We start from the raw sequence: 72,089 nt of genomic DNA on the forward strand, positions 1-72,089 counted from the left end.
AGTTGCACCTTTTGCTAGAACTGCTTCTGGCTGCTTCAACGACGCTGATAATGATGTGTCCGGCTCCTCGTCCTCGATGTCTTCTGTCCACGGTCCACGACGGCTGCTGGGATGGCTTAAACGAACATATTTTGTTTTTCCTTGGAACTATTTTTGGCTGTTTTTGGCCGTGATGACTATTTTATTATGGTTGGGATTTGTAGTTACTTTTTTTCTGATAATACATGGTCATTTTCTTCCTGATCGATCTCACATTGAGCACGTGGAGACTGTGTTAAAACCGCATTTTTCGTCTCATATGGTTCGAAAAGATTTGTCCACTGTTAACATTTCTGCGATACCAGTTCCGGATGGAATTGTGTGGGATAAAGTAATGTTTGATATATATGGTCCCACTGAATTGATTCAAATACCGTATGTCCTCAAATTATCAATGAATGATATTGTTATACCTGGCATTGTTTCTGATGATTGGGATGTGAAGACAGTAGATTCTATGCTAACGGATTTGCAATATTATACTGTCTATGACGATGATGATGCTTACCAGTTTAGAGATAATCATGGTGACATGTTTTGTTACAACTATTATGGACACCACTTTATTCATAAAGCTAGTAGCCCTAAGCCCATGTTTAATTATGTGCAATGGGAACATTGCTCGACTCCTCCACAAGGAAGTTCGAAAACGTATTAAGATAAATTTGTAAAACTGTTGACTTGAAAAGTGTTTGGGGTTCGAAAAATTGGCAGCACTATGTGAATGCTACTTTTAGTGACTTTACACATTGGGTCCAGAATGGTACACTTAACACTTCATCGTTACATCCAGGCGGGTGGTTATTATGGCCTGTAGACACTAATGTGTGTCATCGACGTTTTGTCACCTCTTCGGGGGGGTTCAGGACTAGTAGGGCAGACCCTCGTTACGTATCACCAGAACATGCTGATATTATAACTACATACAGTGTGGGGAAGCTTTGTCAACAATGGTTGAAGTCATCCACGCTGGATGCAGTTAAGTCACATCTCACGTTACTGTCTAATGATACTGATTTACAAGATTTTTTATCGGGTCCCAAAGTACCACGGAAGAAACGGTTCTTATACGAAGTTTATAATGAGATTTGGAAGCTTTCACAACAAGAGGCTGCAGCCCGGTTGAGGCAGATTGATCAGGAAAACCTGATGCAGACTTTGTCTGTTGTTGATAATGGCATGCATACCCTTTCTGACCGTGTTTACACGATTGACAGCATTGTTTCCTCTGCCATTGACATTATTAAATCGGACATGTCTTCTTTATATCATGGGCAGAGTCAGACGCGGTCCATCATGCAGCTGGGTTGGACTCTTCAGACCTTGAAGGCGGGTCGCGTTCCATGGCAGCACGTTCGTGCCAGAGAGATCTTTATCTCTTTTAATTTGACTCGTCAGCAACAACTGATGGCTAAAAAGGAAGCGACATATGTTATGTTGAATATTGAGAAATTAGAGAAACTGCCTTTCACGGTAGCTGAGATTCCGTCAGCTGAGTGGTTGATTCATGGGGTTATTAATTTGCCTATCTCCACTTTGCAATTTACTTCGTGTTTGAAGCACATTCCGGTGGGTAGATATGAACTATTGGGAGACAGTTACATACACGAGGTGTGGGACCTTCCCTTTCAGTACAGATGTGTTAATGGTTTGAAGGAGGTTTTTCTTAGCGGCAGCGAATGCGAAGCTTCTGTCAGCCATTCAATGGTTTGTAAACAGCTGTCCTTGCACGGGGCGTGTAACGCTTCGATTGCTAACTTAGCTTGTTATCTGAAGGGAGTTCCAGTCCCGGTTATTAAAAACACTTTCCAGGTGCTTTCTAACGGCAGTTACATTGTTCTTAACAGCGAACGCTGCTGTGGCATGCGTGCCGGAATAGTTTACATCGTCGTTGTCAACAAGGCTGTTACGTGCTGCGGGGATGTGTTGTTTCCCCCCACTCAATTTAGGGAGGTAGCGGACATCTGGCCTCATATTGCTACTTCCAAGGTTGATTTCGACAAGTTGAGTCGGCTAAAAGCTTTATTGTTTCAAAAACATGTGGCCCTTACATCTGCTAGCGAGACCTACGCACTTCAAGTGGCAAGGTCATCGGCGGAGATACAGTCCCTTTTGAATACTAACTTTCTGAATCACTTCGGTGAACTTGTAGGACGTATATTTAATGCATCCAGCACTGCTGGTATTGCAAATTTTTTCAAAGTCGTTGGTGTTGGTTTTGCTCATACCTTCTCTTCCATATTCGGTTTGATACCTTCGGCTATACATTCTATTTTCGGAAGCATTTTTGGGGGTTTCCCGATTACTTTGGCTTTATTGGCTGGAGTCTTGCTGTTGTTGCTATTTTTTCGCAATGGCTGTCCCGTCACGACGAGATCCTGTATTGCTGCTCCTGTCAGCGCAGCTGTGTCGTGAACGCATGATGCAGCATTTTGGATCGACACTCCTGGGACATTTGGAGTGCGACTGGTCTCTGTCATTCAGACCGGTTTTGGATTGTGTGCAACCCGTGTTTCGATGCCTTTGGTGCTCGTTTGAACATGCACTGGCTCTCTGTCTCTCATTGCAGCGCCCTCCAATGGTCGATACTGATCTGTTGATGTTCCCGATTAGGGCTCATTCCCAGACTTGTGCACTACGGATGCGCTTGCTTCGTGAGGCAGTTTATGAGATTCCCTTCCTGGAGGAAGATGGTATTGTCTCTTTCATAGGCCCTGCACGGGGTGCCGCCCTGGATGGTTTTGGGGCTTTGGATCACACCTGCTCCATGGTACTTTGTGGCGTGGATCTTCCGATATTGACATATATCGAAGTGGAGGAACTCCCGCGTTCTATTGCTTCTATCTGACGATTGGATTTTTTGCGAAATTGACACTATATTGAATTTGGCTTTATGATCACGTTACCTAAATTTATGACTTTGTTGTCTTCTCACCTTGTCGAAATAATTGTTTTAGGTATTGTTTATATTTGGGGCATCCTTTTATATTATTGGAACCACTTGCTACCGACAAGGGGAGGGTGTAGTGTGGTTAGTTTTATGTATTCATTGCGCTTTAGCTTCAGGCTTTAGGCCTTTGTGCACTTTGCCCTGAATATATTTTATTCATTTGCTGACAGCTTCGAGCCTCTGTGCACTTTGCTCTACATGCTTTTTATTAGGATTCGTACTGTTATTTTTCAAATAGCCAGTTCTACAGTGTTGTTTTTTTATTCATATCACACTGTTTTGCCTACTTCAGCACTGGAGTTCTCCACAACATATTTACTCTGTGCTTCAGTCAAGGATACAGTCTGGTACATTGCCGATAGACGTGGTAAGAGTTTAGACTTGGCATTCCTGCGTAGGGACATTTTGTGATCACGATGACATGTTAGTTATAAAATCACTTCCTTGTCCCAATACACGCAAGAGGGAGATTCCGACCAGGGAACCACAACTAGACGCTGACTGCCTCGTTGCAGATGCTGAACCAAGATCACAGGTCTTTGCTCAGGTATGAGGGCTGATGTCTCCACAGTGATTCTAATAGGCAAGCTAGAAGCTTAACATGCTGTGCTCTAAATAGAACAAGCAGAGGGAGAGTAGAAACTGTTAGACAATATGATAGCCTTGTTCTTATGTTTTACTCTCCTGGTGACTATTTCAATCCTACTGTGTTGTATCGTTCTGGTTATTGCGGCTCACGCCTTAATATCTAAAATACAGTCGTTTTATTAAAAACATTATATAAAACTTATACTGTCTTTGTCATTTGTATATGAGATCATATTGGAAATAAGAGAGTTGGTTTGGATCTGAGTAACCACGACTTCCCTGAGAAGTTCCAAAGATGTCATGCGCTCAGCTGCCAAATCATTTCTTCCACATGGGAGAAATGAAGCACTGCTAGTTAGCCGGAGCAAAAACCGGATTTAGGGTGACAGAGTTCTTTACACGTGGGTCAGACTCAGTCCCCCACATCGTTATAGATCCTGCTACCTAGAAATCCAGTAGTCTCATTTAGAATAATGAGAGGCCACGCGACAGATTACTGCAGAGGAAGACCTGAAAAAGAAGGGGACAAAGTCCAGAAGTCGCAGGAATGTCCGGTGGTGGCAGAAATCTCTACCCATCCGTCTGAGGCTACAGGAGTTGGTCGACGGTATAACAAAGACGGTCAGCAATGCAGTCCTGGAGCCGGAGAATAATTCCTGGAGGATTCAGTCGACATCCCGGATGGAAAATTTCAGTCTGTCTGTGGTGTGGAAAAGCCACCAACAAGCATTGGCACAGGCAAGAGTCAAGGTACAAGAAAAGTGGAGCTGCCAGGGACAAGCCAAGTCCAGGAGGACTCAACCCATTGGGGGGGAGGACGAGACGGAGTCTCGGGGGACCATCAGTGATGCAGAGAGTCCACAGAACAAAAGGCAGCCCCCACAGGAGACCCACTGGACGAGGACCCAGGAGTCGCAGAGGAGCCCAAGTAGCACAACTGCAGAAGGGTCCCACGCCACAGGAGAATCATGCAGGTCTGTGTGTTTCAGGGAAGAGTGCTGGGGGCTAGGGCTGTAGAGAGCCTGAAGATCCTTTGGAGGAGATGCTAACAAGCCTTGGTAGCTGCAAGAGACGCAGTGCATGGGAGTACTGTCCTGCATGGGAAGGCAAGGGATTACCTCCCCCAAAGGGGACAGTTGGTAGAGAGGACCAAGGGGACCACTCCAGACCCCCACCCATGATGTAGGATCCTTGCAGCTCAGGATGAGAGGAGATCGACGCAGTCGGTCGTCGTTGCTTTTGGTGCCTGTGGATGCAGGGGATTGACTCCTTCACTCTAAGGGAGATTACTTCTTCCTTCTCGTGCAGACTGAAGACTTGCCACCCTCAAAGGATGCACAGCCGGGGAAATGTTGCAGAAGCTGGAAGGAGCCGTGGAAATAATGTTGCAAGCAGAATCTTCGTTGTGGATGCAGATTGTCAGTTCCTGGGGGGTCCAGTCGCAGCTCCAGTGGTCAGACCTCAAAGTTGAGGTTGCCAAGGAGTCCTGCTGGAATCTTGCAAGCCAAATCTGAGGACCCACCCAAGAGAGAGACCTTAAATAGACCTGGAAGGGGGATTGGTCACCTAGCCAGGTGACCACTTATCAGGAGGGGGCTCTGACGTCACCGGCCTGACATCGCCACTCAGATGCTACCAGAGGCCTATGCCCACCTTGGATTCAAGATGGCAGGGTCAATGGACCCTCTGGAGGAGCTCTGGGCACCACCCTTGGGGTGGTGATGGACAGGGGAGTGGCCACGCCCCTTTCCATTGTCCAGTTTTGTGCCAGAGCAGTGACTGGAGGTCCCTGGGTTGGTGCAGACTGGTTTATGCAAGGAGGGCACCAAATGTGCCCTTCAAAGCATACAAGTGGCTTGGGGAGGCTACCCCTCCCAAGCCATGTAACACCTATTTCCAAAGGGAGAGGGTGTTAACCCCCTCTCCCAAAGGAAATCCTTTATTCTGCCATCCTGGGCTTGAGCCGTTCAAGCAGCAGGAGGACAAAAACCTGCCTGAGGGGTGGCTGCAGCTTGGGCTGCCCTAGAAAACCCCAGAAAGCTGGTAGGAGCAATGCTGGGGGTCCTCTAAGGAGACCCCAGAGTGTATGGAGTCTTACATCCAATACTGGGAACAGTATTGGGGTATGATTCCGACACGTTTGATACCAAACATGCCTAGTTTCGTAGTTACCATTATGTAGCTGCACCTAGGTAGTGACTTATGTCCAGTACACGCATAAAATGGCGTCCCCGCAATCGTGAAGTTCAGGAAAAGGAAGCTTGAGTTTTTGGGGGCACCTCTGCTCATGCAGGGGTACCCTCACACACAGGTACCTGCATCCTGCCCTCTGAGCTAGGAGGGACTACCATAGGGGTGACTTACAGTGACCTGGTGCAGTGACTTATGTGAAAGGGTGCATGCACCTTTTCACGCAGGCTGCAATGTCAGGTCTGCAGATACACTTCGCAGGGGCTCCCCAGGGGTGGCATAATACATGCTGCAGCCCATGGAGGATCCCTGGTACCCCAATGCCCTGGGTATCTGGGTTCCATATACTAGGGACTTATATGGGGGGCACTAGTATGCCAAATGTGGGGTGTGTGTGTGGTCCAAGCAACCAAGTGTAAAAGGAGGGAGCATAGCCACTGTGGTCCTGGTTAGCAGGATCCCATTGAACACAGCCAAAACATACTGACAACAGGCAAAAAGTGGGGGGTATCCATGCCAGAAAGAGGGTACTTTCCTACAGTCAGTTTTCAGGTTATTTAGAAATCTCCCGAGTCAGTGTGCCTCAACTATTGATTCAGAAGTACTGTTGCCATCCAGCAGTGGCAGTCACCTTGAGTAGTTTCTGTGATAGTTACACCTCATACTATTCGATTTTAGCTGTTGACTTCGAAGTTCATAGACTGGCAGCCCCACTTCCTGACTATTAAATAAGGCTCATTACTCATACATTTGGAAGTGGCTCAGCAAATGCTTACTCGTTAGTGCTAACTATGACTTGCCTGTCCATACCCATCTTTACTTGTTAAAAAAAAAAGTCTTTGCTAGAGGTACCTATGACATTCCACACAATAAACACATTTAAATGTTGAGAAGATAGTCATGGAGAGCTCCTGCTAATGTAGGGGGAAGACGTGGCCTAGTGGCTACAGCTGCCTACTGAATGAGGGAACACAGGTTAGAATCCCGGAGTGAGCACTTGACCCAACATCATGTGATTCTGGGCAAATCACTTAATCTCACTGTGCATAAAAAATATGGACTGTAATGTAAGTGAAATGTATTTCTGTAATTCCCACTTGATGCACACCTTCTTAACAATTGTTTCTCAATCCTCCACCCATTAAAGTGCCCATTGTGATGTATTGAGAAATTGGTGTTGTGGACCTGAGCCAGAAGATTGCAGGGTCAAAACTAAAGATTTCTCTACAAAGTGTTTGTGGTACAGCGGAATGTGCTCGGTAATGTACTTGGCGCGCCATTATGAAACTCAGAGATTCTCTAGTATCCTAACACAGAGATAACAGCGGCACCCATCCTGCGGGCTCTGAAATGGCTCACACTTTTTCACGAATTATGCAGATAGTCTCTTCTTGACCAGTGTTGTTGTGCTTAGTGTTGCTTCCTCTAGGATTTTGATTTGTCACCTCTGAGGCGAGATCAGTCAGTATAGGGATGTTCCATGCAGGACCTTCTAGCAGATGGGCACTGCAGCTGTTCAGCAGGCATGCATGTCTGTCTTCTTTCTCAGTTCTAGGAAAGCACTCAACACATGCTTTCCGGTCTTAAACCTAGACTGGAGGGGAGTAACAACAAAGGTGATACTCCCACTCCAGGATATTTAGATCCTTCTTACCTACCACACTGGAGTGCAGTGTGTCATCACCTTTCAAAGTTGAAACACTGAACACAGTGCTGACTAAAGAAGCCAGTACTTTTGACGAAGAGGCTGCAGCGCAGAAGGTCCAGAGAAGAGTAGCAGTACTCCCCACAGTCTAACAGGCTTTCCTAGGTTCAGGAAGGCTGGAATTGAAGTTGCCTACACTCTGATGTCTCCAGCAGGACAATATCAGCCTGCCAAATAGCTATTCACACATTGGGTCCAAAGGACTCCCGCATCCTCCAGCCTGTCCTCTTGGAGTTAAATGGACATGCATTCTTGACACACCACTCTGAGGACTTAAATACATGTCTTAGACATTATGAATGATTGGGGTACAAATTAAGCTTGACAGAAAAGGCTATCCAGGGGAAATGGTAAGAAATCTCCCTGTATAAATGCTGGAAAAAAACTCAACCCTTGACTATAGCTTATGCACAAGTAGCCAGGGTAGAGGGTCAAGAGCCGACCTTATACAGTGGACACACACTCATCATTTGCTCCACACTTCGTGGAGCAAATGATGACATAATCAGTTTAAAAGGAGATTCGTCTGATCCGTCTGTGGTGTACATAATTTTTGAGGTCACATTTCAAGAAACTTTGGGTTTCACCAACGTAAGATGCTGATATAATAAGTGAAATAACTTTAAATCTTCTTTTTAAAAAGGCCACATGAATAAAGCACTGGGACCTTCCACACTATCATAAGAAGGGTCTCAACGAAATCTCACAAGGGTAGAATCCCCGAGGGGAATTTTTCTACCTCATCACCTTTGGCTGATATCAATCAAAGCACAGTGGCTAGTGTCTCCCTAGCACCTCAGCCTTCTTCCAACTGACACTTTAATTCAAAAGCTTCACACTCTCAACATTCCCAAAGACTGTGACCAGCAATCCAATCAGCCAGCATGCAGGTGTTGAAAGTATTGGAGCAGCAGCTAGGAATGTGTGAAATTTTATTTTACATAACATGCATAATTTCCCTTGAAATTACGAGTGTATCGCAAAATACCATTCACTGGTATGTGGCTCGAAAATTGCATACGAGGCAAAAGCTCACGTCCGAATTTCCCATCGGATACTAGCAGGCAATTGCCCCAAGAAGAAAGTGTCTGGTTCAATGTGAAAATATTTATCAGCAAGACATTTTTCACTCAAACTAGTCTCTGGTGTGCAGAAATCACTTCACACTGCACATAGTCGCAAAAATAATAAATTACACAAGGTTTCACCAGTGTAACAAACGTTTCAAACATACCTATCAGAAGAACACCCAACATACATCCAGCTTACATAAATTCTCAAATATTCACTCTCAAACTGACAAAATCATCAAACTATGTCAGGTTAAGAGGATAGGGATTGGACACAGAAAAATCTGCTGATCTTTAAGGTGTCCCCTTCGGTTGTTCCTCTGTCTTACCTCAGATTAATGTATGAAAATGCGCAGCTGCACTTTGAAGATGGAAGTTTACTTTTTTTACAGAACCAAAACAAGCCTTGTGTCAAGAGCAGTGGTCCTATCTATATGGTTATTGAAATAGGCTTCATGTAGGACATTCTAAACCCAAGCTAAGCTGTCTTCAGCGACTTCAGCAGCAAGGTGAGCGACCAAGCATTGATCATCATGAGCATATCATACTGGTGCTGCACCATCAGTGGTGACTGCACGTGAGTGAATGAAGTGTTAGGCCCTGTGTCCTGTGAATCAGTGGATGAAGTATAAGTCCCTGTGTAGCGTGCACAATGTGAATTAACAGGGATCAATAAATAACAAAACATCTTGCCCTCCTTAAATCTCTTCTCAGCAAACATACTTATTTTTTGTTTGTCCATTCTGTAAAGTCCATCCCTCCCTTCTCATTCTTTTCCCCTTCATGTCTGTCTTCTTACTTTCATGAAGTGCAAAAGACAAAAGCTTTTGTACTAGGTGTTCCATGGTCTCTGTTGCCATTAGTGCTAATAAGCCTTCAGGTATTGCCTGCTTAAAACATTAAATAAATAAATATGAGTCACTAGACTACCAGACTTCAGGGGTAGAACTAGCATAAGCAGTCAGCTTTATCTGCTGATGGACAGCTGCAGGTGAGACCTAGCAGTTCCTACGAGTTCCCTGAGCCTGGGTCCTTTCCTAGTGGTGTAGTTTGTGTTCAGTGGCCAGGTGCACAAAGATCGCATTCACAAAAATGGGTTGAAAAATGCACACTGACTTTTTGTGAACGCAGCATGATTTTGCGAACCAACCTATGTACTAATAGGTTGGTTCACCAAATATTAAGTAGCAGGCAGTTGCAGAACAACCTGCCTAGTTAATATTCATTAGGCAGGTCACAGTTTGTGACCGCGTGTGAATGGCTTCTGGGATGGTGGTCTGCAAAAAGGGCAGCATTCATGTGACTGCTTTCCAAAGCAAAAACAAAAACTTATTTTTAAAGCAGCACTAGGAAGTCTGGCGAAAATAGAGTTAAAAAGTTGCCTACCCACCCCTGAAGTTGTAACCATGGTTCCTTCCCATATGGGGAGGGCAAAACATTGTCTTCTTCCCATTTGCGTTTCAGTTAACTCTCCAAATGAGCCAGTAACTTGTCTTGATTTGCAACAAGAATTACAATTGCAAACCATTGATACATCTGAGTCCAAATTGCTGTTTGGGAGGAATGCCCAAGACACACACACTCTAAATAGCCATTCAGAAACCATTTTGAATCCCATCAATTCAGAAAAGTATTCTGAATTACTAAATAGGTTCTGTACATTAGAAAAAAAAAAACATTTTATTGGTTGCAAACCCTCTGCTTTTGAGAATTGGAGCGTTTGCAACTGGTAAAAAAAACTTTGTACATCAGGCCCTGATCTTTGTGGACTGGGAGAGTGCTACTGGAGCAGATGGATCCTTCTCCAATACATAGGTAGGCTCCTCGTCTACTCTCAACATGCTTGGCTGGGTAAAAAGAATTCAAAGTCGATTGTGCGCATAGCCCCAAAACTGCTGCCCTGCCCCAACACAGAGTTATGATGACTATCCAGTTCTTGGGAAGAGATACAGCCCATAGACATCTGAGGTGTTTTATTGAGGGCCCACCTTTACACCAAACCAGTGCCAGAATATGCATTATGCAAATGCAAAATAAGGTAACATGAAAAAATCTAACATAACAAAACGAGAGAAAAATATCAGTCAATAGAGAGAAAAATAATAAAACAATAAATATTTGTTGAAAAGGAGTGCAGATTAAAAACTGGTGAAAAAAGTAATGTGAGGAAAAAGACATAATGCAAAAGACAGGCTTCGAGAAAAATAGAGGAGACATTCCTCCCTTGTAGGAGACACTGCATACATCAAAGGCACCATTTAGACCCCAGAGGTTCCTACCCTTTTGTGAACAGCCACATAGGGGGTCATTTCGACCCTGAGCACCGCCAACAGGCTGGTGGTGCATCCAGGCCAATTCTGACCGCGGCGGTAAAGCCGCGGTCAGAAAAGGGAAACTGGCGGTTTCCCGCCGGTTTTCCCCTGGCCTGAGGAATCCTCCATGGCGGCGCTGCAGGCAGCGCCGCCATGGGGATTCAGACCCCCTTCCCGCCAGCCTGGTTCTGGCGGTTTTGACCGCCAGAACCTTGCTGGCGGGAACGGGTGTCGTGGGGCCCCTGGGGACCCCTGCAGTGCCCATGCCAATGGCATGGGCACTGCAGGGGCCCCCTAACAAGGCCCCACAAAGATTTTCAGTGTCTGCATAGCAGACACTGAAAATCACGACGGGTGCAACTGCACCCGTCGCACCCTTTCCACTCCCGCCGGCTCCATTCGGAGCCGGCATCCTCGTGGAAGGGGGTTTCCCGCTGGACGGGTGGGCGGCCTTCTGGCGGTCGCCTGCTGGCCCAGCGGGAAACTCAGAATTACCACGGCGGTCTTTTGACCGCGCTGCGGTATTCTGTCGGGGGAACTTTGGCAGGCAGCCTCCGCCGCCCGCCGAAGTCAGAATGACCCCCATAATCACTACTGGAAGCCAGTGGCACCCCTCCCCCAAGCAATTTCTATGATTTGAACCTTAACACTATACACAAAAATGCAAAAACAAGTGTCATCAAGCAGATATGCAAGTTACGGCATATTTTATTAAATTCACAAAAAAAACACATACAAAAATCGAAATCTTAATATCGAAAGGTTAGAGACTTTCAAATGTTCGTTTTATTTGAAAACATAAAGCAGTATGCTGGATGCTGACATATCATTTGTCTTTTGTGCTCCAGATGCATGCCCTCTTTTTCTCTTTTTTGTTGGCCTATACCACTGCTTTAGTTGAGGCCACCAATCATCCGTACTAGATTATTTTTGCTGTGCTTGCACTGCTTCTACAAATCAAAACAAGGATACCAACTTAGTTTTTAGTTTCCATTTCCAGATTCCTTCACATTTACAGAACATTTTCAATTTTGCTTGTTTTTTACATATACTTTATTAATCTTCTAATGCTATTTATAAATCGGCACAGATCTCCCAATAATGGGTCTCAGATTCCCGCTGGTCTGCAAAATGGAGGTTAAGAATCATTGCTGTAGAAGATTACCCTGCTGTGCTTTTCACCTAGATTAGTCTGTTCAGTGCTGGCTTATCCGCTCATTTTATGCTATTTCCACCAGATTGAATGAAGTGTGATGGGACTGATATGTTAAAGGTTTTTGTGTTCGTAAAGCACATGATTTATCAAATTGCCAAAAATCTGACTTTCAAAGTACTAAAAGTACATAACGAGCCTTAAATGTCTATACATTTCACAATGTTCACAATGAGACTGTCCTTGAATTGATAGAAAAAGAGGACCTGAAATGGATGTTGACATTGGTTAGTGAATTGCAGTGAGAGGTATCAATGGTTTGTGACTGTAATCATGGTCGTAAACCGTGAACTGGATGCCGACAGCTGAAAATGGTGGTTTCCGTTTTCAGAGTGGAAGATGTCCAGGAGGGGCTGATTCGGCTTTGTGAATGTGGGTTGTAGATTAGAAGGGGAAGGACACTGTGGTCCACGGACCAGTGCATGCTCCCACTGTCCCACCATGCCCTTTACATTATCCCACTTTTTTATTTGCTGCCACGCTGGGATGACAGTGTTGGCACTTTGCAAATGCCAATGCAGAAACGATGCTCCGTTGCTCCTCTCAGGCCTCCATCTTTTCATTTGCAGCCATTCGGTAGGATTCGGAAAGTTAATCCTGATTCATGAAAACGTGTGAGGTAGGATTTGGAGGAACCCTACCAAATGTCAACTTTTGCACCTTGATGCTTTAGTACATGTATAGCAGGCAAAAAAATCGTGGCTTGCAAACCTGTAACCTTTGCAAAAACAGCAACTGAGTTGCAACGCGAGAATATCTGGCTCGAACCTCTAGGGAAAACTACGCTTTGGTACAATAAACTCAACCCTCACTCTGAATAATATTGTGTTTTAGCACAAACGGTACCTGCATTTTCATTTTTAACAATAAAGCACAATGTACTTCTCTCACTTCAAACGTGGAGCTTGTTTTTCAAAGTACCGGCGTGCAGTACACTTTAAATGAGACTTTAGACGTTTCCTGAATATGGCATGCGTGCTTCCACAAATCAGACCCCTCTGCGTGAAGGCATCCGTGCCAAGAACACTGTCGGTTGCTTCCCTGGCTGCTGTCTACGGGCACGCACTACCTGCTGGAAACCTCTCGTAAATGAAGAGTTATAGCCGGCAGAGCAGCAGTCTAACATGATCAAGAGGCACCGAAATAAAATTAGCATAGGCATTTGCCTGGTATGGATGGCCTTGTCTGTGCTAGATGGGCCTGCCTAACTCTGATCTTCTCCGGCATAGAAAAAAGCCATGATCTTCTCTTCTTCAACCCATATGCACCAACTTTCAGTCTGCTGTTGTGATAAATCAGAAAATCACTTGCAAGGACCAATGACTGCCATTAATACGGAGGCCCTGATTACAAGTTACATTTTAGCTTCTTTAAATTTGTTGAAACTTACTGAGGAATTGAGTCCATTAAATATGAAGACATGCAGAATTTTGTGAGGAAAGCTCAAAATTCAGCATGCAATTCATCAGGAAAACTCAGAACCGCATGTGTTTTCTGCACCCTACAAAACCCACGGCCAGTGATATTGGGTATGTGGAGGTGAGGACACCATATGGACTTCCACCCGAGCCATTCACCAAAGTCCTAATCCCAGTTTCACACATATTCTCCGTAAAATCAGTTTCTTCCGTGTGGGAAGAGATTTGGTGGCATTAGGAGTATCCACTTTTCGTTGATTATTTTATTGGTTTGGTTTCATTAAGGTTTGGCCCAGAATGATAACGAGGAGGTAATGAAGTATACTTTTGTTGGTATTTCATTCTGAACTCTCAAGCTGATACGTAGAAATGCTCAAATAAGTATATAATGTAGAGACAATGCAAAAGATTTATTTGGAAGCTGGAATCAAGGCGGTTTCAATTAATAGGCTGGATAGAGTGTTACCTTGGGTCTGTATGTCAAAATATCGAAATTTAAACATGGTGCTTCCGGAATACCTCAGCATAAATATTAACGACCAAAATGTTGCCAAAAGGATTATTTCTAAGATGCAGAAGTACCATGAGAATCCCATATTTCTGGCTTTTCCTCATTACCAGGAACAGGTTATAACAGTAGAATATTTCCATTCTCTCATTCTTGTGAAAAGTAGGGATCTGTGTTTGATCTCCATGGTCAAAAGATGCAATCTGGCATGCACACCCAGTCGTCAGTTCTTCCAAGGTCTATAAAATGAATATCCCTGAGTTGGGTTACAATAAACATCTCTTGTAGAGCTCGAAGAACTCTCTTGGGGAATGTGTCCTTCTCATAGCCACGTTATGTTTTCCCTGTTATCTTGTGTTATAGTAGGAGAAGCCTCCCAATGCATCTTTTACTGAACACTGTCACAAAGAAAGTCATGTACTACTACCATATCAGTAATACGGATCTTTAAGCAAATGTGATTACAGGCGGATATTGAGTTGAGAAAAGGGGCACACGGAAATCAACATACAACATAGCACACCTGGCACCCATGAACAGTTTTGGGGAACACAAAAAGCAATGCTAAATGCTTGCACACGTTCACGTGGGTGGGTAGAGGTGGCACCGGGGCACAATGGTATTAGGGGCCCTCTTTACCCACACTGTCTCTGCCTTTTACTACGCAAGTGAACAGATGGCCCAAGTGGCTTGCTTGCTCTAGCACCCATGGCTGCTGTGCATGTGTGCATACACACATTGAAAGGTGCAAACTAGAAGGCAGAGTTATAAACGCACTTATGAGTACTGAAAGTAGTAGTGGAAAGAGGGCACTGCTCTTTCTGTTTGTACTCCTTGTACAACATGAAGATGTCGTACATTTTCCCATTTTATTCTAATTTTAGATGTTTTGGGACCAATTTACAAAGACGTGTAAGAGTACATAAAAGCAGTACAGGAGAACTAGTTTACGCATGCCAAAATGCCTTTGGGAATCGGCCACATGTTCTCACTAAATCACTGCTATAGTTATTTGTATTTCACATAAAGGGTGCGCGACATTGGGCCTTCGAGGACGAGGGGAATGGGAAAGGAGAACTTGTCACATCAGAGCATAAACAGAAAAACTGAAAAAGTTTAGCTTAATAGCTGAACCAAACCAAAGTGTGTACCTGTGCACCTCCAGCGTTTTAGTTTATGTGGAAAAATACCTTTGTATTTAAAAAGTTATAAATGCATCTCTTACAACTCTACAAATCTGTTTCCTACTTTTTGTGGTAAAAACCAACATTTATGTGCTGTCACTTTTAAGTACACTATAAAACACCCATTTGAAATATTCAGAGAATGCGAGTACATACGGTTATCATGGACAGAATCCACAAAAATCATATTTCCCGAAAAAGTGTAATTGGCAGCATTCTTTTTAAGTGGATGAAAACAGACATAATTGGTATCACTCACATTTCTCATCGCTCTGCAACATAATCAAAAACTGTACATGTGACACGACAAAAGCACACCTCTGTCCTTTATGCATAAGACCACAACACCTTCCTATATAGGCCACAACCATTGCCTTCAGTAATGACTCAGTGGAGGGGTCCCTGGACTCCAATAATAATTCAGTGGGGGTCCCCAGGTTCCAGTAATGATAAAGTGGGGGTCCACAGATGTCAAAAGGTTAAGAACCACTGGCCTACAGGATAGGGAGCTGTCCATGCAGGGGATGGATCGTTATCCGAAAGTGACTGGAATAGTGCTGTCGGAAGCAATATTTTAATAGGACAGTTTGATTTTGGAATATGTCACTCCAGTATGTCCACAGGACATTGATCGGAATATTGGGAGTGATAGAGGCAATCATGTCCCTTCAAATGCAGCCAATAACTGTTATTGGAATTCTCTAGAATCTCTCTGAGTACAGTTCTTTCCAAGCTCTAGGGATGAAAACAGTGTAACTGCTTGAGTGCAAGAAGAGTATAAAGGGGAATAGACTGATTTTTTGTAGTGCTACCTAAGGCACGTACTCACAGCAAGCCTGACCTTGGAGGCAGTAAATAACTCAAGTTATTGTCCCTTCCCTTTTTTTTTTTATAGATCATTACTCGTTACTCTGATCATTATACTGACTTACATCAAAACCAATTATGGTACATTGTTCAAAACCCAGAGAGGGCTTTACATTGGGAATTATGTTTTAAAATGTAAAGAATGTGGTCCTGCTTTGGGTTGAATAATGATGAGTTCAAAGGGACGTTAGCATAATTCAGAGTTAAACCTTCTGCATCATGTCTAGTACTTGAGTCACATTAGGCCTGACCAAATCCATAAAACCAGCTCAAGCCTTCAGGGACCACAGAATGAGAGTGTGCACATGACTTAAAGCAGAGCACAGCTGATTCATCTGGCAGCTGAGACTAAGTCGACCAACTTGTGTGGAAAGATAAATATTGTGTGCTGTTAACCTATGACATGGGTACTCACAAACATTTTCCCAGGGGCCACACTGTTTGGTCTGTGATGTGACAGAGGGCTGCATTGATACCAGCAGGGCAGCAGTTGGAGGGTTGGGGGTGGGGAGTGGTAGTGGTTGTAGGGGAAGTGAAGAGTATACATCTAGTGTCTGAACAGCACAATGTGAAACCAGAAACCTAATTTTAAATCCTGGCTTCTCCACTTAACCGAATTGTGTGATCCTAGGCCAATGTTCTATTGCACTTTATCTTTTTTTTCCTTTTTCTTCATCACATATAAGGACCTTGAAATACATTTTCAGGATGTATGCTATATAAAACTTATGTGTCTGATTTAATAAACTATAATGTTGTTCATGTATCATAGAAACTGAGGCCTCCCAAAGAGTTCACATAACAACTGACTTGCCTCTTAGTTCACAATTCACATTGTTATCAGGGTGTAGGGGGAGCGGGGAGGATGAAAGTTTCTAAAATCAAGTTTGAAAACTATCACTTTACAAAAATACTTCTCAATGCAGTGATATAATCTTGTGTACTAAAGTGAAACGGTTCTGCATGTTAATGAAATGTGCTTTTTGAATTTCAAACAGATGATAGTTTTGCTGCAAAATGTCTTTAATAATGAAGGTGTTTCTAAAGTTAAGAAGTCCAGGACATCCTAGTTACTCCCCTTCTTTACCATCAATTAGCCTCCAAATAAATACTTGCCCAATTATTTAACATTTTTAGCGCTACTGCTGAGTCGAATAAACAGCAGCAGAGTGCTGCTGTAGACCTGGGGGCCGAATGTAAATGTCAGGAGGGCCGCAAGCGACCCCGGGCCGTACTTTGAGTATCACTGACTGATAGAATGCAAATCAAATTTGTGTTTTGTCTAGGTTTGAAAAGCACAACCAGTCAAACAATCCATCTTGGACATTAATAGTGCACTTTCCCAGGAATCTGCTAGTTCTAGGGTATGATTTGTTGCTTTAACCCACTTTATGTTTTTAATTTGCTGGAGGGGTCATTCTCGCTGGTAAATTCCTCCTTTACCTCACAGCCCCTAATAAATGCCCCCATCTCAAGTGCACATGGGGCTAGAATGTGTCATGTCCCGCGAGGCCCCCTGTGATGTATTGCAAGTCTTCAGAGTCCCCAGCATTTGTAACCCTATCATACAGTAAGAAGATTGCACAGAGTGGGTTGTAAAATGCTCTGTTTGAGAGGTGTTGGGATGTCGGAGTTAAAGTACCTATGGAAGGAAGTGGGGGGCCAATGAAATTGCTGTGGTAGATTCAAGACTAACATTGAAATACATTTTACCAGTAAGGGTGGTCACTGTTTAAAGCAACTTATCAGTGGTGGTGATAGGTGGGGGAAGCATATATAAATTTGAGTTGGTCTAGGTCAGGTCTTCACAACAAACCAGAAGCAATATTCACTTATATTCAAATTCAATTCACTTAGATCCACCGTCAAGCTGCTTTATATCACACACAAAGTAATGCATGGCAATGGAGCACTCCTCAGGAAGAAAAACAACCAAGAAACCTATTTTTAAGAATGACTCCCTGCCTCAAAATTCATACATGCAAGAAAAAAACATGGGTGGAGCATCTTTCTCTGTTCAGGCCAAAATATGGAATTCACTACCCACATACAAGATCTGCAGGCAACCATCTATCCTTCAAAAGGTTAGTCAAAAGCGCTCTTACCCACATGATGACGATACTCGCAACACAACTGTGTAACACAACAGTATACCAAGACATGACAAACTATACTTCTCACAGTGTACAGCTGAAGTTGTTGTTATACTTGTGTCATTGTACATTGAACTATGCTTCCTGTTATAAGCAGATACATTTACATTAAGAAATATGTATATTACACATGCGATACATGGCTATAGCACCACACATCACAATTACTGTTTCTTTATACATAAAGATGCATATAAAGAGTGATTATACCTGCCACTATTACTTTAAGAAATGTCATGAAACATTGTGAAAATTTCACCACAAGATAAATGTGCACATCAGACAATGGATATAGTGCTGCTTTTATGCACATATGGCTATTTATATAGAGGGGTCTTCTCTAGCCAATACAACTTTACCAAGTGTCATGTGCATATATTTATGTATAACTTAATTGAATTTTGTTATAAAGAAAAAAGTTCTCCTTTCAACACTTTTCCCATCTCTCCTTTCTCCTACCATCCCAAACCTTTCTGACTACTGCAAACTCCCAAACATTCTTCTTAAACTGCCCCACTCCTTTGTTACGATGTCACCTCATCTAACAGACACAAATGACCACTACTTACAAGAAACAAAGTTCTAGTTTCTCTTTCAGATCAATTCCCTTCATTCTATCCCTGTTTGGCACAATAAACGAAGACCACAAATCTAACAAACCTAATGTTGAAACAATTATTTCTAATCTACTAAATATTAACCTTGGGTTCCGGAGTAGCGTGCTACTTGCTGCACAGCACTTCAACCCCTCGTCAGGAATAGTAAGCACTATGTAAATACAATTTACAGTTACAATTTCGAGCCATACATTCAAACAAATAGGACTAGAAATGTGTACGCTAGATGTACCAAGGCCATCAATGTGCATCAGTTCCTACTTTCTGATGGATTACCGCACTTCCTCAATAGTACTTTCTTGGAAACATGCAGTAGTTATGTGGAACCTCTCACAAGCATGGTTTGCTTCTAGACAGTCTCCTGCAAGTGTGGAATGCAGTGTTTTGGTGATATATGAGGATGCAAAAAAGATGGGATAGTTAGCTGAGCAATGTGGTTGACAAAATTGTCTTTTGATGGATGAAGTGGCTGAGTGAAGGATGCTGTGGTTGTGTGATGGGTGGAGTGGTTGGGTGAGGGCTATGGTTGTTAATTAAGCAGTGAGCGAAAGTGTGGAATAGGTTGGTTGAGGTAAGGATGGGGTAGTTTGCTGAAGTAGGCAGTGACTGAGTGAGCGATGGAATTGTTTAGTGAGGTACCTGGTGGTTGATCAGGGGATGTTGTGGTTGGGTTTGGGAGAGGGCGACTGTACAAGCGACAGGAAGATTGAGTGGGGACCTGTCATGCCTCTCAAAGCAGAGCCATGACCCAGTATACCTTCAGTCCGGTTGCAAGTAACATTGAGGCCCCTTCCAAAATGAATGCGTAGCGCACACATATACAGGACCCTGGCGATGCAGGGGAAAATACAAAAGCTTCCGCACTGGGGAACCGAAGTCCCGCTTAGACTTGCAAGATAATAGCCATCTTGATTGTGGGGGCTATTTAGCCATGTCGAAGACCGGAAACAATGCTTGTTGTTTCAGCCTTCCTATAGAACCCAGCCTTTCTGAATTGGCTTACCTGTTTTATTGTGCTCCGAGGCGTTCTTGGTTGTGGTTTCTCCTGGGGGAATCAAGAGACAACAAAATTAAAATGTTTAAGGCGGTAACAGCGCTCTCGAGCATGCAAATTACTTAACTGGACTGGGCATAATGTTTCCTGTTTCTGATGCTCTGACAAGCTCTTAAGTTCTATACAGAAGCAGGCCGATTGATACTCGTGTCCCACACGAAAAGGGTCACATTGAAATTTAGGCAACAGACTTGTGACCAAAAAGATATTCTGACATTGTATACGTATAAAGACTATGACATGCATAAACTCAAATATATATCTGGCGTAATAGGTTACTGCCATGTATATCATTATTTATATAAATAAATGTGGATGATGTGGCAAACTGTGTGACTGGTGAGTGGCGTTAACTTGCCAAGTTACCTGTCACCTTGTTCTAAGAAGGTTGAGGGAATTAGTATGCATGTACGTATGAAGCATGATTTTTTAAAATATATATTTCACAATCAGTGCTCTTCACAATGAAGAAGAATCTGGAACGCATTCTCAGTGGTGATATTGACAGCATCAGCTCAGCGGAGTGGCCGCGCACCACTGCAATTTGGAGTGAAAGGCACCAAAATGCTGCATGGGCTACAAAATATATATATATTTATATATATATATATATATATATATAGACATGTATTTTTTTGTGACCTACCCTTATTTTCTACAAGACATTGGTTTTAGGTGCTTCCGGTATACCTTGTGGTATGTATACAGTTCTATAACTACTTAACGAACGTATGTTGCATTTATCCAATAAACTGAGTAACAACTCTGCAATTTTGCATGTGCATACACAGTGACCATCTTCAGAGATTCCTGTCCTTTCCACTCCTTCCCATAAAATCCTATAGAAGACAACACGTGTAGGCGGGGAAAGGGGATGAAGCAGGTATAACGGTTTAACAAAGTGTGAGATAGGAAGTAAGTACATTTTCTCATCTTACAGGGAGTGACGCCCAAGTGCATCTCCAGGAAGCAATCTTCCAAGGAGGAGTCCAAGGATCCAGAGCCATGTCTTTTCTTCCACTCCCCTTTCCCCCACTGGGTTTGAGTTACCCTGTTACTCATAACTTGAACAGGTGGCTGTATGGGAGACTGGTAGTTTATTTAGGCCAGGGTCATGGAGTTGAAAGGTGGCGTTTTGCATTGTGGGTTAAAGTTAAGTGATGGACAGGTTGGTTGACTGAGAGGTATTGGGACTAAGTGATGGAATTGTGTTTTGAGTGTGCAATGCAGGTTGATCAAAGGATGGAATGCTTGAGTGATGGAGTGACTAACTTTTCCTCTGAGTGAAAGAGTATCTTGATAGTCAGCTGGAGTGCTCTCTCCACATATGGAGACATTTTTATACTCTGTTTGCGCCAAATGTGCATCTAAAATTTGGACGCACATTCAGCGCAAACTGTGCACCATATTTAAACTTTGACGACCGAACCAGCGGACATCAAAATTCCTCAGTGTGCTTCATTTTTTGGATGCAGGAAACTGCCTTGCGTTAATGACATGCAAGGTAGGCATTCCCGCCCAAAAAATGACTTTAAGGGGCCTGTGCGCCTTATTTATACTTGTGCGTTTTTTTGATGCACAGGAGGGGGCGGGCCTTAAAAAACGTCACACAGCCTGATGTGTTCCGTTTTTTAACGCCTGGGTGAGGGCAGGCGTTAATGGACCTGTGGGCTCACTTCCATGGTCTCTGACCATGGAAGGAGTCCAGAGGTGCCCTTCCCTGCCCCCAGGGACACCCCCTGCCACCCTCGCCCACCCATGGATGGGGGGACCCATCACAGGTAAGTTGAGGTAAGTATATATATATATTTTTTAAAGTGGCATGGGGGGCCTAACTTGCCCCCCCCCCCCACATGCCACTGTGCCCAATGGCCATGCCCAGGGGACAGAAGTCCCCTGGACATGGCCATTGGGTAAGGGGGCATGACTCCTGTCTTTGCTAAGACAGGAGTCATTTCAATGGGGGTTGTGCATCAAGAAATGGCGCAAGTCCGGTTTGAGGCATGATTTTTGCCTCAAACCTGACTTGCACCATTTTTGGATGCACAACTCCCATTTTCCCCTATGCCGGCGCTGCCTGGTTTGAGTCATTTTTTTTTACTCTGACCAGTCCGCAGCGCCGGCTAACGTCATTCCTTAAATAAGGCGCCCGCATGGCGCGTAGGAATGGCGTTAGCCGGCGGTAAAATCTTTGACGCAAACCATCGCTGGTTTGCGTCAAAAAGTATCAATATGGGCCATGATACCTCCACTTTGACAACAGGATGTATTTAAAGGGGCCATCTACTGTATAAAAAAAATAAAACCCAGTCCTCCATTGCTACAAATCACCAACAACAGGCATTCAGAACGCTTCTTTGTTTGATGTTGTGACCTGGAGTTTTGAGACCTATTATTCAATGGATGGGCCCTGGCAGATCTATATTGCCCTTTTCCCCGTTTACTTTAGGTACATCTTGAAAACCCCACTGGCAAACAGTTCATGAATTCTTCAAGCCTTTTTTCATCCTGCGATACTCTGGGGGCCACACTGCAAGGCCGGAGGGAACCCCCCCACAGCCCTGAAAAGAAACAGTCGCTATTTTGAGTTCCATCTGAACTCATTATTTTCTATTGCGGACGGACTTGTGTGGCTGGAGCGGCAAAGCACTAGAAAGGCTGGCTCCAGGGGGTTCCTATTACAGGTGTTTAAGTTTTATTCCCGCCACCTGCTTTCACCGACACCCAGAGCCCACCTCTCGCATCTGTGCGCCAAGCTGAGACATCATTCATTTTCCTCCTACCTCGGTGGAAGCTTCCCTTTAGGTGCCAGAATGCTTATCGCCTACCGTTCCACAGCTTTCCTCTGTCATTTCCCCCGTTTTCCTTTATTTATTTTTAATTGCTTTATCAGGGTCGACTGAGATGCGTTGTCACATCTTGAAAGGAGTAAACAAAAATCATCCGAGACTTTTATCGGCCAGTTTGATCTTTATAGAAATAGGTCTTCGAAAATTATATGATAATGGGTTTGGCGGAACAAGAGAAACATATGCTGGGTAGAAGGGAGATATATGCTGCTTCTGATGGCGGCAGAGTTTTGTTTGATTGGGTTTTAAAAGCCTTCTTGGAGGGAGTTTGGAGGGAGCACCTTGTAAAATATGTGATTGTCATCGCAGCCCGTAAACCTCTTGGTTCTGTTAAATATTACACACTGTCAGTGCCATAAAACACACTTTCATTGGTCACTTTAATTCTGGGTTCTGAGGCCATACCTCTTTCCCTAATGTCTTGTCACATAAAGGTTCACCCTAATTTATCAGTGTTCCTCTGCAATAAACAATGATCTTTATGCTGCCTGCCTGGCCTCTGAAGCTGCTCGGCCTTCAATAACGAGGGTTCTAGGATGATTCTGTGGCGTGAGATAGCACCTCCGCTACACAAGCCACATTCTCTGCACCTCATGAAGTGCAACCAAGCTGCACTGACTGAGGAGCCCAAATCAGGGCAAAAATCAATCAATCAATTTGTAAAGCGCGCTACATACCCATGAGGGTTTCAAGGCGCTGGTTGCTTTTGTTCTGGTGTTCCCATGAGGAACAGGGTCAAGACTGATTTGCATATGGCTGGGTCCAAACTGAGATGGCACAATGTGAGAAAAACGATTCCACCCTAGCGATTGCCAGTCGCTGAGATTAATTCACACGTTTCATCCATCACCAGTCACAGTACAACCTGCCCCTGTTGCTTTTGCCAATGCTGAGGAAAAAACGAAGCACAAAAGGATTGAATTTTTGATAGAATGCATAAATAGGATCTAAAGAATGTGATAATCAACAAATTATTGAGTATACCTTCAGGTAAAGCCAGAGCAAAAAAGCATTGGCAAAGCCAATAGGTCTTGCCTACACAAGCGCTATAGGCTTTTGCAATGTGTTTTGCCATGTTGTACACCAGTGTGGCTACTGAGCAGGGCTAAAAGTTAGAAGCATGGAGTGTCACAGTGGAGTGGGGGAGTAAAGTCTTGTAAAGTGGATTTGTTGGAATGTTGTAGAGAGAAGTAGAATGTCATAGAGTTGAGTAGAGCGGAGTACAGTGTAGTGATTCAGTGGCAGATAATGTCGTGGGGTGGGGTGGAATAGGGTGGAGTGGGTTGAAGTGGATTGAAGTAGTGGTGTGGATTGAGGTGGATTGGACTGGGGTAGAGTAGGGTGGATTAAAATGGGGTGAGGTGGATTAGATTGGTTGGGTAATTTGGATTGGAGTGATAGGACTGGGGTGGGGTGGATTAGATTGGGGTGGGGTGCATTGAATTGGAGTAGAGTCAGGTGGATTAAATTGAACTGGAGTGGGGTAGATTGGTTTGGGATGGGGTGGATTGGGGTGGCTTGGACTGGGGTGGGGTGGATTGGACTGGCGTAGGGTTAATATGAATAGAGTGGGGTGGATTGGATTGTGGGGTTGGGTGGATTGGCATGTGATGGGCTAGATGGGTTGGACTGTGGTGGGCTGGATGGACTCAATTGGTTGGATTGATGTTGGGGTGAACCGGAGTGTGTATGGGAGTGGGGTGAATTGCACTGAGGTATGTGGATTGGGATGGTATGGGTGGATGGATTGAAGTGGGATGAACTGAGCTGGGATTGGTGGAGTGGGGTGGATTAGAGTGGAGTGGGGTAGGCTGGATGGAATGGATTGGAGTGAGGTGGACTGCGGTTGGGTGGACTGGATTGGGGTAGAGTGGGGTGGATTGGAGTGGGGTGGATTGGGTGGGTTTGGGTGTGGTGGACTGGAGGGGTGGATTGGAGTGAGGTGTGATGGATTTGATTGGGGTGGATTGGAGTGGGATGAGGTGGATTGGACTAGGGTTGGTTAGTATTGAGGTGAGGTGAACTGGATTGACACGGGGTGGATTGGAGGGGGATGAAATGGAGTGGGGTGGATCAGACTGGGGTGGAGTGAGGTGGATTCTATTGAGTGAGGTGGATTAGGGTGAGGTATATTATAGTGGGATGGATCGGTTTGAGTGTTGTGGATTGGATTGAGAGTGGACTGGATAGGGTTGGAATGGATTGTAGTGGGGCAGATTGCACTGGAGTGTGGTGGATTGGACTGGAGTGTGGCGGATGTGATTGGTGTGGATGAATTGAGTGGAGAGGAGTGGACTGTAGTGAAGTGAGGTAGATTAAATTGCTTTGGAGTGGGGTTGATTGGATTGGAGTAGGGTAGATTAGTGTGGACTGGATTGGATTAAAGTTGACTGCATTGGAGTGGGATGAATTGAGATGGTATGGGTGGATTGGAGTGAAATGGATTGAGTAGCAGTGGACTTGATTTTAGTTGGGTTAGTTGGATTGGAGTGGGGTGTTTTGGACTGGAGTGGGGTATATTGGACTAGGCTGGGTTGGGGTGGAATGGGTTGATGTGGGTTGAACTAGATTGTAGTGGGATGAACTGTGGTGGACTGAGTTGGTGGATTGGGGTGAGGTGGAGTGGAATGGGGCAGATTATTTTGGATTGGAGTGGGTGTTTGGGATTGGAGTGGGGCAGGGTGGAGCAGGTTATTGTGGATTAAGGAGGGACAGATTTGGTTAGGGCAGACTGAAATGGATTGGAGTTGGGCAGGTTATTTTGGATTGGAGGGGGGCAGATTGGAGGGGGGCAGACTGGAGTGGGATATATTGTTTTGGATTAGAGTGGGGCAGATTTTTGGGGATTGAGTGGGGTAGACTGGAGTGGGGTGGATTGGGTTGGTGTGGGGTGGATTTGATGGGAGTGGGGTGGATTTGATGGGAGTGGGGTAGATTGGGTGGTAGTGGGGTGTATTGGATGGGAGTGGGGTGTATTGGGATGGTGTGGGGTGTATTGGATTGGGGTGAAGTGGATTGGATTGGAGTGGGGCGTATGGTTTTGAATTGAAGTGGGGCAGATTGGAGTGGAGCAGATTGGTTTTGATTGGAGTGGGATAATTGGAGTGAGGCAGATTGTTTTGGATTGGAGTGGGGCACATGGGAGTGAGGCAGACTGGAGTGGGGCAGATTACTTTGGATTAAAGGGGGGCGGGCTGGAGAGGGGCAGATTGCTTTGGATTAAAGTGGGACGACTGGAGAGGGGCAGATTGTTTTGGACTACAGTGGGGAGATTAGAGTGGGGCAGATTGTTTTTAATTGGTGAGCGGCAGATTGCAGTGAGGCATATTGTTTTGAATTGTAGTGGGGCATATTGCTTTGAATTGTAGTAGGGCATATTGTTTTAGATTGGAATGGGGAATATTGTTTTGGAATAGAGTGAGGCAGATTGTTTTGGAGTGGTGCAGATTGTTTTAGATTAGAGTGGGGCAGATTAGATTGGGATGGGGTGGGTTGGGAGGTTCGGGATGGGTTGGAGTGGATTAGAGTGGGGTGAATGGTTTGGATTGGAGTGGGGTGGAATGTAGGGGGTGGATTGGAGTGGAGTGGATTGGGGTATGCTTCACGATTAGGAGTTTAAGCATAATTTCAGAAATAACACATAATAAAGAAACAATAATGCTCTGCAATATTTCAAACAAGATAATCATAATCTTTTGAGAAGAACGCCCACGAGCAAAAACAAAAGAAAACATGAGTGGAAAGTGAGAAAAGAAGATTTGGCAAAATTAAAGAAAGTTAGCTATAAAAAATTAAACTTTGCAATTTTGTTTGTCCTGCTGGGCATGTTTTTTGCCAGTCACAAGCCTTCTGTTTGCAGGGCACTAGAAATTAAAAAAAGAACAAAATAGTACCTCAATCAAGTCGGACGCAGCAGACAGGCACTGATTACGCTGAATCAATCAGTGCTTAGTCCCTACTCCACACAGAACAATGGAAATGATGCTCGCCCTGCAGTGACAAATGACGAGGTTGTAAGGAAGAGTGCCATGCAAGCCAACAAATGGTAAGTGACAGGCAAACATCCAAGCCCTTTCTGGTACAGAACAGAGTCTTGCAAGCGAGAAGCATGCACTAATGCATGCACTCACATGCTTGACCTTAAAACTGCAGAGCCCGAAGTCAAAGAACTGGTGATCACCCAGTCCGATGTGGTTGAACAACAGATTGAAGGAGACAGCCACTATCATATTGAAGAGTTTTTTTGTTTTTTATTAGGATTACATTTTTTTCTTTTGGACATTCATTTATAGTGATATAGTTTCCTCCTCTTCTTTTATGTTGGTTTATAAACATGAAATTGTCTTGCAAGAAATGCCTGATTGAAACAAATGCCCATAAATCAAACTACTTCTTCCAAGTGTGGCTTGGGTGTGAAAGCCCAGTACCTAGCCATTGTATAAGCTGTTCTGTGTTATGCCCTGTAATCAGGTAAATACTTAACACTAACTGAAAAAGGAGCAGCTGATCTGCACAGTGCTTCCCACAGTTCCACCCACTGCCCTGGTAACATATCAAAACAGTGACCATCTATGAAAAGTATATTCTGTACTGCCTAAGAAATAATTTCACCAACTTCTGAGAAAAGGGGAATAACTTACTGCTAGTATCTGGCACCTTCATAGCACACACAGTGCTACGGCTCAAAAGAGGACCTGTGGGATAATTAAACTTGCAAAATTAACTTGAACTAAATAAAAAGAGATGAAGGGCTCCAGCCTTTCAACCCCTTTTCCACTCTGTGATCATCATGTGAAAAAGCATCATGTTTAACAAAAACAAATCAGACGTCTAAACAGAACTCCTGTTTACTATGTTTCCCTAGAGGCTGTGACTGCAATTCATATTCAAGTGAAAATTCATTGGTTTGGTTAGGTGCCCACTGGACTCTCCATGTCTACCATCAGGTGCCACTGAAACTTCGTGGTTGTTGTTTTCTTGGTAATAACTGGGCCTCACCTCATGCATGCACATCTCTGTATTTGAATCCCCCAGACTCCTGTCCGCCAGCCGCACTGTGCACATTTAATGGGAGCCTATACGACCCTCCTGTTCCCAGTGTTATCTGTTTGCTGTGTGACAAGCCCTACTGCAACACAATCATGCTGTCCCTAGAGCATGGCTGCATCCCTGCTCTAGGCTTGGCTTCCAAGAATGTCCAATATATCAGGTTTCTAAGACTAGATGTTTTGCACATTCACTTAGCAATATAAATCTACAGCGCCAACTATGAATTTTGTGAGATCTCTAAAGCTTTGCGTCTCTGGTAGTGTGCAAGTGCGAACTTGCTTCTTTTCCAAAGGACAGTTCAAGTATATGTGAAGCTCTTGAAGAAGTCTGTTCAGTGGCTGGGTCAAGTGCTGAAAGCATTTGTTTCAGCCACTCGATGAGACTTGGAAAAATCACACGTATGAAGTTGGAATCAAGTGACACATGTGGATTTTTGGGCAGTTGTTGAGAATATTGTTATTCGTGTATTGCTCAGTGACTGACAGTGAGGACATTGAATGGCTCAGAAATGTAGCTGTATTAGGAAAGGCTAACACAGTCTCTTCTTTTGGCTTTGTCGGGGCTTTGGTTACATGACTTACAAATGTTGAATTTAAGCGATCAAAGGTCCAGTTTTGATTTGGCAACTAAAAGGTGAATTACAGAATCAATAGGTTACTATCTATCTGTGCTTTAGAAGTATGAAAATTAATAAAATACCTAACAAAAACTATAGTAGTGGAACATTATTTATGATAATAAGGGTTCTTTACTTGCAGTAATGCAGAGGTTGCTATGAGTACAGTAGTTAAGGTATTAGTTTGAATCAGTAGGCTTCTGACGCTGAGCTGCAGGCAGAGTGCATTTAGGATACATTGCCAACCTGATCACAACCTTCCTTTGTCACTGGTGTGTTCCAGTATAGAATTCAAAGAAGGACCAACCCTACATGCAGAGCACACCGATGGGATTTTCATTTGTGATGCTGCTAGGCTTGGCTATCTGATCCAAGCTTTATGATTGACTAATATAATTTTACCTAAACCTCTGTAGTAAATACAGCGCATATTCAATACAGTTAAACAAAAGTCAACCACGTTATCAATAAATACCTCAAGAAAAGTGTTTTACTCATTTTCAGGAATACATAACCACCAGGATTATGAAAAGTAAATTCTTCCTAAATATTCAAGGGTAGGTATCTTATAATTTCTAACTCCTGATTTAGAATATTAGAGGATATAACAGAACTATGTGTTCTTAATTATTTCAGAACTGATAGTATATTCTTTACTAAGCTTCTAGAGGATTTTGGTTCTAGGCAGACACTTGAAGTCGTCCCTTGCTATTCAAGGGCAGATCTTTTACTATTAATATATATTTTCTAGAATATTGAGGGAGATAGGAGTGTAGGTGTCCTAGAATATTTCAGGACAGCACTTATATAATTTCTAATATGATTCCCTGAATCCTTTCTTAGAATATTGGAAACGTTGAAGGAGGTAGATCTCTCAAAATACTGAAATAACGTTAATAATTTACCATTCCTAGTGCTGTGCTAAAATAATGGAAATTGAGGCAGTTTTACTGCCATATATGCCCGCGGTTTGCTCCATGTGTAATGAAACCACTTTAAGGCTTCAACCAGGTGTGGCTCGCGGGAAGGAAAAGGGGCGGTACATGGCAGGGAGGGTGGGGGGGACCCAACAAAAAAAAATTAATAAAACTTACCTTTTTCTGCGCCGCTCCACGCGCTCTGCTCTGCTCTTGCAGGCACAGGCTCCCAACCTGCTCTGTGGCCAATCCTGACACTGCTCAAAGCAGAGTGGGAGTCTCTGCTTGCTCTCTCCAACCTGGCAATGCAGTACCGGGTTGGAGAGACCCTACTGCGCATGTATGTTTGGCCAGCCTGAGACGGCCGGCCAAACATACATGCGCACTGAGTGGGAGTGCTGTGCACTCACGCCTCTGGCCCCGCCCACTTTTATAGTAAAAACATTATAAACCAAGTTTATTATTTTTTACTATAAAAGTTTTGCATCTCCTGCTGCTGGCGGGTGGGGCGGGTCGACGCTCCTCTGCCCGCGCGGAGGAGCCACCCCTGGTTTCAACAACTATTCTTGCACTCCTACTCTCATGAGAAACCTGTTTTCTGCAAAAATATTTCACTACACAAAATCAAAAACAATTTGTTTTGACAGACGTATTCCTGTACACACATGCTGTGGAAAGAAGGGCACACACAGAAATGCACAGAAACATGCACAAATATACTGCCCCTTCAGAGGAGTGACATGGCACCATTGAAGACAGTAAAGTGGCTCAGGACTAAACATCGTCAGATTAAGCCTTTTACTTCAACTTTCCAATGTTTGTGTTTTTCCCTTTTTAATTTAGAACATTCTACCCTCAGTGGGTGGAATGTTTAGGCTCTTGTGCCTCAGGCTATACCGGTTGTTAAAGGCCCTCTCCTTGGTTAGAGGCCCGAGCCATATGCAGGGCCTTTAACAACCACAGTAACATTGGGCTATAATGTTATTTTATTTACCCACTTGAGTTCGTGCAGTTTCAGAACTTGAAGGTCCGGCACACGTTATTCCCTATGCTTCTCTCTCTCTCTTGTATTTTTTAACAGAGAGCAGGAGTGCGAGCTACATTTTGAGCACGGGGAGTAGCAACAGTGTAACATTGCTTGACCGTGAGTATCTTCAAGTTCTGGAAGTGGGGAAATAACAATGTAACGATGGGGTGGATGGAATGTGTGTGCCTGCTCGTGTTTCCGTGTATCTCTGCATGTGCCTTTCTTTCCACAGGCACAGGCCATATGTGTAAACTAAGGTGGATAGTCTACTCGGGCATTGTGAAAACAGCAAATTGGGAAGTGTGTGCACTATTGGTATGCTGTTGAAAATAGACAAATAAGTGATGTACTACATTATTATGGGCGCTGGACAACCATGCGCCTTACTGGGATTATGAGGATTGAGTGGTTACCCATTGATCTCGGGATCTTAGTCACTGGAGAATGAGTATACGTTATGTTCTTATGGCTGCTGGGCCACCATCCTGTGAACTGCCACCACTGGGTAAGCTACATGCTGACGTCAGGATCTAGTACACTGTGTTGATGACATCACAGGGCAATTGTATCTAGTTGTGTTGGTTACTTAATTTACTTCGGTAGGGCTTTACTGTGTACTAAGAAGAGAGTTAACATGTGGCCACAAAGTACAAACTTGTGGAAATTACGTGCTCATGCCGGACACTGGGCATTAATGACGGATATTGCCTCAGATTTTAACGGACATTGAAGGTGTTGCACTGATTGGTTAGTGTGTGTCTTTACACAAGTTACCAGGGTTGATTGTAGAGTTCAAACGGGGTTATGGCCTTGATATGTACAAACTAAAAACATTATTTCCCTTTCATTATCCGTTTTTAAGAATGAAATAAATCAGCATCTTGGGAAATATTTTTTTCCACACAAGAGTCCATTACACGTGGGTTTCGCTTCCTGAATGCCTAGGTGTGCACATGCACCACCGAAATGTAGTGCTTTAAAGCACCTTGCTGGGCGAGAAAGAAGATTCCTCTCCCCTAACAAAAGGAGTCAAAAATGGATGTGCAAAAAGTCCGAGGTTTTCTCTAACACATTAAGGCTGCACGGTACAGGTTTGCTTGGCCAATCGAAGTAGGACTAGAAATGGTACATAAGTGCAAGCTTCCTTTACTCACAGAACTGGCAACAGGAATGGTTGCAGCCTTAGTACTTCTTTAGTGGGGATGTATCTTGCAACAGAAAACAGGGCTGAGTCCACCAATTAATCTACCTGGGCCACCCAACAGCCACCAACTGGCCAAGATGGATTATTCCCAGGTCTGTGTCTGATTGTTGTTCAGGCTTTGTGGAAAAACACACAATTGCGAATTCATGACATTTTACCTGCCTTCTCAAAGGGTTAATGTTCCTTACTCGCTGCCATTCGGGGCCTCTTAAAAAATAAGTGGCAGCAGGTAATCTAGCACTGTTCCATACCTAGGCATTTAGTATTGTGCACCTCTCGAAGTCCACCCCTTGGGGAGGCACTTCCCCAGTAGGAAAAATACCAGTGCGTGGCTGTCGAACAACCCTGGATGGCAGCAGCAACTTTTGCACTGGCACACATGGCCTATTTTTTTTTTTCTACCCAACATTCCCTTTTAGGTCTTGCCTAGATAAAATTCAGGCTATTGCACTAGCTACAATTTGCAAAAAAAACATAAATACAAATATAATCGTATGTGCAGGGTCAGATTGGGACAAAAATTAGGACTGGGCAGCACATACACAGCGTGCCAGGTAGCTAAATATGGTGGCCCATAATTGCACAGCTGGCCAGTTTTGAACTTGTAAAGACATGCTGTATGAGTATTTGCACAAAGTGTGTGCGATAGCATTCATTTTTCTTTGCTGCAGGAAATATTTTTGGTAATATCAAGAAAATCAACAGTAAAAACTGGCCTGCCTGGCTATAAAACAGGTCCTCAAACTGCTAAAAAAAATAAACAGCCCACACCCTGATCTGTGAGTCCAGCCCCTAGAGCATGGCCTGATTGCCTTATAGGCCAGTCCGACCCTGCATATATGTACAGAGACAGTGGGTTGTCGGTCAGTCCTCTTCATTTGTAAGTCTTTTCAAATCCTGTGCCCGTTTTGCCTCCTCCTACCACGACAGCAGTTGTCTATCTTCACTATGATATTTTGCTTTTGCTCATCTACTTACAAAGTAGGCTATTTCAGTGCCAGGGCGGTGAGAAAATGTCTACTTTAATTTCATGTATATTTTCTTTTTTTGCTTCGATATATATATTTTTTTTTTACTTTTTTCCAAGCAAGTGCATGGCCCTTCTAGGTACTAGCATTGAACTTGTTAAATACTTTTGAACTTTAAAGCCTATTTGCAAGAAAAAAAATCATTGTAGTTAGGCTTGCCAAGGCCAGACTTTTTGGCTTTGCCAAAGATTGTTTACCTTTGCCATCTTTGTACTTTAGGAAGCTGGCAGATTTTTTAAGAAAATTATGGGAATTAGTGAGACATTTGTTTTTTGCACCTGATCACCCCTAGTTGTTTGATGATCTGACTTCCTTGTGCACTGTAATGGAGCACTAGATGCAAGCTAGGCATCTGCGACCCCTGCAATGCAGGCATACTGTACCTGTGAGTGCCCCTCCAAGAGGTTGAAGTCCTCTTGAACCCTTGAGCACTAAATGAACTGAAATGTCATGTATATTCTGCCTACCACACACACCCTGCCCTTATGCACCAAGAATTAAAGACAAATCATTAACCTTTGACTTAGAGCAGGAGAGAGGAAGAATGACCCATCTATTTGCTGAACTGCATTTTGTGAAACCAGAAAATGTAGGGCCAATGCTAGCTTTCCCACTTGACCAAATTGTGTGATCCTAGGCCAATAGTACTCTTGTATGTGATGATACAGACTGTAGTATTGCTGGATTTATAATAAAAATCCAGGACACATTTGGAGGGCGTATGACAATTGATTTACCTCTTGGATGACGAATGGCATCGTCAGGGAGGCGTGTGAACGCTGGTACATTTATAATAAATATATTCAAATGCAGTTATATAATCTGATGTACTATGGTACAACGCTCTGCATATTAAAGACAACCTTCGGCACTGTTGACACAGCCTGGGAGGAGGACGGGCCTGCGGCGGGAAGTGTCAGGCAGTGATACTGTGGAAAGCGTCTCCGGCGCGCTAACTGCCCGAGATGGGGCCGCAGCTGTGGAAGGGGATTTGGGTCCGGCGATGAAGGGATGAGCGGAGAGTCTGATATTTACATTAGGATTACCGTATTTTCCTTCGCTGAGCCGGCGAGAGTGGCAGCCGGGCCAGGTGAGGCAGGCCCCAAGAACGGCCCGGCTCCTCTCTCCAGAAAGAAGTATTTAAAGCACGTAGCCTTCTTATGAGAGAGCGCCTTGGAGGGATAAAGCGCGCGCGCTGTTGCTGCTGCTCAGGAGCTGTGCCAGGCTGCCAGAGCTATACGTTAGAAGAATGCACAGATTTATAGAAGAGCGGCGGCACCAAAGAATGCCTCCCCCCCACATCCATCAATGAGACCCTTCTTCCTTAGATTACACTTTATTGGCGTTAATACTTTTTTTTAAACACATAATTGTATTGTAGCCAGTACTTCCCCTACTGCTTACTTGTCGTGGTAAATGTGAAATCGCTGTTTACCGCCGCATTGTCTACCTGACTGTATTAACTGTTTTATTCTACAAGTATACCTGTTTGGACGTACCTGGCTAGCCCGATGTAGAGAATGAGAGTGTTTTGTCGTGTGATATACTGCATGCTACATAGTGGGGTATACCTAGGGCCACTGGAATTATGCAATTCTGCGACAGCTGTGTTTTCCGCATAATTCTGGGTTTTCCACACCTGCTACATAATACATCGTTTTCTGCATAGTTTGCAGTTTTTTTTTTTTTGTTTTAAAACGCTTTCTGTTTCTACGACAAATGAATCAAAAGTTACTAAGAATACCGCCACACGTGTTGCCGCAGTGGCAGGCCCTTTGCTGCACAGTAGCAGGTCACCTTTCAGTTGCAGGTTACTGTATTTAAATGTTAAACTAATAGGGTAAAACCTTTCCACAGACCGTGTTAAAATGTGTAAAAATAACAAAATAGGGATGGAATGTTACCTCAAAATGTGCCATATTACACCCCATGTTTTTCTTCCATAATTTAGTTAACCCTACCCCATAATTGTATTCTCTCTGCTACATAATTCCAATGGCCCTGGATATATCCAGTGTTGTACTGGCCTTTCAGGTAGTCTGGCAGTGCCACATGGGACAGCTTGAAAGGCCCACACACTGGCCCTTCTGGCAGAGCAGCCACACCAACACTGGCTATACCCCTAACTCTGGCCACATGTTTATGCCCCTATGACTACCCACAGTGGCGCTCAATAAGATGTTGCCATTTTATAAACCGGCGAAGCAGTGCCTCTTGGGAACTTTAGTGACGCTGGAATAATTGTTGATTTCCTATGCAGAGCTTGATATACTACTTTCATTTATAAACACAAACATTATCAACCAATTTATGGTCCTCAAGTTTAAGACCTGGGATAGATGGAAAGCTGCGTCTGCCTTGCCAGAACTCAAACATCTGATCTCTGGATTCTGCATTTATCAGCTGCAAACATTCGTCTCATCAAGTCACCCTGCCAGCATAGACCAAAGTAAGCTGCCGCCTGCATGTTCGTTATGGGTGTTAACTTTGATCTAGGCAGATTCGTGAAAGTTAGGCAGCTTTCTGGTTTTGTGCTGCTCTAACTGCTATATATGTAATATTGTTAATGCTATTTATTGTTTACATAATAAAGCTACATAGATATTGGTTATATTGTCATCCTCTTCTATGCAAATCTGTATGAAACGAGAGAGGCAAACACAATCTGAGGTGGCAAAGTATAAAGTTGTTGGTGAGTGGGCTGTAGAGGTTACCAAAGACTTTTGCTGGCATTTTTGCCATCAAATAATCTTAAAAGGCCTGAATTAAGTGAAAACATGATAGTATCAATATCACAGTGTATTGTTTTGCATACATGCAGCATACTTGTACTATTTTTGTTGATTCCATAGTGCTTTAGGAATCTGAGGATCCTTTATAGTGCTGAGGTTTGTTTGATGTGAGTCGGGGTTGGCTTTTATCATTGTGTTTAGTTAGGGAAGATCGTCTTTCATGTATGTTTTGCGAATGATGTGTACTTCAGTAATGGAGAGGGCTGGGTAGAGCATTAGGTGCACGTGTATGGTGCTGAGCACTGTGGACAAGGAGCTGCCATTGCAATCTGAGAGAAAGTGAAGTCGATGTGTGTGTTTCATACTGTATCAGAGTCAGACTGGCCTATAAGGCATTAGTTCTTTACCTGTGGTCCGCAACACCTACTCAGGGGGTCCTGACTGTGAAGAAAATTAAATACATATTATTAGTAGATTATTACATTGTGCATAAAGAAATAAACTGTAAAAAAAAAAAAAATCGAAAATGTTAAAATGCTCTGTAAATGTGAAGGTTTTGAAACTGGAGGGAAAAAATTACGGGCCGATTCACAAAGGGCTTCCACACTTGTGGCAGAGGTCCTGCAGTTGCAGCAGGGGTCCGCACTCATAGAGGGACCACTGCAGTGCGGAGGTCCCCACAAGTGCGGGCTCCTGCCAAGAATGAGGAGGCTCTTTGTGAATCAAGCCCATAATTACTATCCTAGCTTTTATTCATTAGAGCAGCACAAGTACAGCAGACACAATTTAGCATGGTCAATGGGTGGTCTCAACTGAAGTGCTGACAAAAAGAGAGCATGCATTAGGAGCAAAAAGACAAAGTGATGTGCTAGAGTTTAGCATGCTGTGACTTTCAAATTAAAAACAGGAATTAAAAGAGCTCCATCCTGCCCCTTAAAATTAACATTTATATTTGTCTATATTTCTGTGTGAATTACATAACCAATTTCATCTTTGTGTATTTATTTGATGTATAATTGTTTCTATATGTGTGTGGATATTTTTCAAGTGGAAATGTTAGAAACTGCATAGGGAGGTCCCCAGCTTCCAGTAATGACTCAGTGTGGGTCCTCATATTCCACTAAAGATTAAAGGAGTCCACAGAAGTCAAAAGGTAAAGTACCACTGATATAGAGCAATTAGGCAGTGCCAGTAGGGGTTCTGACAGGTCAATGTGTGGTTGTTTTTTGTCTGTTTGTGGGCCTGTTGTGTGGTCCATTGGGCTCTTTTTTAACCGTTGATTTCTCAGATATTACCATAAACATGTCTGCACCAAGCTCAATCACATGCAGTGTTCCATACTTTGCAAACCACAAATAGTGTCTTCACAAGCTGAAAACTGTCCTGATCTGCAAATGTGAGACACATTTTTAGCTATCGAAACTTTTATTTTGATGCCCGAGCCTATTTTATGACCCTGTACTGTTTCCTGTCCATCGGAAGAGTGAAATTCCTTTGACTCTTCAGCACAAGATTCCATTTTGTGGAATACCCGTTTTTTGTATTTTGTAAAACCACCTGAACCTGCATTTTTCGGAAAAGGGGTTATTTTTCAGCAGTCCTGCATTGACTTACATTGTAAAGAAAATGTTCACTCTTGGTGTATCTTGGCTCTGATTAACAGATGTTTAGGTTTAGCCAAATCAAAGAAGGTGTTCCTTTAATGAACCTCAAAAGGATGAAACAATGAGTGGGACTCCCGCGATTTAAACTTGTAACCATGAGAACCATGAGGTCAGACCCGTAATTTAGAGTAGATGCATTGGTCCACTGAGCCATGAGCCCTAGAAGTCTGACGACTCATTCAGTGTTTTTCAGAAAAGAGAAAAATGGTCCTATCCCTTCATCAGAATCTGGGGGGATATTGAGCGCAAACTTTGTTGAGCCAAAACGTCACTACTGCAGGATAATACTTTTTCCTTGGGCGTCTTTAATTTTAATTATGATCATGTTGGGAAAAGTGGGAAAAGAGAAGAATACGCAGAATCAGCATGGACGTCAATTACTGGTCGCCAAGGTTTGCAGCTGCCCTTTGCTACCGCTAGCGCTGCCTTTGCAACCACTGGCCTGAAAGGTGGCAAATGCAGAGCCAGGAACACAGGAGCAGCTGGGGCTCCACTCTCTTTTTTTTCTGTCTTTTTTATTACACTAATAGTGAATAATAGTATATTATTCACTATGGGCCAGATGTACCAAAGTGTTTTTCCCATTCTGTGTCAATGGGAAAATGTGTTCGTACATATGACCCTATTAGTGTAATAAACATAAAAGTAGTACAGTTAGCTGGAATATACCTGTACATGGCAGCTGAAGTAAGTAAAAAATGTTTTTATATGTATGTTGTGTATGTGCTTGCGGGTGAGAGAATGTATATGTGTGAATTTGTGTGTATGCATAAGTGTGTGTGAGTGAAAGTGGAGGTCAAAGGGTGTGTGAAGTCACTTCCGCTACCCCTGGCCTTTTGGTGAATTGAAGCCCATGATAATCGGCCTTATCCGCTTGTATTGCTTCTCAGTATGTCTCTTTGCGCCTCCTTTTTGCAGTGCAAATTCCTCCAGAGTATCAGAATGAGTATGCAGAAGAAAAAAATCCAGAGTAGAAGTGCAGTCAGTCCACTATTCTGCACTAGAAATCAGATGAAAACCCAATCCGCACACAATTTCAGATTTTCCACAGCACCCAGAAAAAGGCTGTAAAGCTAGTTTATAACTAGGCATAAATTGTATTTGTGCCTATTTTAACATGAATGCTACTTTATTGATGAACACAGAAAGCGTTCATCACTCACTATTTGTGATTTCACCCCGTTTTCAACAAGTGTTTTCATCAGATGGTTACAGCGAATGTAAAACATAAAAACTTTGACAACACAAGAAATGAACAGGCACTAAAACAGTTTTCTCATTGTGCTGTAGGTTGACTTAGTTAACCCTTATCATGGTACCCATATGCAGTAATACTTTCCCACCCGATAGGATTTAGCATCCAGGGACAATGAATGAGGAATAACATGGTGCAGGGTTTACTGAGGGCTTAGTAGTAGTCACATTTTTCATTGACTTGCTAACCACTGTTTTTTCCTCTAGGTAACCAGTCATGATAGTTCTATGATATCGTATGAAAGGAATGCATCTCTAAAACAGGCACGGATATAGCCAATAAGCACCCTTACCATAAACCTCTGCCATTTTAAAGCCCTGTAAATCAATAAGTGGTGGATGCACTACCTATTATATTTTGTTTTCCTGATAATCTTCACTTCCAAGTAGTCAAGATTTAAAATATGCGATTGTTCAAGCATCCATGAAGGCAAGCCTGCATTACACTGCCTTTCATGGGCAATAGCAACACGAGAAACAGTGTTTTAGATGACATTGAAAATGCAACCTAGAAAATGTTTGCATCTGTCAGGTTTATTAATGCCTCTCGTGTACTGCAGCCTCCAATGGCTAATTATGCAAAACAGTGAGCGCTGCTGAACCATAGGAGTTTTTAACCAGATATTTTAAGCTGACAGGTATGACCTTAGAATGGGACATTGTTTTGTCCAGCTCTTTCCCTCCTGCCCCAAAGAACTCTGTCATCAGCTCTGAGATGGAGTAGATAATGGGCAGGTCTTTGAATGTTTTTGGGGGTTACTGTGGTAGAATAGGAGAACCCCAAAATAAACACAAGACCACCCAGATATAATGTTATCATTACCGCCCTATCAGTCCAAGATTGCACTAGAATGATCATACATTCACCCCAATTTTAACTCAAGAAGATGTTGGTTATCTCAGGAAGGAAGAAAAATAGGATTACCCTGCCATGTATTTATGATCACATCACCATTAGATCAACATTTCTGAAAATGAGAGGGATTTACCAACCATAAAATAGATAACACCAGTGTAACTTCAGCATGAATTTGCGATTACTGTGGAAGTGGATTATGCTCCGTGTTGTATCTACTCAGCATTAGACTTCTATGAGATTAGAAGTACCCTAACATCATTTCAGAAATACTCTGGAAGACCATTATGATTATCAAAATCCCAGTATTTGCTCAAGGCCTTCAAAGTATGAATTCAAGATTACCCAGTGTCCATTCAAGTGTACCTCAGTATCCTCACGAGACTACAACATCATCAGTCTAAGACAGCCCCAGTATCAGTTCAAGATGAGCAGGGAATCCACTTGAGTACCCCAGTGGCAATACTGGATTATCCCAGTTTCCATGCAAGAGTACTCTGATAAATGTTCAAGATTATTTCATTATCACTTGAAGATCGTGCCAGTTACACCATTTCAGGTCCAGAATACTGAAGTATGAGAACAAAGTAATCATAACCATAAGCAAGTGCCTGTTTCTGCCACTGGAGCCCGTTGGCCCAGGAACCATACATTTTAAAGACATCAGCACAGATTATGGCACCATCCAGGTGTGTGCAAACATTATGAGCCCACAACTTTGTGGGAGTCTCAGTTCTTGCATTTTTTCATTTCTTTTTTTCATTCTGCGTTAAGGGCCACAATGGCCAAGGAATGTATCTGGCCGGGACAGGCCAGATATATTCCTTGGTCTTTGTGGCCCTTAATTCCTACTTTTATGGCTGGCATGTCCCGATTTTCGTTTCTCATAATCTGGTCACCCCCAAATTACTTTCGAGTGAAAGCAATTCCTTACCACCTGGGACCTGCCAAGTTTCGTGGCTCAATAGAAGAAAAACACTTTGTATTTGAAAAGCAAACAGAGCGCCAACGTTCCCATTTACTCGCACCATCAGCGGGGCTTCTGAAAAATAACTGTTGGGTGCACGTCTGCTTCAAACAATCCTGCCAAGAAACAAAGAACAAAAGTTCAAGAAAAACAACAAATGAAGCAAGAAAAAAATGCAGGTGACTGACTACATGCCAACTAAAATACACACTTTTTTTATAACCAGACTTCATTGTTTTGAAATGACGAATATACAAACAGTCATACCCCTTCCCAATTCCCTTACAATATCTCCAATTTAAATGACTAAATACAAGGAAAATGCAATGTTTAAAGCAGCCACGTAACTAGCAGTTACTTTTAAGGAGGCCTGCTGGTGGGGCGTCTCGACTCAAACATTGGCCCGGAATTTGTTTTCTTTTTTTAGACATTTAGTGACACATCTAATGAGAAAATGTCATGGTATTGTTTCGTTCAGTAGTTGGTGTTTCAGACGCCGAGGCTATGTGGTTTCTCTCTCTGTTCTTCCCCAGGCATTTAGGGGCATATTTATACTCCGTTTGCGCCGAATTTGCATCGTTTTTTTCGACGCAAATTCGACGCAAAACTAACTCCATATTTATACTTTGGCGTTAGACGCGTCTAGCGCCAAAGTTCATGGAGTTAGCGTCATTTTTTTGCGTGAACACCTTCCTTGCGTTAATGATATGCAAGGTAGGCGTTCCCGTCTTTAAAAATGACTCCGATGCATATGCGTCGTATTTATACTCCCGGGCAAAAATGACACCCGGGAGTGGGCGGGTCTAAAAAACCTGCATTAGCGCCGGATTTTAACGCCTGGGTCAGGGCAGGCGTTAAGGGACCTGTGGGCTCAGAATGAGCCCAGAGGTGCCCTCCCCTGCCCCCAGGGACACCCCCTGCCACCCTTGCCCACCCCAGGAGGACACCCAAGGATGGAGGGACCCACCCCAGGGACATTAAGGTAAGTTCAGGTAAGTATTTTTTTTAATTTTTTTTTGTGGCATAGGGGGGCCTGATTTGTGCCCCCCTACATGCCACTATGCCCTATGACCATGCCCAGGGGACAGAAGTCCCCTGGGCATGGCCATTGGGCAAGGGGGCATGACTCCTGTCTTTGCTAAGACAGGAGTCATTTCAATGGGGGTTGGGCGTCGTAAAAAAATGGTGCAAATCGGGTTGAGGCGATTTTTTTGCCTCAGCCTGACTTGCACCATTTGTGGACGCCCATACTCCATTTTCCCCCTACGCCGGCGCTGCCTGGTGTACGTCGTTTATTTTAACGCACACCAGACAGCGCCGGCGGCTAACGCCGGCTAACGTCATTGAATAAATACGGCGCCCGCATGGTGCTTCAGAATGGCGTTAGCCGGCGCTAATTTTTTTGGCGCAAAACTGCATTAGCGCAGTTTTGCGTCAAAAAGTATAAATATGGCCCTAAACCTTAAAGCTGCATAGAAAGGCCCAGAGTACGACCAAGTTGTTACCCTAGATTTGTAGGTAAATATCGGCGGCACACACCTTTGAGCTCCCACAAAAGTGGATTGTAAACAACATTTTTATTGGAAATAATTGGGAGATGAGTCGTAAGGGCCAGAGCTGCCTACTTTTGAACTCGGGAATTAGGTTCGGCTCCCAGTGTCACCTTAACATCCTCTGATTCTGGGCATATCACTTCATATTGCCGTGCCTACAAAATGTTTGACTGTGTAATGCAAACTGGTGCTCATGTAACACTCTTGCCTTTCAACCAAGTCCGCACTAAATTAAACTGCAGAAACAAAATATGGGGACAGGCGATCTTGAAACACTCTTAATTTGTAAGTGTGGTTTGCAAGGGTTTTACCGCAATTCAAGATCATGTGAACCAGCCAAGTTTATAACATTATAGGTGGGGTTGGGATCAGATGATCCAATTTATAATACGAATGTGAAAGAACAGCTAGTGAGATGCAGTGTGGTGGGTATATCTACTTGTGCAATGGATCAACTTTGATTGATTTCAAGATTGGCTCATTTGCTTACACGCTGCCACATCTGCCCCCTGCAACTTCCCCTCTCGCATGGCCGCCTTGGCTCATAAGCTTCCCACCGCTTATGCTAACGCACTACCACTTTTGTCCCACCTTATCCCCTATACTCCCACAGCCCTTCTGCCCGCACACATCCCACCTTTGTTCACACATTCCTTTGCTGCTCTCTGCCCTCTCTACTCACGCTGCCCTCTTTGCAATACCCCCTCCCTTTGCAGTCTGTCCCTGGTGCTCACGCTCTGGCCTCTGCTACCTGTCCTTTCTGTTCACACACAGTCTTTCTGCTTCCTGGCCGTTATGCGTAGACATAGCCCCCTTTGCTCATCCTCTGTCCTTCTGCTTACAAATTATATTGGTACTCTGCGACCTGCCCCTACTCACACATTCTCCATCCAGAGCTGCCAACTAGAACAAAAAAGTCTCTGTTTGAGGAGGAGGTAGGGCCTTGTGCCTAAAAGTACCCAAGGGCACTTTTGCAGCTGCCTCGCCCCTACCCCCAAAAATGTGTTTTTTAAAAAGCTGCTGAGGCTGGTACAGATGTTCTGTGATATTTTCGCATCTTCTAGTGGACGTCCGGCCCTTGTTTCAGGCAGTGTACAAAAGGCATGCCTATTGTTTCTGCTCCTTTCCTATCCCCTCTGGTCTCATTTTCTAGTCACTGTGAATTTCTACAGACTCTGTACTCTTTATTTTCTACCCCGGCCGGCCCACCTTTTCCGGTTTATGCACTATAACCGGGGTCACTGGAATTATGTGGTAGGGTGTACTTAATTATGCGGTCAGAAAATGCAAAATATGTACCATAATGCAGCACATTTGGTGATAGAATCAATTCAATATTTTCTCGTTTTTACACGTTAACACTGTCTGAACAAAGGTTTCTCCTTATTGGTACTAGTTGAACACCTGAATACAACAATTTGCAAATAAAAGGTAAAAAAATCAACCTTCGCGAAGTGCCTTCCGTTGCTCAACAACATGTGGTGTGGCATTTTTAGTAGCTTTTGATCCATTTGAGATAGAAACAAAATTTTATAATTGAAATCTGCAAACTATGTCCCAGATGATAAGCGATGCGGCAAATCCATAATTATGCGATGAACTCCACAGAATCGCAGAAATGACATCATGCAAACGTTGACCCTCATGACCAGTGTTTTTACCCCTTGTTCCACTCTTACCCTGTCCTTTTGGAGGGCTAGACATAGGGCATCAAACGGAAAATACACTAATTAAAGAATGGCCGCCACAGCCGTTTCTTTTCTGTTTCTGTTCTATTTGTGTCACTCTTGCAACTGGGGCAGGCAGTGCCTGGGTTACCAAAAAGCAAACTAAGTGTGGCAGCTGACACTGTTACAACCCCTAATTGACCTCCCCAATGACAATTATTCTGCAAAATAACTGGTAACAATAGGGGGATCCTTCTCTAATACAAGTCTGTTATTTGTTACAACGATGTCTCTCGCATCACCTTTTGTTAAGTATGGTCAGCCCTGTGTGATCAAATCCTCTTTGCCGGCCACCTACCTCGGTACTTTTCAACGCATTTGCACGGCCCGTTCTCGGGCTCGGTGCGCGTTATATATTTAAAAAAAAAGAAGTAAAGAAATAGCAGCGGGATGGACTCTTGCTGAGGTCCGGAGTTTACTGTGGTGTTCTGGCCTCGCGCTCGTCCCCCGCGCAGCGGAGAATGCGGGCGCGTGACCCACTTCTTGCACGGGCACCGCGCCGACAGCGGCACGCGACATCGCGCACGTGAAGCAGGAGCTCGCTTGACCTACATACCTGTCGGCGTGTTCCGCCATTAAGCAGCGCTTTGCGCCCTTCGGAAAAAAGCCAACTTCAGGGAACAGAAAATCACCTGCAGCGGAGCAGGTCAGGTTAGAAAATTGTGTGTCGGCCCCGCCAGCAGCGTGCAAGTGCTTCAAGCACAAACAGGCAGCAGGAGGAGCTAACTGCGTGCGCGGCCTTCTAGTGCCTAGTGAAACCAGACTCCGACAGAAAACCCTGCGCACAAGCAGCAGGGACGGGGCTGGTGTCTAAGATGCGGGATTCTGACTAGGAAAGTCGGCGCAAGGCCGTGGCCGTGATTTCTCTGCTTCTGACGTGCGTTCTCTCGGCTGGCCAGGGGGTGGCGCTGTGCAGCAGTGGAAGTGTATGAGGGCCGCGCACACACTGACGGCCCCACACACTGCTTTGTTTTTCGTGTTCGACCCCTTGCTTGCATGGAACGGGGGCACGCTGCAGGCCGAGCAGCCGTGCTTGGAGTGCGCGTTCAACACGCCCTGGTGCGAGATAGAGCTGTGCAACTGAACGTGTTTGTGTTCAGTCTGCTAGCTCAACGGGTTGTCCTCTCGTGCAACATTTACCAGCACCGTTAAAGTCACAGGATTGCATGTCCATAGAGTCGTGCCAGTACTGAAAACATTGAAGTATAGTAGCCTTGTTGATAATTAACCAGTACGGTTCCATTGAATGATTTGTTGTTCTGCGAAGATATCCCCATGCTTCTGTTGTGAACGTGTTGCACTCTTGTACAACATTTACTGTCACTGTTAAAGGCACGGGATTGCATGTCGATGTAGTTGTGCCAGTACTGAAAACATTATAAAATATTGTAGACTTGTCCAGGAGTAACCAGTACTGTTACATTTAAGGTGCTGCAGTACTGTAATACACGCCGGTACGGCCCTTCTAAAAGCCCTGCAGTCCTTTATTTATTGATTTGTTTATTTTCAGAAGATACAGTACACAGTTACATTGAATATATCGCTGTTGTGTGAGGAGCATCAGCAGTATTCTCGTGAATGCATCGTGCATAGATGCAGCGGGCCTGCTGTGATCGAGCTCTGTTTAGGAACCAGTTCTGTTACATTAACAGTACTGCAGTTCCGTATTAAAAAAGAAAACAGCTGTGTCCGTCTCAAAATAGGGTTGCTCGGCAAGAGAGACCTTGCGCGGTTACACTGAATTTGCTGCAGTTCTGAACAGAAGTGCCAGTATTGAAGTTTAAGCACTTGTGTCGTAGCCCAGTGCCATTGAAAGTATCCCAGTAGTACTGACAAACGCCAGACGTTTCATCTTTAATGTAGGCTCGTTAAAGTGTGACACACACACATACAATGAATAGGATAGAAATGAATAGCTGTACTATTTGGCTTTGAGCATGTGTTGATGACCCAATTTGTACAGCGGCACCGCTGCTGTGCAGCATGATTGAAAGTAATGTTATGGAACGGTCAATACTGGCTGTGTCATTGCACTTTTTTCTGTTTTCAGCTGTGCTCCTGTACAACATGGCTAAAAAAAAATACATTGACAATGCCACTAGATCTTGCAAGGACGAGACCTACTGACTTTTCCAGTATTTTTTTTTCCAGGCAGGAGGGAATGAAGCAAACAACAAACCAAAGGGGGCAAGACAAGCAAGAACGTGGTAGGGTGGGCAAGCAAGATCCCAGTGGGGGGTAGTGCATGCATTGGCGGCATTACGGTGCAAGCAGCAATTCAGGCGATGAGACAGAGCTAATAATGAAAGGGCAACCAACAACAATGCAATGACAATGTGGCAAGAAACAAGAGGCCAAACACAAATAACCAAGCAACAACAGCAAAGAGCAAGTGGAAGGGAGGGAGATTGCCCACAAATGCATGCACTGTTGTGGGGTGCTACAAATAACAAAACAAAAAAACGCATGAGCATTGGAAGGGCACTGAGCACGGAAAGAAAGCAGTACTTAGGGAATTGTGGAAGGGAAGGACAAACATGAAGTGGAAGTTAAGCCAGCGCATACTGACCAAAGAGAAGCAAGGAAATGAGAGTGATGATGAAGAAACTATGTTAAGCAACGGTCGGACTCAAAGTCCCTCCGTCATCTAACAATATGTCCTGCAAGCAACAGTGCACTTGCTGTCTCAGGCGAGGTCTAAAAAGGTGGTTTCTGGTGCTGAGCCAGAGGATTCTGGCAGAGCTGCTATTTAAACACCACACCACGAGGTTTGAGGAAATTCAGAGTCCAGCAGGGAATGCCACAGGGCCAAAGAATCTTCTCAACGCACAAGAAGTCTATGAGAATGACGAAGATGAGGATCATCAGGTTAGCTTTAGTCTTCTCCATGCCTGTATCGGATAGAAAGTCTGCCAACTTGTACATCGAAGGGCCTCCAATGTATGAGAAACAAAACCAATTTTGTAAAAGCTTCTATTTCTGAAAATACTTTAACCGGCCACTGATGTTTTCTCATAAGACAATTCAGAATCTGTGGAAATTGACTGCTGAATTTTACAGAAAAGTTTCTGGTTGTATTCCTGCATAACAATAGATGTTGAACAAGACATCACAGTACAAAACATGTGGATTCATCAAAATGCATGGAGCTGCAGAAGTGGCATCACAAACACTTTGACCATCTATGACAAGAAAGAGTTGTCCCTTATTCCACCCTAAGCCCCCTTCAAGCCCCTAATTACTGTTGAGGAGGTAAAGGAAGAGCAAGGACTGGAAACTACACAAATATATATGGCTCTTATAGCTGCAGCTGCCTTCATGTTCCTGGACACTAGGTGTACGAAAGATCAAGTCAAGGGTATCAGGTGCGCAGCTTATTGACAGGCATGCATTAAACTTCATGCTGAATAAAGTTAACCTGAAAGTCGGAGACATTAAAAAAATGGGGGCTAAAAGCCACCCTACGGCGCTTATTGCAATCCATACTGGTTATATTTTCAGGTGTAGTGAAGAAGAATCAATTTTGCAAATCCATTTGGCTTTCTACATGGGGGGTTTGTATCCGATCCTCGTCGCCATTAATGAAGTGGACAGAAACATTGAGTCACGTAGATTAAGGTTCGATTTATTGAGAGACACAGGTCACAACTCAACAAGAAGGGGCACGTCCAGCAACTGTCTACTACAGAACGTTGACTGCCACCATTCCATTTAGACTGTTTTTCTCAAAAATTTAAGAATACCCCCAACACTGTGTGTGTGCGGCCAACGGATGTGATAACTAATCTTCAAATTTTACCTGTACTTTGTATGTCTGTGGCTCTTATCAATTTGTTTATATACTTGCTACATCCTCAATCAACATTTTTGGCCTTTCCCAAAAGTATGAAATGACAGTACGATGGTGAAATCAGTTTGTTTATATGTAGAGACAGAGCTTCTCCTCCAACACAGTGACCAGCTGCGCACTCTCAACTCACTCCCCAATCCAACACCCATTTGGAAAAAACTCCCATATTTCAGGTGACAACTAAGGATAATAAACGCAATACACATTCAGCACAACCAATTACAGCATCCTCTGCTACAAAAACCCAGCATGTAAAATGCTGATGTGATACAATACGCGTTCAAAATAAAAGGCAAGTCTTGACATCTGTGCTTGTCAAATAACACATGAATGTGGTAAATAGCAAATTTTGCTAGAGGTTTCCTTGTCTTCTGGGATCTGACCTCCTACACCTTAAAAGATGGATCATACTCGAACGTTCTAACTTTTGTATCCACCACCATAGGATGCTATTAAATATAGTAAATTCAGGAGTTGTAACTCTGTAATTGCCTGACTGCGGCTATGTTGTGTTTCATTTGAGACACGCTCCATATCTCTTTGTAATCCTATAACTCATAGGAAACCAACATCCTCAAGAAATTTCAAATTCTGCATCATTTTATTTCATAGACCTGCACTACAAATGAACCACCCCCAGCTTCAAAACAAACCAGTCAACCTCGCTCTACAGTACTTGGCTTCCATTCAAAGATGATACTTGTTGACATCCAGGTGTCTTCAGTCAGTGCTTGAAATTGAAAAAATAAAGTGCAGGTACTCTGTGCCAGAGTATCTGCACGTTTCTGAGAAGTGCTGGTACTCTCCAATTAAAAGTATTACGGTTTTCTTGAGATGTGCCGGTACTCTCCCTCTCAAAAAAAAAAAAGTGACGGTACTCAGTATCGGCCCATTTAAAGCACTATCTTCAGTTCGTTCCTGCAATTCAGCATTTCAGCCAAGTCAACTCTACTACATAGAGTATAGCAGCCATCAACCAAATGTGAACCACCGCTTGAACAATGAGACATCGTCTGTTTGGTCGTTCTACAGGTTTCTGGAACTACAAGTAACCTGCAAAAGGTTGGTCTCCATTCCCATCTTCACAAGGGCTCCCGACAGCTTCATTTTGAAGCTGACTGGGACCCTATGCTAAAAAAAGTACAAACCTATCCATCCTTGAGCCCCCCTTACAATGGTTGGCAAGTGCTCCTAAATTTCTTGTGGTATGCCCTTTACGCATGCTCTGCCAATAATGTGCATTCACATGGATGACAGGTTAGAGGCTCACTGTGGGAAACTCCAGTCAGTGCCTCGGTCCATCCTTGTGAACACGCTGGAGCTGAAAGCAATCTTCTTATATCTGAAAAGCCTGCTACAAATCTTGAGATAATTAGAGTAGATTAGTCACATGACCAATACCACCTCCCTCCTCTAGAACATTAAAAGATAGTATAATGTAACATGCCTTTTGAAAAATGTACATTCATCCTGAGAAATTTCTTAGCACAATGTAATGTCTAGCCCTGAGTGCTCAACATTACTGAGGTCTGGACACCTAATGCTGATTTTTTTGTTACAGAAAAACACAAATTGTGAGTGTGAACCATGACATAGGCCTGTCTCATGGATTCTGGTCTTGATGGTCCGGGTTACGGCACCCAAAACACTACCCTCATAGTGGTGAAAGGCTACTGCCTTCACCAAGAATTGAGCAGCTCTAGCACTGTGGTGTGAGCATGCCGTGTAGTGATCAGTAGGAGTGAATAGGTCCTTTTTCAACCTGTGTCACTGGAGTGAGGCCTACAGGCTCACTCATCATAAAGATCTGCGGTTGTGTTCTTCACTCACCCTAGGCCTTCATCGATTTCTTTTTTGTGAAGTGCTGCGCAGCGCAGGAGTGGTGTATCTGCGCTGAGTGTATTTGTGCCTGGGAAGAGTATAATGAATGGATAATGCAGTACTGAACAGTGCGTGCATGGTAAGTGCATGTGCTGGATGTAACTTGTGCCCATGAGTGGTACCATACATGGAGGGTGTAGTGCTGTGTGTGCATGGTAAATGCATGTGCTGGATGTACATGTGCCTATGAGTGGTACAGTACACGAAGGATGCAGTGCGGTGCTGTGCATGCATGTTAAATGTATGTGCTAGATGTATGTGTGCCTATGATTAGTACAAAATGTAAACGATGCAGTGGTGTACACATGCACTGGGTGTATGTGTGCCTGTGGATGGTACAGTACAGGGAGAGCTCTGGGTTCCATTTTGGGGGACCCAGGCATGCACTGAGAAACATGGAGAGGAGGTAGATAAGTCCCCTAAAAATATTTATGTATTGCTGTGTTCTGTAATCTGGGAGGGGCACACACTGAAGAGCCAGACTTCCCCTTTACTCTTCTATTCAGTTAGAGGTCACAAGGAAGGGGCCTGCTCAAAAAGGAGATGGTGCTGATAAGAGCCCCATAAAGAGTAAGGCTGCAGCCCTGAGTTAATCTTTTGAAGCACACATCAATGTGGCTGACACCCAGGTGTGAACTCTAGTCACTCCTATGGCCCGTGTTGTGGGGCTATGAGCTTTGGAGTTTTCCTGTTGTGACAGTCTGTGTTTCAGGAGAAGAGAGAACAGAGGAGTAGACAGTTTAAAATAGACAGACCCCCAAAATAAAACTTCAAAGATTCACACCCTAATTCATGTTGGATGTCTGGAAATGGACTATAAGAAGGGGGAGTTTGAGACCAACAATTTTCATCTGCCAAGCATCCAGATGCGCTGTGTGAGGAGAGGAAGTTCGGCAAGACTTCTGCCTGCGACTAGGGCTGGTGGCCAAGGCTTCCTAGTCTCCCTGCTAGGCGAGGGGACATCATCCAGGGAATCTAAGATAACCTAGCCTGGAGCACCAGCTTGCCAAGAACAGTGTGCCCTGCGAAGAAAAGTAGAGCTTTCGAGGGAGCGAAGTCCAGAGGGGAGCCCTTTTGAGTGAACTCCGTTTATGAGGTGTGCGTGATGACTGCTGCATCGATCGGTTTGTTGCCCATGTGCAGGACAATGTCGGCAACCCCCACGTGCCAGAGGGCAGTCATGAATTGAGACATCTATTATGCTGCATTAATCAGGCTGGAGCCTGTGCATAGTGAGAGTCTGTGACCCCGCATGTCATGAGAGGCCACTGTGAAAAGACTGGCATGCAGTAATGGTCATAGCCTTTTGCGGTAGCAGACTATGACCTCGTATTTCAGGAGGGGCCATCATCAAGGACTTCGCTGTGCCGATCGGGTGGGAGCCCATGTATTGTAAAGATACAGTGACCCCGTATGCCAGAGGGGATCTCTGTGAGCATCAAGAACTGCAACCTGATCTGCAACCCCCAATGAAGAAGTGAAGAGGCTATAAGAGCACCTGCACACCATCACCCAGGCAGTGGACCAACGTCAGTATCACCCCAACAACCTCTACTGTGAGATGGGTCAGATACCCTTGCAGGAGGAGCTTTGGGAGAGCTACCTGTGTTTGAGAAACTCTGCAACTGCTGAATGTAGCCCGCAGGTGCCATGCGAGGTGAACTTGCCTGAATTTAGCTGCTGTCACTCCAAGCGCCCACATCCGGAGCATGCTCAGGAACTCCAGACGCTTCATGCCTGCCGGTGTGGATAAGCTCTATTTCGGGCCTGTCGCCCCTGGATAAACTTGCTAATTAGCTCTCTGGTACTAGAACACTGTTGGCTTTAAATTAGAGTCAAAGTGGACTCTTGAGACTTGGACTATTAGTGGGTCATACCCTGGATGTTACCAATAGCAAATGGGAAATAACCACTATCGCTAGAGTGAGGAGAGGGTCGGACAAGGAAATGCCAAGGAAACGCTAGAGCCGGACCTCAAGGGTGACTTTGTGATTGTGTCATCGTTTTATTTCGTGTTGGTTCGCAGTAGAAATAAAATACTTCTCCTTTTTCATAAAAGTAAGTATTTCGGTGGACAATGATTTATTGGTGCTGCTGCATGCATTTTGAATTGTGAGCCTGTATTCACTATCCTGTATCCACCTCCTTCCCGATGGAGCCTTGAACTGCTCCTCCATGTTATTACTGCGAGTCAAGTGCAAAAATAGGTACTTGGAGCAGTTGCCCAGGATCCATTGTAGGTCGGTTCCCAGGTCATCAGGAGTAAACGCCTCAACCCCACATTTTGGTCCAGCATGCCCTTTTGCCCTCTGAAAGGGGTTCTGACATAATGTTTATTTTTACTTAACTCACTAGTATTTCTGTTACAAAGCTTGGAAAAACAGGATCAAACTACAATCCCAGAAGTGGATGCTTCTGACCCTCCTACTTTAGAAAATGGGGGGTGCTTTCTCGTCTAGCTGTAAAACTGTTGGAATGGGACATCAAACATGGGGCCCATATTTATACTTTTTTTAGCGCTGCATTAGTCGTTTTTTGACGCAAAATCGGTGCAAACTTACAAAATACTATTGTATTTTGTAAGTTTGCGCCGATTTTGCATAAAAAAATTACGCAAATGCAGCGCTAAAAAAGTATACATATGGGCCTTGGTGTCTGCTGGTTTCACGCATTGCAGGAGGTAATAACATTGTGTAGTCTGAGGAGGCAATTCCATTCTCCACAAATCAGAAATCCACAAGGAAGTCCTTGACTCCTTCAACTGTAAAAGAGACAAACACAGACCCCTTTTCCCCAAACTATGGGGAAATATCATGTATATTTAAGAACACTGGTTCCTATAAATTAAATGACAACCACTTTAATTAGGTAAGGGCTAACCATGCCCAATAGAGTATGATTACTCCAAAAGAAAAAGTGAATGACAATATCACACTAATGGTTTAGCACGTTAGATATTTAAGAACAACATCGAGGGTCTCTTTGTAGTCCAAATTCATCTGATGATCCTGGGCCAGTGCAGAAAGATCAATATATCAACCCCGCTGAACTTTCTTTGGATAATCAAATGGACTTGCATCGATGTGCTGTAAAAGTAAATCGAGATATCTTTGAAGCTGACAAAGCATTTTCCCAAACCAGTTTGTTCCTACTGTGATTACCAAAAGAAGGGCTATGTATTGTTTCTGTAGAATTAAAGAATGCACAGAGACCGGCAGCTTTGAAGGGTGTATGTCTCTAGTTCCAGAAAAAAACTCGTGTCTCTAAGCAACGGGTAGTGAGGTAGATGAAGCTCGTATCAAGCTCAGCTGATCATTTTTATGTCCTGTTGGTCAACTATCAAGAGGACCACTGCTTCTCACTTGGGCATCTTTCTCAACTTTCTAAAGCTGCTACCTGGAGGTGAATTTGTTTTTTGTAATGCTCCTTGCTTCATTGATTTATAGCATAATCAGCCAGATGAATAAGCCCTAAAATTGCCCTTCGCAGGGGGGCCTTTCCCTCCAAACAACAGATGTTTGCTGTTTAAAATTGCATTAAATCAGGAATGTGAATATGAAAGATTTCACACTGGAGTCCTGTTGTTGTTACAAGCCAGAAAGGACTTGCCTTCACATGTCTTTGAAGGTTTCCAGGTTCCTTAATCACTTTCAGAGTCCCGTAAAAGTATTCCATATTTCTATTAATGCTGTTTGCATGCTTATTACATTTTCCTGTTTGTGATTCGATGTTCTTTAGAGACAATGAAGCCAGTTGTGACTGCAGCTGTAAAAGCTCATTCTCTGTCTTAGACTAAGCACCTTACAATTCAATCAGATGTGAGTCTTAGTGTGAGGTGCGTGCTCCCCAGCATATACCTAAGACAAAGAAGGCTCAGAGAATATGATTGTGAACGATGAAGTCTTGCTAAAAACAAAATCGGCGTGATCCTTGTTTTTTTTAAACTTGAGCAAACGTTTGATATCAATGTTAAACATACATTGCAGCTTGTTGGATTTGCAAACCCATTTATTTCTTTTTGGTTAAACTGACTGCCATAGCACCATGCCACTGACCTATATGTCCATATGGTGGCTTGGCAAATTACGAATACCTATTCTAGTGGATACAAACAGCCATCTGATTCAGCCTTAAAATGGTGGGATAACGCCATCTTGATGACTGTAGCTTGAAGTCAATAGAGAAATGAGCGCACTAGGTCGGTAGTCAGCCTTTGATGTTAATTTCCAAGGCAGGATGGTGTGGAGCAGGAAGGGAGCACTGGAGAGATTAGAGACGTGGGGTGAAATCTGCCATCCTTTCAGTCCTTCAAACGCTTTGTCACTTTTGCTTCCAATCTTGCATTGTATTTCTTGAGCATGTGCTGTCTGCTTGCAGCATAAAGACTAAGACCACTCAGAGATGCCAATTAGCACCCGCAGCTCAGAGGCAGTCACTTAAATGCCTCTCAGGCTGGCATGCAGCAATGGCGGAACGCTGCGCAGAACAGCGTGGCAGCGTCGCAGTACAGAGACCCAATCAAAACATACCATTGTTTATCTTTTTAAGTTGCTGAATTTAAGAGATCGAAAAATTAAGAACCATTCAGAGCTTTAGTGATTAGAAGCTGCTGGCAGAAAAAAACTAAAAAAAATTAATTAAGCACTCCGACTCTTTTGCTGGAGAATATAATTAGACTGAGTATGCAGTTTGCGCTGCAGAGCAGAGGGGTGGAGGTGGGCGCTGTCAGTTTAAAAGAATGATTTGCGTTTTTGTTGAGTAGGTTTGCTGGAATTTGACTTTGCCTGTCAATTAGATTTTGACTCCTGCTCTCGATTGGGTTGTAAAAGGCAGCCATAAGGCCCTACTACCATTGTATCTGCTGCACTAATGAAAGCTACACCCTTTACCGTGAATAACTTTTTTATGCCTGGCATTAGCTATATATATATTTTTATATTTTATAATTACACAGTGGCTGTGGCCACTGTATAGTTATAGTTAGGATGAGTTTCAGTAGGATATGGATTTTTTGTTTTGCTAATAACATTGGTGCCATATGATGAATCTTCACACAACTTTCCATAAAAAAGGTTCATCTACATCAGCTCCTTCCTGGAAAGTTTTGTGGGTGATCTGTCATGCTGGGGACGAGAAAACAACGATGGGGGAGAGTCCCCCCAAATATATTTTCCCCATACAGTTTTCCATAGGAAGTCTAGCCCATGCTATCACCAAAACGACTGAACAGAATTACACCAAATTTGGCAGAAAGCTAGATTTTTACCCTAAAATTATGCTTTTTTTGATTAGAGAATATCTGTTCAGATATTTAAAAGCAAATAAGCTGCAAAATGTATAGATATTGTAGGAAAGTACCATCTTTCTTGGCATGTTACCCCCAATTTTACATTAATGTCAGTATGTTTGTGCCTGACTCACTGGGATCCTGCTAGCCAGGACCCCAGTGCTCATAGTTTGTGGCCTAAATGTGTATGCCTGTGTAGTGCCTAACTGTGTCACTGAGGCTCTGCTAATCAGAACCTCAGTGCTCATGCTCTCTCTGCCTTTAAATCTGTCACTATAGGCTAGTGACTACATTTACCAATTCCAATTGGCATACTGGACCCTCCCTTATAAGTCCCTAGTATATGGTACCTAGGTACCCAGGGCATTGGGGTTCCAGGAGATCCATATGGGCTGCAGCATTTCTTTTGCCACCCATAGGGAGTTCAGACAAACCCTTACACAGGACTGCTATTGCACCTGCTTGAAATAACACACACATTATTTAACAGCCATTTTCACTGCACTTAAGTAACTTATAAGTCACCTATATGTCTAACCTTCACTTGCTGAAGGTTAGGTGCAAAGTTACTAAGTGTAAGGGCACCCTTGCACTAGCAAAGGTGCCCCACATAGTTCAGGGCCATTTCCCTGGACTGTGTGAGTGCGGGGACACATTACACGCCTGCAGTACATATAGGTCAATACCTCTATGTAGCTTCACAATGGTTACTCCGAATATGGCCATGTAACATGTCTAAGATCATGGAATTGTCCCCCCCATTCCAAATCTGGTATTGGGGAGCCAATTCCATGCATCCTGGGAGGCTCCACTATGGACCCCCTAGTACTGCCAAACCAGCTCTCTGGGGTTTTCTTTGCAGCTACAGTTGCTGCCACCCCACGGACAGGGTTATGACCTCCTGGGGTCTGGGCAGCCCAGTCCCAGGAAGGAAGAACAAAGCATTTCCTCTGAGAGCAGAGTGTTACACCCTCTCACTTTGGAAATAGGTGTTAAAGGCTGGGGAGGGGTAGCCTCCCCCAGCCTCTGAAAATGCTTTGAAGGGCACAGATGGTGCCATCCTTGCATAACCCAGGCTACACCGGTTTAGGGAACCCCAGTCCCTGCTCTGGCATGAAACTGGACAAAGGAAAGGGGAGTGACCACTCCCCTGTCCATCACCACCCCAGGGGTGGTGCCCAGTGCTCCTCCAGTGTGTCTCAGACCTCTGCCGTCTTGTTTTCAGAGGTGTGGGGGCACTCTGGGGGCCTCTGAGTGGCCAGTGCCAGCAGGTGACATCAGAGACCCCTCCTGATAGGTGCATACCTGACTAGGTAGCCAATCCTCCTCTGAAGGCTATTTAGGGTCTCTCCTGTGGGCTTCTCATCAGATTACGACTTGCAAGAATCCACCAGGACTCCTCTGCACTTCTCTCTTCGACTTCTGCCAAGGATTGACCGCTGGTTGCTCCAGGACACCTGCAAAACTGCAACAAAGTAGCCAGAAGACTGACAGCAACATTGTAGCGCCTAATCCTGCTGGCTTTCTCGACTGTTTCCTGGTGGTGCATGCTCTGAGGGCTGCCTGCCTTCACCCTGCTCTGGAAGCCACAAAGAAATCTCCTGTGGGTCGACGGAATTTTCCTCCTGCTCCAGCAGGCACCAAACTTCAGCTTCACCGGTACTCTGGGTCCCCTCTCATCCTGACGAGATTGGCCCCTGGAACACGGGTGGTGGACCCAAGTGACCCAGACTGTCCAGAGGTCCAACTGTCCGAACTTAGAGGAGGTAAGTCCTTGCTACAAGGGCTTCTGTGCACATTTCCAAGAAATCCTGCATGCACAGCTGAGCCTAAGTCCCCAGCACTCCATCCAGCAAAGCTCAGCTTCCTTAGTTGACCTCCGGTGTCGTGGGACCTCTCTTTGCAGTGTTGAGACGAGCGCTGTGTTCAGTCTTCTTGAACACGGGTTCAAGGACTCCTGCGGGTGCTTCGCTCCTTCTAGTGGGCTTTCTACATTGCTGAGGGTCGCCTCTGTCTCCTCTCCTGAGTGGCGACATCCTGGTCCTTCCTGGGCCCGAGCAGCACCCTTTTTCTCCAACCGCGACTCTTGCAGTTAGCAAGGCTTGTTTGCAGTATTTTGCCAAAGAAACAACTCTGCATCCTTCAGCACGCTGTGGGACGTCTCCTGCACAAAGCAGAAACTCCTACCTCCTTTCGTTGGTGCAAAACCACCATCTTCTTCCAACGGGAGGTAGCCATCTTGCACCTTCATCCGGGGTTTGGAGGGCTTCTACCCCTCGAACACTTTAGCGACTCTTGGACTTGGTCCCCTTCCTTTGCAGGTCTTCAGGTCCAGTAATCCGCCTCCAGTGCTTTGCAGTCTGTTGTGGTCCTTGCAAAATCCTTTACCACGACTTTAGTGTGTTTTGGCTACACACTACACTTGCCTAGGGGTGCATTTGTGGTTTTTGCATTCCACTTACTTAGTATATGGTTTGTGTTGGCCCTAGGCCTGTTGCATCCTATTGTGTTTTTCAGTGTTTGCACTACTTTCTGACTGTTTTACTCACCTGATTTGGTTAGTTGTGTATATTTTGTATATGTTACTAACCTCCTAAGGGAGTATATCTACTGAGATATTTTTGGCACATTGTCACTAAAATAAAGTACCTTTATTTTTAGTAACTAGGAGTATTGTCTTTCTTTTGATAAAGTACCTTATGATATAAGTGGTATTGCATGAGCTTTGCATGTCTCCTAGTTCAGCCTTGGCTGCCCTGCTATAGCTACCTCTCTCAGTCTAAGCTGCTAGAACACTACTACACTCTACTAATAAGGGATAACTGGACCTGGTATAAGGTGTAAGTACCATTGGTACCCACTACAAGCCAGGCCAGCCTCCTACAGATATCTAGTGACACAGTACTACCAAGGGAAAAAAACAACAAATGAAGCATTCTGATTAGCTGGCCTTTTGGGGCTGGGGCCAGATCCTTGAGACTGAGCACCATTATTGGCTGTACGCAGCATGACGAAAAATGTTATGGGTGCCATTTTGGGACTCGAGAGGGTCAGTCAGCTTGTCCTGAATATCAGAACAAATCAGCATTTAAGAGGGTAGGCTAGAGGTGCCCAGATCCCACTTGCCTCTGTGGGGCATCCTAGAAGGAACCCCTCCACATGGAGTCAAAATTAACAAAAATATTTTTTTCCGCGTTGCTGCAAATTTGCGGCTCAGCACAGGCCACCCCCTCCCCCCAAAACAAACATTGGTGCTAATACAGTCAAAGTACAGAAGGATTATGGGAGATTAGTGTTATAGTTGAGTGAAAATGTCACTTGAAAATACCATTTCAAACTTTTAAAAAACCTTTGAAATTCACCAGTTATAGTTAGCTAAAGTAAGAATAACCTGTCTCCTGGGGCCAGTTTAAAAAAAATTTTTTTTGTTGCCACGGTCCCTCAGCACTCTCACGGGAGCCAGTGTGAACACCGTACTCGGAACCAGAAAACCTTAAGGGGATGTGTCTATGGTGGATTGGCCGTTGGCCATGCATAGCAGTGGGTTGTCTACCCACCGGGAGGGTTGGGTGCAGGCCACTTCATGCCGTGTTCAGCAGAATTGATGGACTTCTGCAGGGACTTGTGCGGCTGCGCACGGCATGGTGTTGGCGTAGTTTTGTATGGTAAAAAAAATCTTATTTTACTTTTTTTCAAAACCTGGAAATTCACTGAAAAAACACAGGTCAAAGGGATTGTATAGTTAGGTATGGTATAGTTAGGTGAAAATGTCAATTTAAATGTAACATCTTAAATGAAAAAATACCATTGAAATTCATCAATGATAGTTAACTGAAGTAGCTATAACTCAGACCCACTGCTTATGACCTCACACACTACATCACTCATGCCATCTTCTATAACAACACTGTTGTGCATGGCAGGTACAAGTATTATAGTTACTTCAGGTAACTATACCTAATGAGTTTCAAAGGTTTTTGGAGTTTAAAATGTTCTATTTAAATAGACATTTTCACCTAACTATGACGCATCAGGGACACAAGTGATTATGGATTTTTAATCATGTATTTGTCTTTTTTTTTTTTCTTTGATTTTCTCTTTACACTTTTCTTGCATTTAAGAAATTGTTATAAATTTACTGACCTGGGAGAAGATCTGTGGTCTTCTGGGTTATGAATTATGCATTTCTGAATTATTTTATTTTATTCTTGAACTTGCGAAATAGCCTTTGATTTAGTTATTCTTGTCCATGGACCCAGTACTGCGTGACTTTCGCAACCTAGTAATTGTGGTTTGACCACTGTATTTGTAAATCAGATTGACGTCAGTGAATTACAGGTCATGCAACATATTTTGTTCTGACATTGATCAATAAGTAATACATTTGTTTGTATCCTGCTTGCAGTGCCGGCCTTAGGATATTTCAATCCCTGTGCAGAGTCTACTGTACGGGCCCCCATGACACATGTCAAATTGTTTTTTAATTGCTAATCATTTCGTTTTTTTAGATTGTTAACAAGTACAACAAGTTAACTATACAAGTCCATCTGTAATAAAATAATGTACAATGCTTACTCCAGTATTGGAGCTTTCATAGATTCACATGCTTGAATACTTCCCCGTTATCGAGATGGGAGTCCCCGGAGGAATATACAACCTAGGCCTGAAAATGTACATATACAATACATGGCCTAGGCCTCAATAGAATAACCTATCACAGTAATTTTGTCAAATAGACCCAAACTCAAATTTGAACCAATCAGATTGCCTCACCCCTTAGAACCTCCTGTGAGGAGCTGCCTTCCCTCAGATTTTCCACAGCATGTCGTGCTGAGGAGTCTCCCTTGAGTTCTGCTTAATATTTTGTCTCAGAAGATCTACTACTTGAATTTTGGGACATTTTTTTTCTTCTCTGGTGCTTCAAACTGGCTGCCATGTCAGAAACACCAAGGAAAGGCCTTTTTAGATCCTGTGCCTCTTATTTGGAGAAAAGATTATATGTGGATGATCCACATGATGAATGCATTTATTGCTTATATCCCAGCCATAAAACAAAGGACTGCAAAATATGTAGAAAATTCTCTACAAAGACTTTGAAAGACAGAGAGGGTCGTCCTGTTGTGGCTTCAGAAATGTAAGACTGGCCACTCAGCCTCTGATGAGGATAGTGCCTCCTCCACTATTTCTGCTTCTAAAACACCTGTTAAAAGAAAGCAGGAGGGCTCAGATATTCAAGAACCACCTAAGAAAATGGCAGAGAAATCAGCTGGGACCTCTTCTAAAAGTCATAGCTTTCCGCAGAGGAAGAAAACAGGCACAGATTGCCTCACAAAATCCTCTAAAAAGATTGTTTCAGAACCGGCTACTCCACCTCTGAAGTTTCTCAACAAGTTCAAGAAACCAGGTTCAGCACCGTCAATGGTTTCATCGTCGACGGTACTCTCGTCGACGACTATTTCATCAGCGACGCCGGTTATAGTCACTCTTTCAATGTCAACGCCATCGGCTGCAGGATCCTTGACGCTATCAACCTCGTTGACGGGACGCCCCATCTCGTCAACGCTATTCTCTTCGACGACCCTCCTGTCGACGGTTGATCTAATGACACTTCCGTCAGCAGTGCCCCTGTCAACGACACCCTCGTTTACGACACCTCCATCAACGACGCCCGCGCCGATGGTACTATCCTCCATCACACCGTCGACGATGCTTCCAGTGACGACGATATCGTTGACGACACCAGTTTTTTTTTCTCATTGACAGTCAAAATGTTTCCAGCAAAACGACAAAGACCATCAACATTGCTTCTGTACCACTCTGCGGAGCATACTCCTCTCAAGAGCTCATTTGACACTGTCTGTCACACCGCCAAGTAAGGTGTCAAGACTTTTGCCATCTCGCTTCTAAGATGGCGACGATGATCATGAATTGGATCAGGACGCATTATTTGGAGTAGCCAGGAGCCATCCCAGTTGCATGTTAAATGTCAGGAGTACTCTGATGATGACTCCTATTATGATCAGCACTATTATGATTCAGTCCCACAGCAGCAACAGCAAGGGATGGTGTGCTTACCTTCTGGTCTGGGTTCTGACCTGCAGGCCATGCTGGCGGATTATCGGGAGCGCTTTCATCCACAGTCTGCAAAAGATCCTACACCAATGGTTACGGCACCATGTACTCTGGTACCTCTACCAGTTCTTCCTGTTGCTCCACAAATTCCTCCTCAAGCTCCACAGAGTCCACAAGCCCAGGCTTCATCAGATACAGCTGCTGAAGAAGGAGAAGTTTTCTCGGAGAAGGATGAATGGGATGACTATGTACTCCCGGCACCCCCTTCACCAGAGCCAACTTCAGTTTAATCCACTCCAGAGGATATTGAATCCTTTCACAATTTATTAGAAAAAGCAGCTGCACGCTTTGAGCTCCAAATGTCATCCACACAGCAGGATTGCTTCTTATATGACTTTAAAGAGACGCATAGGAAGGTGGTCAGAGCAATCCCTATTATAGACCTCGTATGGAAACAGGGACTAAAAATTATGCGTAACCCTTCTACGGTGCAAGCGGTATTGCCAAAGCTGGACAAAAAATATAAAGTGACAGAGGACGCCCCTGCTTGCTTGGTGGGACATCCAAAACCAGACTCAGTGGTATCTCAGGCTGTCCAGTGACGCTCTAGAAACCCTTCGGCACCTCTATCTGCACCTCTAGACAAGGATGGTAGGTGCCTTGACAACACTGGGAAGAGATTTTCTTCCATGTCTGCCATTGTGGTCCATGCTGCAAACTCCCTGGCGCTCCTGGGCAGATATGACAGGCAGCTATGGTCGGACATTTCTCACTCTGTAGATGATCTTCCGGATTCCAGCAAGTCAAAATCGAGAAAGATTCTCAGGGAAGGTCATTGCACGTCTGCAGAGGTTATTGACTGTGCTTTAGACATTGCCGCTATGGGGTTTCAGCTACTGGCTGGTTCAGCTGTCTTAAGAGGCCAATGGTGCATTAAGGCCAGAATTTTCTACTGGATGTCCAAACAAAAATTCTTGACCTCCCTCAAGTTTGACAAGACCTTTTGGCAAACATGTGGATGACGCTCTTCAAGCAATCAAAGCAGACACTGATACTGCCAGGTCTTTGGGATCAGTACAGTATAAGCACACACCCTTTCGAGGAGCCAGGGGTAGAGGGCACTCTTCCTTTCTAGGTGGTTACCAATCATTCAGGTACCCAGCTTATTCCTCTCAATTCCAATCTTCCAGATCCCAATACCATCAGGGGCAACCTCCAACTGTGGCATACAGCAGACCTCCCAAAGGAAAGTTGGGGAGACAATCTAAGGACACCTACCGCAGGCAATGACAGCCTCCAAGGGCCGGCTACCTCTCCTTCTTTGAGACATCACCTGCAACCTTGGCGTCAGATCACAAATGACAAGTGGGTTCTGGACATAATAACTTATGGTCATCTGCTAGAGTTCACTTGCATGCCCCCCAAGACTCTGCCTTCCCGGCCACGTCAACAGCATATACATCTTCTCCTTCTAGAAATAGATGTCATATTATCCAAAGGGGCAATAAAGGCTGTACCTTATTCTTAAAAAGGAAGGGGTTTCTATTCTCGCTTCTTCCTCACCAGGAAGAAATCTTGACTGTGGAGACCCATCCTAGATCTGAGGGAGCTCAACAAATATCTAAAGAAGCAGTCCTTCTGCATGGTAACATTGAAGGATGTTTTGCAGCTTCTCAACAGAGGGAATTTTGTGGCTTCCCTAGATCTGCAGGATGCATACTTCCACACACCCATTCACCCCAAGTACAGGAAATTCTTAAGATTCATGGTAGCCAGCCAGCACTTTCAATTCAAAGTGCTACCTTTTTGGAGTCAAATCCGCTCCCCGGATTTTCACAAAGTGCAGCATATCTGAGGCACTACAGACACCAAATATTCCCATATCTGGACAACTGATTATTGAAGGCTTCCAACATCCAGTCTCTACGCCACTCTCAAAAGACCACGTTATGCCTATTCCAACAATTGGGTCTCACTCTCATTCGAGAGAAGTCCCATCTTCAGCCTACCAGAAGGATAGTTTTCCTGGGTGCTATATTGGAAACGACTCAAGCTAAGGCGTTCCCAGCAGAAGAAAGACAACTCAAACTCGTTACCCTAGCAGATACAGTTCAGAAAAGAAGGTCTCTTTCAGTTTGAAAGTTCAAATCGTTACTGGGAATGATGTCCTCCTGTATCAATCTAGTTCCAGACTGTCGCATTCAGATGCACCCTCTACAAGAAGAGCTCGACAAACAGTGGAAACAGATGCAAGGTTCCTTCAGGGGACATCATACAGATAACAGCAAGGATCGTCGACTCCCTCAATTGGTGGTCAACACCAACAAACATCTCCAAGGGTTTAGGATTCTTAGCTCAGGTTCCTCCGTTTACAATAACAACGGATGCTTCGATGGAGGGAGGAGGTGCATGTCTTCAAGACTTTCAAGTGAGTGGCAGGTGGCCCCCTTCTCATGCTACTCTTCACATCAACCGCCTCAAACTCAAAGCTGTGTACCTGGCACTGCAGGCTTTCCTGCCAAGAATCCGAGGCTCATCAGTGCTTGTCCGAACGGACAGTGACTGTCTCATCTGCTGTCCAGGGAAGCTCAAACCATTCACAATTCAGTGCACATACAAGCAGAACACCTTCCGGGAGTGAGCAACACCACAGCAGACTCACTAAGCAGGCTCAGCACATCTTCCTACGAGTGGGAGCTGAATCAGAGGATGCTGGAGGTGATTTTCCTCAGGCAGGGAAAACCAAATCTGGACTTGTTTGCGACGTCCCAGAACGCAAAATGCTGGTTTTATGCAAGCTGGCATCACCAACCAGGATCGTAGGGAAATGCCCTTTCGATAGCATGGTCAGGGATTTATGTTTACGCTTTTCCTCTGATACCTCTACTTCAGTGGGTCATCAGTAAGATCAAATCGGAGCCATGTCAGGTACTCCTAATGTCTCCGGCCTGGCCACATCAACCATGGTGCACAGAACTTCTGTTGCTGTCCTTGTGTCCTCCCATCAGGTTAGCACTGATTCCTGAGCTACTAACCATCAACCAGGGCCAAGTCAGGCATCTGGATCCCAAGTCGCTCAGATTATGTGCATGGCTCCTGAGTTCAATGAGTTTGGCCATTTGAATATTTTAATGACTGCAAAACTGTTCTAGCTAAAGCACGTGCTGATAGCAGTAGCAAGACACACAATTTAAAATGGAAATGATTTTGTTTATGGTGTGTTCCTAATGGCCTTCACCCGCTTACATCTGCTCCTGAGCAGGTTTTACCTTTTCTTCATCTGGCGCGCTCTGGTCTTGTGCATGCATCTATTAAAGTTCACGTGGCTGCTACCTCCAGATATAGACGGCTTTCTAAGGGGTCATCCCTCTGGTCTCATAGGCTTATCAAGCAATTCATGAAAGGTGTGTTCCGATCTTTTCCTCCAGTCAGAGCACCGCCTCCAGCTTGGCAGCTAAATACAGTCCTGGGTCTGCTATTGAAGGAGCCATTTGAGCCCATTCATAAGTCGGACATCAAATACCTCACCTGGAAGGGAGCGCTTCTCTTGGCCTTAACATCTGGTCATCGGGTCAGCGAGATCCAAGCATTTACCATCCAGGAACCCTTCATGAGATTTGCTGACGATAACGTCATCCTGAAAACAAATCCTAAGTTTATCCCCTAAGTTCCGTCAGACTTCCATATTAATGAGCCAGTGGTGCTGAAGACTTTTTGTCCACAGCCTCAGACTGGAGCAGAAAGATCGCTTCATTCCCTTGATGTAAAGTGATGCCTTAAGTTTTATTTGCAGCAAACGTCTTCAATCCGGAACTCAAATCAACTCTTTGTTGCATTTAGTGTGCCCAGAAGAGGGCATCCTGTCACTAAACAGACTATTTCTAGATGGATCTCAAGCGCAATAGCCTTTTGCCATCAAAGGGCTGGTCTACCCCTGGATGCAGGAGTACGTGCACATTCCACCAGGGCAGTCCCTACATCCTGTGCGCTCTTCGCTGGGGTGTCACTGCCAGATATCTGTCGAGCAGCGACGTGGAGAACGACACATGCCTTCACGAAGCATTACTGTCTGGATGCTGAGACGCTCCAAGATGCAGCGGTGGGTCAAGCAGTCCTTAGGCATTTGTTCTGATAAGGTGACCTGTTTGTTTTCCCACCATCTGCTTCTGCTATAATATCACATTTTCTGTTCAATATTAACTTCCCTCTTATACATATAGATTTATGTTTGAGTGGGTTAGCTCTTATTGCTTTGCATTTACCTGTTCTAATTTGGATGATATCTTATTATGAGATGAACAGTGTTTATGAATACAGAAAATGTGCTGGTTACTGCTTGCTAGTCTTATTCAAGCATGCGAATCTATGAAAGTTCCAATACTGGAGTAAGAAATAAGTTACTTACCTGTAACTATAGTTCTCCAGTATTGGAAGCTTTCATAGATTCACATGCGACCCACCTGTCTCCCTGGGGGAGCTCACCTTCTCTCTTTTCTCCGTACATCATTACAGCACTTATGCTCGGAAAATCTGAGGGAAGGCAGCTCCTCACAGGAAGTTCTAAGGGGTGAGGCAATCTGGTTGGTTCAAAATGTTGTTTGGGTCTATTTGACAAAATAACTGTGATAGGTTATTCTATTGAGGCCTAGGCCATGTATTGTATATGTACATTTTTAGGCCTAGGTTGTATATTCCACCAGGGACGCCCATCTCGACAATGGGGAAGTATTCAAGCATGTGACTCCATGAAAGCTTCCAATACTGGAGAACTACAGATACAGGTAAGTATCTTACTTCTACTATTTCGTCACCAAACTGGAACTTTCCTTGTTTTCTGTCCAGCAAATTCTTTTATTAATTCACTATAGTGAAGAGTTCGTCCAACTTCAAGTTCAACTGATATCAGTGCCAAGCCAGTCAGCCGGTCCTGGGCCATTGAACAGTGCAAGTAATTCTTTGTAATTTTCAACTTTGAAAAAGATTGTTCCCCAGGGGCTACTGTGACAAGAACTGTCAAAAACATTCCAAGGATGATTTTTAAATTGGTTTACATTTTGGTGTTCTGCAGCAGAGGACGGGTAGATCCTGCATTACATTCAGCAGCTTGAGTTCCTAATCTAAGGCAGAAAACATGTGACCACTCGCAGCCTGCGATTTAATATGAGCGACATCCCAGGCTACAAGTTGAAACAAAAAGATCTGTGTCATCCCTGACACACCTTAAAATATGCTGCTTGAACTTCTCATGTTGATGATAATGGAGAACTGTACTTACTGGATATGATTACATTGAGAAATACGTTAATAAATCCCCATGACAGGTCAGCATACCCAATGTACCACACACACAGATGCTTTTTTTTCCTGTTGTGCACGTTTGAAAACTCACACAGGCCAATGTAGGGGAGGCTTCCACCCTTCCTGTAGTGCAGCAGATTATGAAAGTGATGTTACACACATCACATGTTCCGAAAGTAATCCACAGAGGCACTGTGCCTGCTACTTTTCTGCTATCTCAAAGCTAGCAGTGGCATAGCCACTGTTTACAGAAACCATGAAAAGCCTCCCAGCTTCTGTGCCTGTTTACAGCACTTCTGAGTTACACACACTCCCTTCTGCCTCCTTGCATCATTGTTCCTTTGTTGCCTCAATAGTTGACTGGCCCAGCTCTTCTTCCGCTGAGAGCGTTGGCCAACGAGAGAACCAGCACTGTCAGGCAGGCATTCTGATGTCGATGGTAAATTTCTGTGAAATTGTCGGAGACATTGAAGGGCCTCCCCAAGTTGCGGGCCCTGTGCGACCACACGGCTCCCATACCTCTAAGGCCAGCACTGCTGCCTGTCAAGCATTGAAAGCAAAATGGCAAATTTCTGTTTGAAACAGGTGAATGTACATTACGCAAGAGAAAACTTATATTGAATTGCATAAATGAAACTCTTCGACTAAGCACAGATGACTTAAATTTAACATGTGAGTTAGGATTCTCATATAGAGCCCCATTTCTGTTTTTATGTTTTTTTGTTTTTTTTGTAATTTAAGGACTGTGGAAGTAACACGCTAACACAGTGATCAAGGCTTGTTAGCTGAAACATGCCTGTTTACTGACACAAATTGAAGAATAAAGCATTGAGCCTTTTGGAAGGGTGGGTGTGTGTATATATATATATATATATATATATATAATATATAGAGGGAGAGGGAGAATGTGTGTCAGAGTCACACTATACTATCGGGGCAAGTTTTCTGCTAGGCTCACTGTCCCAGCTCCGCAATCATTTTGAACACACTGCTGAGCTTAACTCCCCTGGCCAGAAAAGTCGATGTTATTGGGGCAAGGGTGAATCGGGTTCATATTCTTTGCAGTGATTCGGTTTGTGAGTCTCCATCTGTGACTCCTCTTTGCTTTCAATAGAAAAACAGTGTGCTACTTTCCCTGTGAATTCACCATTTGTGTGCGAGTATGCATGTGTTCTTTGCCCACGTGCTTAGCTGTGCTCAGTCGTCACATTAACCTATATGTTGCTTGCAAATACATTTCAGCTTTCTAGTGAGACTCTTCCTCTGCTCAACCTTTCACAAATTCTTGCATTTATGATCAACGCCATCCATCGCTGCCGAGACGTGTTGGAAGAAGGCGGCCACACCAGTCCCTCTCAGTCTTCTCACCATCGTCTCATCTTCTGAAAACATCACACACACACAGGAGAGTCGCCACCCGCCAGCAGCTGCTGCTGCTGCTAACCTTTTACCAAAAACCGATAGTAAACCTTAGTTATTAATGTTTTTTGGTAAAAGGGGCGGGCCGAGCAGTCAGGGGGAGTTCACAGCACTCCCCCCTCAGAGCGCATGTGTGCACACATGCGCAATACGCTCTCTCCAGCCCAACAACACAGTTGCCAGGCTGGAGAGGGCCTGCACAGGCTCCGAGTCTGCCTGGTAGTGCCCTGTCTGGGCGCTCCCAGCCAATCCTGATGCTGCTTTGAGCAGTGTCGGGATTGGCAGCAGGGCATGCTGGGAACCTGTGCCTACAGCCTGGAGCGACAAGGGACAGAAGAGCAGCCCGGCGGCAAAGGAGGAGGTGTATTTTTATTATTTTTAATTTCATTTTTATTTATCACTGCCCTGCCCCTTCTGCTTGCCGCGAGCCACTTTTGCTCTGGAGTGCAGTTGAGGGCAATGTTATAGGTTCTGAAGTTTCCCAAACCTGCACGTCCTAAGCTACCACAAGCTGTATATTCCTAGAATCGACAAGTGGAGTATGTTTGCTCTAATCTCTGGGAATTCACGGATGTGTATTTTCACAGCACCGCATATCTAGCTAGGTGGTGCCAAGACAGTATTATCTAGCTGCGAGGATCTGAATAGAGGTTAGCACGGAGCTGTGTAGTAACTCCCCGCTGATCCTTGTCTGCCAGAGGTCGATTATGGCCCACTAATGTTCTGGTGGTTGCCTGTTGGGTGGCCAACATCCCTGTCTCATCCGTGGCAGAAAGCAGTTTTTTATACTGTTTTTTACATTGTATTCATCACAGAGTTGTAGTTCTGTGATTGATTTGTGTTTATTGATAAATATGCATCAAGACCAGATGATTGGACACAGAGTCACGACTCTGCATGCTCACCAAGACAGCTGAATCATGAGTAAAGATACAATGACAGTCCACAGATGACAGTCTTTATGTGTACAAAGTATTGTACAGTTTGATGGGGTCTGAAGCCAAGAGCCTGAAAGAAGTGAGTTTATTGCAGCAAAGCTGTAGTCCCGGAGGCTGCTAAGACATGAAGGTTCACACTCTGGGTTTACTTAAATAAAGCAAATAGGGTCTAGGCAACATCTCTAGGGGGGTGCTTGACTAGAGGCTTGCAAGTGGTTCTGAAAACCTCATCCTGGTTGTGATGAAGGGTTGCTTCAGGATAGAAAAAGGTGGTTGACGTTTGAGGTGCATAGAACTTCTACTCTAAAAGGTTCTGGGAAAGATAAGTGGTAAGGAACCATGCAGTGCTTAATTTGAGCCTGTGATTTCCGGTGTGGGCCACCAGCACTTATTTTTGAGGGCCGGCACTTATTTTTTCTGTCTCAAACATTTACTGGGAGCAAAAGACACATAAAGGAAAGACGGAGGATGAGAAAAACAAAAAAATAATCGCAAAGGGAGAAAGCAGAAAGCTGCAAGAGTGAGCTGAAGGAGCACTGAGTGGCTGTAAATGGATTAAAGAGGCCCGAGATGGCTTCAGGATTATGCTACCTCAGCATTCTGTGCTGGCACATTTAATCACAGCAGCAGTGAATTTCAGAGGAAAGCGTTGGGCACCAGCACACTTTTATTTACAAATTAAGCACTGGAGCCATAACAAGTCTGAAGAATTTGAGGAATGCTGTGAATCTTGATAGTCCGTCGACTTGGTGTCAATAAACGGGAATTAATTTAGACTCGGACAGAAAACAGCCCTGGGCACAAAAGCGAAACAAACGTGGCCAACATTTTCAAATCAGAACAGTTTTGAACTTGTAAACGCATGCTGTACTAGTGTTTTGCAGGGCATGGGAGACTGCATGCATTTGTGCTGACTGCAAGCAATGTTTGTTTTGATATCCGAGATATCAACGTTAAAAAAACAGCCCCCCAGATCATAAAGGACACCCACAATTTTTTTTAAAAAAAGAGCCCACACACTAAGCTGTCAGAGCAGCCCTTTGGACATTGTCAGATTGCCCTGTGGCTAACACAGAGTTACTGGCTGACCTCTCAGTCTAGGTAACTTCTGAATGGATCTACTAAAATGTGTACTTCAAGATATCAAATTAATCGTGGCATCAAACCTGACTTGATGCAAAATCGAATTTAATATCACTTTGAAGGAAAGGCAGTTTTTGCAAGTTGCCACTCTGTTGCCCAGCTTGTCCAGTGGCCTCACACGCTTGTTGGCCACCAGACAGCCTTCAGTCCTCCTGGGGAGTCGTGTGAATGGTTCCCAGGCTCAGGAAAAACAGTAGCCTGCTAAAGGGGAAGATCTTAACTCTCCCTTGCAGGAAGCCACTCAGGGAGTTGGCCCAAGAGGCGAGCTGCCCTGCTTACCCTTGGACCTGGCAAGACGTGCTGCACCGACTGCTGGACTGCTGCACCTGTTGCACCTTGGACTAGCAAAGAGCGGACTGTGGTTCTTGGCTCATGGAAAAGTCACTCCTGAGTCCCACACCAACAAAGTGACTCGAAGGGTCAGTAGGCTGACCCCCCCCCCCCCCCCCCCGGAGCCACCACCCAGGCCATCAAAGCTGAAATAGCCCCTGCTGACAAGTCAGTAGCCACATTCATCGAATCACCACTGAAGGCCAATGGGCAACCCAAGAGATAGATCCTCGACAGCCAGATGTTGCACACGAGTCTGCTGGACCAGGGAAGGTAATCTGAGTCCAGATTGGTTGCCAGAGACAAACACCTGCCTTCACCAAAGGATACAGCTAGACAGCTGTGCTCAGAGATCGGTAGCCCATCTGCAGCTGGCCTTCTATTGGCAGAAAAAGGACTTTGAGGGACACAACCCCTGTGGCCAAAGTTGCCCCACCTTTCCCGTGGACCGAAGAATAACCACAAGGACACCCCTTAAGTGCGCACAGCACCCAATGCATCCTTTAGTATCCTCAGCATTCTGCATCCCAGGATCTGGATCACTCCATTGAAGTCTGTGGCGGTGTTGATGTAAAGTTTGGAACTGGACTTTGTACTGCTTTGGTAACCAGGTAACTGTACCCGTACTCCTTAATACCCCCTACTCCCCCACCTTCTCCCTGTCGGAAATGATCATCCCTCTCGGGCCAGAGTAGCTGAACACTCTCTTTCAAACTTTTCAAAAGTTTCTAAGCTGCACAGTTACCAGTGCTTGGCTTCTTTGTGCGTTGGATTAAAAAGCTGAGACTTATGTTTTGCTTAAAAATCTATATCACTGGAACCCTTCAGAGGATTTTGCTCACCGGATGTCTAAAATTCATAAAAATATGATATATTTTTCTAAATTGGTGTTGGATTCCTTTTGTGTTGCATGGCTTTCTTGTTTCATTGTTTGGTGCTTCTAAATGCTGTACACTAGTTCCTCTGTTTAAGCCTTGTTGCCTAAAGCCACAGCTACCCAGGATTGAGCTAAAGGTTTTACAAAAGAACCTGACTAGACCTAAAACAGTTTTGGAAGTGTACTACATTGTAAAGTCGCACAACTATACCATATTATACACCTCAGTCCTCACAATGCCTGTGCCCTGTAAAATGGTGAGTGTTGGGACGGATGAGATGTAATAGAAGAGGCACTGAAAAGTTACATGAACCTCGAGTATCAATGAGATCTGTCATCCAAGACTCAACACCTAACAGCCACTCTAGACAATGTGTGCATCATATATGTTTTAAAGTTTTACTTTTGTGAAGCTTTTCCTATACCTGTGGGAAAAGGTTGAAGAATTTTACTCTGCAAGTTTAACTTCTGCAGCGGTTTTGATTCATAATAGCAGTGGACCGCAAAAAGAGCACAAAGGGGCAGATGTACAAAGCCATTTTGCATGCATTTCGTAACGGTCTGAATCATTATTCCGGGCCGTTAAGAAATGCTAAATGTGCTTTTCAGATGTACAAAGCCATTTAGTGAATTGCAAATTGTGATTTCTACATAGTAGAAATTGCAATTTGCAATCCTCTAAATAGGAACTCGCAAATATGGACTGTGTATTTGCAATTCCAACTTAGATGTACAAAGCATTTCCTAGATGCAATTGGTCATTTAGGAAATGCAATTACCATCGACTTAAAGTTGATGGTAACTATGTGCAATTTTTTAAAAAGCACCCAAAGATGCTTTTTTTTTTTAAGTGCAATAGTGCACACACATGCCCCCGCGGCATATGTGTTCTCTTCATGTGCACCACTATTTTTCAGGTGCGTCACAGGAGGCCTTTTACCTATAGCCATCCTTGGTTTTGCATTTCCGAAATAGTGACTCCACAGAAATCAGTATTTTGGAAATGCAAAACCAGTCCATTGTCACAAATATCATGGGATTTCTTAATTGTGATTTCCTAATAGTGGCGATTCCTACTTTGTAGGAATCGCCGCTATTAGGAAATCGGTATTTTGATGCAATATCATTTTGCATTTCCTAAATAGCGATTTCTGTGGAGTCACTATTTCGGAAATGCAAAAATGCATCTACGTACATATGGCCTAAAATGTTTTCTGGAAAGCATAAAGTATTCAGAACCACTGTAATAGCATTGAATAATGATACATGTGACGTAAATGGTTGCATTAAGTCATGATTTCCGCTTGTAAATGACAAAGAGAAAACTGCACTGTTAGAAGAGTTGCACATTTACATCAAACTTTACAAATAAAACGTTGCAACTTAGCATGCTGTTACTACAATCGCAAGCCTACTGGGGTTAGGGAGTGTCTCATGTTTTCAGTCCGGCTTTGGATCTGTGAGAACACACCGTTTCCGTTGACTTCTACTTTCCATATGCATCCAGCAGCACTCTTTCATGTGCACAGGCTATATCCAGGCTGTACATACTCACATCTTGCGTTATCATCCAAGGTTGCTGCTATGAGGTCCCCTTAGGTGCCGCTTGGCACTATGCATCACAGCTCAGACTATCGGCTGTAAATTGGTGGTTATTGTGCAGTCTCTGCATGGCAGTGAGAA

The 72,089-nt window shown here is 44.1% G+C and overlaps 1 long non-coding RNA gene across 1 annotated transcript; it reads right to left on the reverse strand.

Annotated features, from left to right (window-relative positions):
* Positions 1 to 11,711: 11,711 nt before the first annotated feature.
* LOC138267718 (uncharacterized) lies at positions 11,712 to 40,144 on the reverse strand. The gene is made up of 4 exons (XR_011199856.1): positions 39,999 to 40,144; positions 35,698 to 35,731; positions 19,818 to 19,859; positions 11,712 to 11,804 (listed from the first exon to the last, which is right to left on the reverse strand). It is a non-coding gene; the product is annotated as an uncharacterized lncRNA (long non-coding RNA).
* Between the last annotated feature and the right edge of the window lie 31,945 nt (positions 40,145 to 72,089).

Source organism: Pleurodeles waltl, chromosome 12, assembly GCF_031143425.1.
Source record: "Pleurodeles waltl isolate 20211129_DDA chromosome 12, aPleWal1.hap1.20221129, whole genome shotgun sequence".
Lineage (NCBI taxonomy): Eukaryota > Metazoa > Chordata > Amphibia > Caudata > Salamandridae > Pleurodeles > Pleurodeles waltl.